Source organism: Gossypium arboreum, chromosome 9 (assembly GCF_025698485.1).
Source record: "Gossypium arboreum isolate Shixiya-1 chromosome 9, ASM2569848v2, whole genome shotgun sequence".
Lineage (NCBI taxonomy): Eukaryota > Viridiplantae > Streptophyta > Magnoliopsida > Malvales > Malvaceae > Gossypium > Gossypium arboreum.
The window spans coordinates 12,689,680-12,761,768 of NC_069078.1; the positions used below are offsets into that span (position 1 = coordinate 12,689,680).

Below are 72,089 nucleotides of genomic sequence, written 5' to 3' on the forward strand. Positions count from 1 at the left end.
GGCGTATCGTGTAGAATGGGACTTTTCTCTCGTGGAATCATAGTTGGAGTCATTGGGGAATCAGGTAAGTGTTGAATACTCAAATTTTTACATTGTTTATTTCAAGGAAGTTTAGTTTAATATCGATGTAAGCGATTAATTCAAGGTTAAACTGGTCAATTTTACGTGCTGGTGGTCTCGGGAGTGTTTTTGCATTGAAAGGATACTAGGTGTGTACCCAAAATGTACAAAATAAGGTTTTGGCAAAAGCTGACAACCTATTCTTTTGACGTCACACCGGCATGTGGTCACCCGTGTGGTTCGCCGTGTGCGAGACACAGCCTTGTGGTCGACGAAGGCATGGTTGTGCGCAAGACACGACCGTGTGATGGCCGGAGTGTAGCCGTGTGAGCCACACGGGTTAAGCCAAGTTGGGCGTGTGGGCCCACATAGGCATGTGGGTTTATGGGCCAGGCCGTGTGGGCCACACAGGCAAGGCCAATCTGGACGTGTGGGCCCATATTTCTGTAATTTTCCCTAGGGTTGCTCCAATCGACTGTGGGCCTACTATAGGGTCTGTGAGGGCTAATTTCAACCCTTTTTTGTGTGTTATGATATTCTGATAGACTGATCTAAGTAGGATACTAAATGTATGCATGACTGTACTGCTATATGTATAACTGCTATTTGTACTAAAGCATGTTAAGCATGTTTAATCTGATAAATATGTATCTGATCTTTGCCTCTGTTATTAGGGTGGTTTGTATATATATGGAGGAAGTGTTCTGAAAGGCGACCTTCGCCTATATTCTGGCAGTTTGGCTGCGCTATATCCTATTCATGTCGTAAAGGCACAATATGGTGTATAAGGATGGGTGGGTGTTATAAACCCCACATGGTGTGTTGGGATGGACGGAGTTGCTGTGTCGAGGATGGGGGTAGGATTCTGTATATATGTTCTATATATCTGAATATGTAGCCTGAATCTGTAAAAGACATAGGTCCGAATCTGAATCTGATCTGTATCTGACTGCTTATGAGACCATTATTTGTATTACATGCTTAATTTTGCTGGGTTACACACTGAGTTTACGAAAACTCACATCTATTTATCTGTTTTGTATAGGTAATCCACAGACTTAGGCGGATCGGTACGGCAGAGACTCAGTGGTAACCACTCATCCGTAAAATGTTTAAACCTGGAAATTATGGTTTTATTTATGATTTAGGTTTTCACTTGGGAGTTTGTAATTTTTTGGACTCTCTGAACTGTTGGTTTTTATTTTGGTTTTTATGCATTTAACGAATCATTGCAATGCATGATTGAAATCACTATTTTTTTTCGAAAGCAATAGTTTTCTAAAGATACACAATCTACCTTTTAAAAATATAACGGTTTTAAAACTTCTACTGTAAAATATGGTTTGGCAAATAAACTAATTAACTAATGTTTTCAACAATGGTCATAAAAGAGTAGGAGTTAAATAAGATGATAAGATTTGACTTAACGACTTCGTTTTCAAAACCCATTTCTTGTGACATCTTCGGATTCGGCCATAACGTCTAAGCCAGGTTAAAGGTGTTACAGTTATGATCCAATACGGTTTAGCAATTCCATTACTTCACTAATAAACCATTAATTCACTATAATCGGGTTAATATTTGGTACATTAGTAGTGTATTTTTTTATTCTACAAGCAGATTTAAAAAATCGACATGTGTATATTTTTTTAATATCTTACTACACTTCTATAGAATATTTGCCAACCCCTAATCTTATTTAAGGAATCTAAAAACTTTGATAACAATGTGTCAAATACTTTCTCATAATCTATTTAATTGTAAAGCTACTATTTAGATTATTACTAATTTAATCAAGTTATTGTAATTCAAGTATGTTATCTAGCACAAAGTCCCCTTAGTAACCGTTAGCGGAAACTAGTTAGTATATGGATCATGGTCATTCGATACCAACATTGGCACCAAGTGCTTCATCTGGTGATACCAATTGCACATTGCGCCCCATGCAACGACACCAATGGCACTCATTAAATTGTAATTTTTACGATAATAAAAATACAATTTCATCATTTGAATAGTTTAAATATTTATAATTTTAAAAGATTAAATCAATTTTATCATTTTAAGAGAAACCAAAGTGTAATTTTAACTTTACTAATTTAAAATTTTAAAAATTTAAAAGGTTTAAATGAAAATTTTTCCATTTTAGGATGAACAAGGTACCCTGGCTAAATCTTTAGCGCACAACACCCCAACCGACAATACTAATGCACAAAATGTGTAAACAATATAATTGAACAAGCATCCATATACAAACCCTTATATCATAATAGTAAAATGCAATACTATTACAATCTTAATAACATGTCATCTATATTGACAAACTTACACTAGAATTTATTAGGATATTACACAATTAAGCAAGAAAAATACAAATAATTCCATAATCTCTTGATTTTAACATCTTTTTAAACAACACTTTCAATAAGATTACAATTAACAATAGCTTACCTTAAACTTCCCTTAGGTTGCATGAAAGCCAATCAAAGTAAATTTCAGCTCGAATTTTATGCATACAAAATTAAATCAACCATTACCCTTACGTAATACAAAGACCATATCCAAAATTCCATAATTGATCTTTAATTCACCGAACAAACCTTAATCAATTTGTTTCCATTTATTTAGTACTTAAGACTTGAATATTTGTTACTTTTACACTCTTTTATATTGATTATTATTTCAACGATATAATCATCGTATTTCATATTTCATTCATATAGATATTAAATATATAATTTGACATAAATTGAAAATTTTAACTATTTATTTTATGTAAAAATTTCAACTGCTCAATAAATATTAATATATAAAATATCATATTATAGAGATATTAAATCGGTTCAAAATTTTACATCCATGAAATACAATTATATTGATAAATTCAATGATTGTATTGTTAAAATATTAATTATATGAAAAGACACAAAAGGATGTAAAACAATTTTAGTTTTACATTGATGTAAATAGGGATGGATTTGAGGGGGTGTGGGAGGCGACCTTTCAGATTTTTGAATTTTATGTATAAATTATCATGTATTTTAGATTTGGTGTCTACATTGTATAACATTTGCCCCCTTGGCTAAATTGTATTTTAGATAATTTGTCCCCTTAAGCCACAAGGTTATACTTTATATTAACAAAGTATTTTTCAATTTTTAATTATATAAATTTAATAATAATCGAATATTAATGTATGACGGGCCTTGAAAGACTTAACGTAGAGGCCCAATATGAACTTTGAAGTCAAATTCCAGAATTAATTGATTTGGCCCATACCCATACACATGCATGAAGATTCAATTGTGTAACACCCCTAACACGTATCCGTCGTCGGAACAGGGTTTCGAAGCATTACCGAAACTTTCAGAACATTTTACAAATAATTTATGTAAATTACTATTCATTAATCGAGACCATTCAAAACATCCCTTAATTGGACCCTCGAGGTCCAATACGAGCATTAGAATCGAGTCAGGACTTAATCAGGAACTCTAAGAATTTTTCGTGACATTTTAAAATTTTTCCAAGTTACAGGGCTCACACGCCCGTGTGGTCCGAGGGACATGCCCGTGTGACCTTGGGACACACCCGTGTTACAGGTTGTGTTCGATCTCGTATAACACTCTGACTTGTTCACATGAGCGTGTGGCTAATTAATTCATTTTGAAATTAGGTGTAGGTTTCACACGGCCAAGACACATGCCCGTGTTTTAGGCCGTGTGCTTAATTCTAAGCATTTTGTTTCTCAAAATTTAGGTGCAAGGGACACACGGCCTAACTACATGCCCATGTACCCATCCGTGTGTCATACATGGTCTAGACACACGCCTGCGTGTCTGCCCTTGTGGACAAAATAAAGTCATTTCTAGCTTCATTTCTCACCCAAAATCACACTCATGACCTGCACTTGAAACACACATCCAATACCAACCATTCCAAGCATTCAAATTAAACAAATTCTATCATTCGACATGGCATGCCATTACATGCATACCTATTCATAATCTTGCCTTAGTTTAGTCCATATGTTAGACATAATAGATCAGCTACTTAACACATATATAGCTACCATAGTATGACAATACAAATATATCAAAACAAACCATTACTAGCCATTCCAGTGGCTAGATTACAAGCATCATTTACATTTACAAGCCAATATGGCCAATATAACCTATACATGCCATTACAACCATAATTGATTACCATAATGTACCGACATGGGCCGATGGATAGTGTGAGTGATCTCTGCCAAGCTTCCAATCCAACGAGCTTCTGATTTACTATAAAATAGGGAAATAAAACTAAATAAGCATAAAATGCTTAGTAAGTTCATATAACATGATACTTAACTTACCATTCATTCTATTTTGAGGTAACTATGTAAGGCATATTCAATCAATTTGCCCTCAAGCCCTACACATATCTTCATTGCCCTTGTTAGTCATATAATACATAATAACATCACAAACATATATGGGCTCAACAACAATCAAGTTTCCATGCACATATGCTTTCCACAACATGTATTCCTTTAACATGTATAAATCATCTCTTTATATTACAGGTATAATTTCATAATAGTTCACCTCAAGTTAATATCATTTCATATCAGAACTTTACTCATATTACTCGGAATATCAAGGTCACGATTAGTACACTTAAGGTGTGCAAGTCTAGAATCAAGGATGTACATACTCATCAAATAAATTCCATGTACAATATCATCATTTCATATTTCCATATATCAATTATCACGTATCGTCATTTTCATGTATTTCAGGATGATATGTGTAATAACTCATTTCTTATTCATATCTTCTCATATCAAGAACTTTTACCCGTTGAATTTATCTAAAATATCGCTGGATACACGGTAGTACATTCGAGGTGTACGAATCAGAATCCGTCAATTCATGTCCAATGGTAACCATAGGGTACTATAACAGAGAGTACACTATCGAGCCACATGTATACAACAGGATTACCAGTCCAGGCTAAATCCTTTTTATGACATATGCTCTAAATAGCTTGATCTGGATTACCCGTCCAAGCTAAATCTAATCCATAACATATGCTCGAAAGGATTCATATCAAGATTACCCGTCTGGGCTAAATCTCGTCAGCAATAAATGCAGGACCTCATTCATTTTGGGAAATCACATATCCATCGAATTTTCCATTTTTTCAAATGAAATTTAACATCTTTCAAGCATTATCAAGCATGTGGTCAATCTCATATATTTATATATTTATGCAATTCAAATGTTCACATTCAACTCAAGCATAAAATTAACATTTTTTATCATTTATCATTTGTCGGGCATTATAATTGATTGGGCACTTTCATTTATCGAGCTTTAACGAGTATGTGATCATTTCACATATTTATGGAATTTATACAACTTAAAAGCACAACATTTAATTCAAGTGTAAAAACATATATAATTTAGTTGCACGAACTTACCTCGACAATGTTCGTGTACATAAAATCTACTAATCCGACATTTCCCTCTTTTCCTCGTTCTAGCTCTGAATTTGGTCTATCCGAATCTATACGAGTAAATTTAACATCAATTTATCATATTTCACATTTAAGTAGATTTAATTTTCATCCTAGGTGAAATTACCATTTTGCCCCTAACTTTTCCATAAATTCCCATTTCGTCCCTAGGCTCGGAAAATAAAATTTGTGCAATTTACTCCCTATTCGAAGCCTAACCAAAATCCCATTACAAAATTTATAGCACATGTATTCATAAAAATTCAGCATTTTTCATCAAATTTCACAACTTTACATTTTAGTCCCTAAATCATGTTTTCATCAAAAATCACTTTGTAAAAGTTATTTATCTAACAACAACCTTTCATTTTCTACCATAAATTTCTAATTTTCAGCATATTCATCCATGACTCAAATTTCACACCTTGATAACTATTCAAATTAATCCCCCAAATAGATAGATTAGACTATCTCGGTTTCAAAAATATAAAAATTACTAAAAATGGGCCAAGGAAACTTACCCAATTTGGCCATGAAAGTTTCTTCTCTCTCTCCTAGGGTTTTCCATGTATTTTTTGGAAGAATATGATAAAATAAGATGATATTTCTTTTTATCATCTTTTAACTAATTAAAATTATTTTAGTTTCCAATTTAGTCCTTACCCTTTTTCTAAATTTCCATGGATGAGTCACCAAAATATCTACATACTTTTTATCTACATACTTTCTTTAATAGCCTAATTACCATACAAGGACCTTAAGTTTTGAATTCCATAGCTATTTAATCCTTCTAGCTACTAGAATTTAAATTTTGTATTTTATGCGATTTAGTCCTTCTCGTAATTAAACACTTAATTGAGAAAATTTTCGTATCAAAATTTTCATACGATATATCTATCATATTATGGACCATGTATTAAAATAAAAATAAATTTTATTTTTGGCTCGAATTTGTGGTCTCGAAACCACTGTTTCAATTTCACCGAAATTTAGGTTGTTACAAATTGGAGCATTTTCAACTTGATGCTTATCAAAGTACGAATTTGTAGAAAGCTTCTATAGTTGCCGAGTTGTATCAAGTGCTAGCTAAGACAAATAAGTCAAGTACTTATCCTCTTTTTGATAAAATTATACATCTTGTGCTAACTCTTCTCATGTCTACTACAACAACCGAACGAGCATTTTCAGCTATGAAAATTGGGAAGCCAAGACTTCGCAATAGAATGGAGGATGATCTTCTTTTAACTTACTTGGTGGCCTACATCGAAAAAGATAGAGCTCAAGAATTTTCAACAGATTCTATCATTGATGAGTTCGATCTTATGAAAAAGCAGATGATGCAATTTATGATGCCTAGTATTGATAAATCGGACTAAAGCTAGGTTTTTAATTTAATTTTGAAATTATAACGATATTTATGAAATTTTTAGTATAATATTAGTTATTCTTTTTGCATTTTGGAAAGAAATATTTAGTTTTATATAGTGTGATTTTTTAATTTTTTTACGATTAAATTGTTCATGTTTTTAAAAAGCATTAAATTGATTTATTTGATAAGAAAACAAAACATATCCTAGAAAATTTGACCTTTTTTACATTAAAAAAAAGATTGTTTGGATTTAGAAATTTTATCCCTTAGTAAAATCTTGAATCTGTCCATGAATGTAAATGGATCCAATGCATTAATGAATTAATGGATTTCTTTCTAAGATATAAATTGAAATATCTTTTTATCTGTAATACTTTAAATAATTACAAAACTTTTAACTATACTCTTTCGTAACTTATCAAGTAGCATATAACATGTTTCTCAAATTATTTTATATTATCTTTCCATGTTCATTTAACAAAAATAAATCATACTATTAAGAAAAGGGATTGTATGAAATTGTGATTCTACATCATCCCTATCCCTTTCCAATATGAGAATGACAAATCAAATTTTTTCTCCTGATTTTCAGCTTTTTTCCTCATGAAAAAATTCAAAATTAACTAAAAATGCTAAAAATCAAGAGAAAAAAATATAATTTGTCATTCTCCTATTAGAAAATGATAAGAATAACGTGAAATCACAGTTTAATATAATCATTTCTCATATTACTAATTCGGTTACGACTTGCCTAGTCAAATTCATTTGCAAATCTTTCTAAATGATCAACAAACTATCGCAGGCCATTCTTTTGATTCTTTTCCATATTATTTACATTTATAATCATGCCCATTAAATATTTAAATTTTATTTCGCACAAGCATGCTAAAATTTAAGATAACACTAACCTTAACAAGCTTCCCAAAACACTAGGTTCAACACCAAGCTTCAATCCACTAGGTTCTCTTCACCTTTGATACTCCTTTCACTCTTGTTCTCTTCTCTAGCTTCAAGCATATACAACTATTTTTCATGATAAAAAGTTACTCTAGAACCAGAATTTATAAAAACCCAAACGTTATACTTGAACTCATGAATGCTATGAATGAACCCAATTTTCTTACCTCTTTCTCCTTAAGAAATATTACTTAGGTTCTTCAACAACTCACAATCGAATTTCCTATTGCTTGGGCAATATATATACGTGACCATTTGATAATTAAGTTTCATTTAAAATTCAAGAAAACCAACAAGGAGACTTACAGTTTCTTCTCTTGGCATTACGCTTCTCCTAACGACTTTACTTGATGAAAATAGAAGAAGCCTCTCATTTCTTCCTTACTAGAATTTATCTACTCCAACTTAATATAAACCAAGGGCGAAGATTTCGTATTTCCCTCCTTAGTGAGATCTAATGTCCCCAAATCCACCTTTTATAAATCAAATTTAAATTCAATGAAAATCTAGACATGTTAAATCTTGGAAAATCCCATTAGTCTAGTATTTTTTAATGCCTCCCCTTGATCCAACTATTAAAGTTTTATATAGTATTGGATCGTGATGATCAAAGGTTGAGATTTGTCTCAAACACTAATCCTTTTTGCCATGGTACAATTACCACTTAGGTACTTTGTAAAATCTATTCACAAGTCCTTCTCTAATCATTTACAGACAATTCTCTAATTCAATTTATACCTCCCACTTTAAACTCTTTCCAATTTAGTCCATAAATTGATTTAACAATTCATATTTAAGCTCAGCTATTGATGTTTCTCAGTATCTAATTTAATCCAAATATATAGTACAATTACTACAACACTCTTTCTCGAGAATTTAAGCACTTTTCTATAGATTAAACCTTTATATGACCAATTTGAAAAGTTTAATCTTTATGTGAACAATCCCTAAAAGGTTGAATTCAAAATTGAACATTAAGTACTTCAGTGAAGCCTTGGCTGGTCAAATATAATAATCTTAGAAATAAAATCCTGTATTTTCATGTTGCAACACTTTATACTAAGTTATTCAAGTAACGTTTTGCCATGAACTTGTGCATTGTATAGTTTTCATTGTGGAATCCTAATAAGTAACTTGTTTATGTTATTTTAGGGTACATCATCCACTATTAATTACGATTCTTGCCTGGTCGACATAGCATCCAAGTTTTTATTTATATTTGTCACATCTCAAAAATGGGGTTGGAAGAATTGAATTTGTAGTTAATTAAGTGATTGGATTTAAGTTTGAATATGCATGATTGTTCAATTTCGGTTACATTACGGATGATATGCATGTACTTAGTAAATTATTGTTATAAATACCTGAATGACTTGCTACACTTTGAGACAAGCTTAAAATAACCAAATGGTAAGGTATGAACCTATAATGCACTTAGAAATATATAAGATGAAAATTTGACATATTGAGTAATTTAAAATTGTGACTTTAGGTTTACATGCTAGTTTAGCAAACTGATTAGAGTGTTAAAATGTGATTATGTAAGTTTTAGTGTAATTGAGCATGATTTGTATGATCTATGTATGATATACGATATTTAGAATAGGAAAATTGGCATGAAAACACGAAATAGTATTTTTAGGTATCAATGTGTCATTATCTTTGCAATTGAGTCCTGATTTTTATGCAAAGCTATTGGAGTCCTTAAATGCTATAAACTGACTTGAAAAGTTGCATAATTAAGTCTTATACGGATAATTTCATAATTTTACTCTCGATTTAAAAAAAAAGTTTTACTAAATTTACGATTTAGTCCTTAAACTTTGCTTTAAAAATTAAATAAACTTTACTTATCAAGTTCTGGTATTTTCTTTCAATTATTGCCCTTGTTAAATTGTTTTGTATTGTACATATGATTTAATTGTTAAATTACGAATATTTCTTATGTCGTATGTAAGAAATGAATATTAGACTTGATGGTTTTCGTGTATCTAAGTCATTTTATTAGAGTTTACTAAGGGTGAAATGAGCTAAAATATTAATATTAAGACTTGAATATGAGTATTAATTGTTATATATGAACTAAGATGGAATGTGCTAAGAACTATCAGTTAAATAAATCAATAAAAATTGAATAAATGTGTAAGGTAATAAAGAATATGTAAGTTGAGCCCGAAATAAATATATACAATTAAAAAATAGGATTAAATAAGAAATAGGCTTTAGGCCTAATGGTTAAATGTTAGCTTCCCTCCTTATAGAGCCTAGGTTTTAACCTCACTCTCATTTGTTTTCCTTTTAATTTTCAACAACTTAAGATAAAAATTACATTAAAATAAATACTGTTGTGGGTAAAAACTAAATAAGAAATAGGCTTAAGTCTAATGGTTAGCATGTTAGAGCTCTTCTTAAAGGTCTTAAGTTCAAGTCCTTCCTTTTCTTTTAGCAAAATACTAAAATTTCACATTTTTTTATTTTCTTTTCCTAATTAGATTTTCATATTGACCCTTTTCAAATCCTAATAGAATTTCATCTCCATCTTTCTATTTATTCTATTTTTATTTTCTCTCTCTTTTCTTTACACAATATTTTCATTCTAATTATTGATAATTATTTTGCTTTCTCGAATCAAATAATCCTCCATACAATCGTTTTCTCTATTTGTTTCGTAACTGTTGTAAAATTGCATCCTTAATCCTTACCAAGAAATGGTAAGTACATCCCATTCCAAAGTTTAGATCTCGAGTTTTCATAGAATTTCTATCCGGCGTTAATCTTTCAATTCAACTACTCAATCTTTTTATAGTTCTTGACAAAAATCTTTTCATAATCTCATTAAATCTTGAAATCAATTATTAAACATGTGTAACTATCGTTTGAAGGACCTGATTTAGCTGCATCGGACTAGAATCGAGCATAAGGAATGTCGAATAAACTCCCAGTGAAAAGTGTGTGTTCTTTTACAAGTAAATCAGGGCAAAACTGTGCCTAGAATAGGGTCATACGTATGAACCACATGGCCCCTTACAAGACCATGTTTCTCTAAAACCTTAGGATAGTTCGAATCGCACACGACCCAATACCCTTACATGGCCTGCCACACGGTCGTGTCTTCCCTGTACCTTGATTTTGTAAATTCCACACACTCATAGTCTGTTACACGGTTGTGTATCCCTCTACACGGTCTAAGGCATTCCACACAGTCCGGTCACACGGTCGTGTGTCCCTTATTTTTTAGTTTTTATAGATTTGCCTTTTATGTTTTATTCAATATAGTCCCTAAATGATTCTCAAATTGTTTTAGTGTTTTAATTTATTAAATTAAGCCCTTGATAATATGAATTATGTTAGAATCCATGATTTAATTGACTGAATTTATATGATATTTATATATAAAAATCATACTTGGGATGATTTGGAAGAAGCCACCCCTTACACCTTAATGCCCTTCGCATTTTTTGTTTAGTGGTAGTGCATTCAAATTCACCAATGGCAACTACTTTATCGGTTGCCCACTCAATAAATGGGGTTTCCCCTTTGAACTCGAAGCCACCATAATTGGCCTATTATCGATGACGGAGAACTTGCCCCTTAATGGTTAAGGTGATGGTTGATCCCTTGTAGCCCTCCTTTCTCTTGTAGACCTCTGAGTTCTAGCCATCGTTGATTCTTGCTACGAAAATGGTAGAAGAATAAAAAAAATTTCAACAAACATGAGGAAAGCCCTTAACTCTGAAGATAGAAAAGAAGTTTGCACGATCGAAGAAAACATAGAATCTTAGAACTCAAGAGAAAAAAATGGTTTCATAGATGACTGAAACCTACAGTTATATATTTTTTTTCAAAGTGAACTTCACAAATGCACCATTTTAAACTTAAAAGGCCATGACCAATGACATCTGGCCCTATACACCATGTTAGATGCCTTTAATCTTTTCTACGATTTTCCAAATGTAACTAAGTTAAACATTACATTTATGGCTAAACTTCTAGAATAAGTATAACAACTCTTCATTTTCCCCAAAAAGAATATACATGTTTCACTATCCTTAAGCATTTAAACAGAAGAACGTCTTGTCGAAAGCCACTTTATAACCTCCCGTTCGACTTGGTGAACTATTGTTATATCCTCCGCCACCTAGACACGTATCAGCAAGAAAAATGGTGTTGACCTCCCTTTAGACTCCACCTGAGACAATGTCCTGGTGACCACTCATCCCAACCAAAAGAGTGACACCCTTCTGTTATCAAAGCCATCCGCTAGATAACACTCCTAACAAGCCTTCCCCTCTTCGATAATGAGATGAGAACTTACTTTTGAGGCACTTACTATTAGGTGTGAAAACATTCTCAATACAATAAGGGGCCCACTTGGGCGTAACATCCTCGTACTAATCGAATGCATAACAGAATGGGTCCCACCGTGCACGTTTTTCACACTTTACATGATGACAACTTTCATTAAAATAACCTGCCATGTCATGCTAATGGACAAGAAGACATTTCCTAAAATACCTTCCCAATATGAAGAAATGATTGGCTTTTCGACCCTAAAGTTACTTTGAGCAAATCCACCCACTCTCTCTTAGTCACTTTGTCCTCTTGTTCATTTCCATCTCTCTACCTCTTTAGGTGAATCGACCTCTACAGAACCACCCCTTTCGCTTCCTTGCTTCCTCCTTATCTCTTCATTATTTTCCTCCCTTATTGTACTATATATCAACAAGATCGAAATTAATCAAACCGATCCAAAATCATCAACCTAAGTCGATTGTCTATTAATATGTGGAAAAGATAGGTGAAGTCTATTTTCAGTTATTTTTGAGCGGACTGACCATCACTTTATCTTATCTTTCACTCAATTAATGTAAATAAACATTTCATTTGATTTGCACATCCTTGCCAAGGATGTGTGAAGGTTATCCAATATTTTTCATAGTGACCTATACATTTTGCTCAAGTACTTCAACAATCACTCATTCATTATTATGCAGCCTACATGACATCAAACATCTAAAGAAAAATATAGTTTGGAACCTTGATTTAAGAAAGTAACACCCCCCCCCCGGCAAAAAAAAAAAACAACCTTCTAGTGGTAAGAAACTTTCCTATCATCTTCAAATTCAACACTCAACATGTTGTTGCCATTGGCAAGACATTTTTGCAGTCTTTGTTCGAGCCTTCTCTTTTATACTTGCTGACTGATGAGTAAATGAAGAAAGCAACTTCTACGAACTGAAATGTAAGATCTTCTACTACAAGTCATTGGTAACAGGCGGGGTCCTCTAAGAGGGATAACCTTGGTTTCTTCTCGCTGTATCCGACAATGGCTGATGGTGGAAGTCGACCAACACAGATTTCATGCACTGTTGCAAATAGAGGAAACAACTCTAGCCATCCGCGATGGCTTAAAACTTCATAGACTTCTCTTGCCGTGGATACACCCTAAGTAAAATAAACCAATACAAGAGGTTAATTAGGAACCGAGAAAATAGGCATTCAAAAACCTCTTTGAAGCTGTTTGAGATTTACTCGAATTTGCCTATTATTTTCAAGACCATACTTTTCATGTTTTAAGATCTACCTGTAATTTCTGGCCCTGCAACATCTCAGCTTCTAGGTCATCAAAAGATCTGTATATAAGAAACAGTATGGTTAGAATTTGCATTTTATAATGGCAAAAACTCGTTCACCAAATCGTTAAAGCTAACCTTTTTCCTCCATTCCTAGCAAATGCCTCTGCAACTTTTCGGTTTCTTCCCCCCACTGTGACGAATGTAATAGTTTTAGAACCAAAGTAGATTAGTTTTCCCAAATAGAAGGTCTGGATATGTATGTGCTCTTACAGCATGTTGTGATGACATCAGCAACTCCGCAGCTTTCAAAGAAGGTACTATCCCTAACAGATGAAAATAACAGTTTGGAGAAAGCTCTCATCTCTCTTAGACCAATTCGCATTATCGCAGCCTAATAATTTACATAGTAACAGTGAGAAATAACGGCCAAGAATATGAAAGACTTATTTTTAAAAAAGAAAAATCATATGTAAGAACCTTTGTGTTATTTCCCATGTCAAGTCCATCCACGAAACCTGTAAGATTAAGAATTAGGATTGCTTTTAATTCATAAGTTTGTGTAGAAGGATGAAAACATGTTACTGTATTACATACCAGCTGCAATGGCTACAACGTTCTTCAAAGTTCCACATAGTTCAACCCCTTCCACATCCTGGACCTGTTTGTTCGTGAAAACAAAAGGCCAAAATATTTCTTAAAATGCATTACCATTCTTTCTTTATGCTCTGTACCAACTCAACGATTCATGATTCTGATATTAATTAGAGCTCGAATGAAAAAGTGTAGCAATATTACTCACGGGAGTGACCATGAAATAAGGGGTACTGAATAATTTAACCCATTGCTCCGCAATCTCTCGATTGTCTCGAAATCCAACCGTTGCTTCACTGAATTTCTCCACAGCGATCTATAGGCTCAACTAGTTACTTGTGAGAAACCAATGGCAAAATGACACTGTAATTTGTACGTGAACTTCTCAAGTAAATCAACTGATTACCTCATTTGCGATATTTGCCCCCATTAGAACAGAACAATTGATGCCGAGCTGCTCGGATATAAGATTGGAGATCATACAAGGGCCTTCCATTTTGACCTCCATCCCTTTAATAAGAGAAATAGCCTCAACATCTCCCCTTACTTTACCAACAAGCCTCTTGCATATACCCTCCATAAATTGATGAGGGGTCACAAAGACCAACATGTTTGCATCTTTTACTGCAGAATTTCGATTTCAACCGTAAACAAAGTGAACATCTATCCCTAGCTACCCTAACTACAAGCATTCAAGAATCTAAATGAAGCAAAAGGGGTACAAGAAATGTAAAGGAAAAAAGGGAAATTGATTACCTGCATTATCGAGGTCTGGATCCGCAATGACATTTTTGCCGAGCTTAATACCAGGAAGGTATTTAACATTTTCCTAGTGAAACAAAAGCAAGTCCACTTACAGGTTGAGAAAATCTACAAGAAAATAAACAAATGGACAGAAAATGAATGTTTTCAAGTGCTCACATTAGTTTTGTTAATGACATCTGTAAGCTTCTCACCCGTTTGCAATGTCTCCTCAAATACCCACATCCTCACTTCATCTGGATTTTTCATTAGAACAAATTGCAATTCAATTCCAAATCTAAAACCATAAAAACTTCCACTTAGTATTATCAAATCTCAATTCTTCTAAACACAGTTAAGTAAATCTTTTTCATCATTCCACCATATGAATCTCACAAGTTAACATCTTTGGTGAGCTTTTCCCCGCTTTCTAAATCATTGAAAGAAACAGATAATCATGCAAGAAACAAAAAGATGAGTGAAGGGTAGAGAAATACCATGAAAAGAGTTGAGCTTGAGAGTGTTAGAAGCAATGAGCTTAGCAGCAACACTACCCCAATTACCACTACCAACAACAGTGACCTTTGATTTAGAGCCAACAACTTGACCATCATTCCCAAAATTGTTTACAGTGTCAGTGTGATGGGGTGTTGCAGTTTGGGGTTCAGCTTCTTGGTGTGGGGGAGAGACAGGTTCAAAAGCAGGAGCCATTGAAATGAAAGTGGAGAAATGGGAGGAAGAAAAGATGAGTGGCAATGAAGAAATGAAAGTGAAGTTAGAAACGAGGGAGAAAGAGGAAGAAGAATATAAGGGGAAATGAAAGCGCATGAGGGCGGAGATGACAGACACGTTGTCGTCACAAACAATGAAACAAAGTTCTCTTTTATGCTTTCATTTGTTGAAGTTGGCGATCTACTCTATGCTGCTTTTGCTTTCTTCCTTCGGGTTTTCTTTCCAAGTCAAAACTAGTGCAAGTTTGGACCTTACTTTGCAGAGTAATTTTGTAATGACATGGTTGTTTTGGCAATTTATCAGTGAATAAAAATGAAAGTGAAACCAATGAAGGCTATGATCCAAAGAACAAAAACCGTCGTGGAACTTGGCTTGGGTCCATTTCAATATAGAAATATCTTAGACCCATTTTCTAATGGGTCAATATATTTTAGCCCAAAACTGGTTGGGTCAATAGATAGAGATAGATAGAGAGATACTTGATATTCATGGTAAAAACAAAGGTCTGCAAGAAGATGATATGAGATAGAAGTTTGGTAAATTGCAATTGGCATTTGCAAATGTTTAAGACAGTGACTGACTTTAATTAATCACAATGTAATAAACATACCAAAAAGCTTGAAGCTATGAGTGCATGCGGGAGATCCTGTCTCGCATTCCCACTCTACTCAATCACATTGCGGTCTAGCTCAGATATTCAGTTTCTCCATGATTTACGCCCAAAACATGGCTTTTAGTTGCTCCTTTTTATATGAAAATTTTCTTCCTATAAGCCATTGTTTGTTTCACACATCAAAACTAGATCGCATGATTATTACTATTATTAATTTTCCAAATTAAGGTTTTTCATTTTTGGTTATTACTATTATTAATTTTTTAAGGAATACTATTACTATTATTATTAAGTTTTTATTAGTAAAATTCTATATTTTAATATTTCCAACGACAAAGAATATATTAATTGATCATTAATTGGGTTTGTTTGCGTTGACATTTTGGCACTTCAAAAGCATTTACTTTTTTCGGTGACAATTATCCAAAAGCTCACAACATTTATAATTAATGCTTTGGTTTGACTTTTTATCCATGAAAACATTTAAGAGATATAAAATATATACTTTTTATAGGAGAATTACCATACCTTCAGTCCAAACTGAAAACATTATGTAGATAAAACAAGCAAAATTCTCCCTTATCAATAAAGACAATCACTTTCATGAAAAAGTACACTTTTGCCACTTATAGCAGATTACATAAAAGCAACCCTAAACTGCAGTTGCATGCTTTGTTGATCTATCAATACAGAAAATTACTACAAATTAACTGTATAGGATTAATGATTAATCCATGTTGTGTTCAATTTCAGGCAACATGCAGAGGTCGTCGTTTCATTACATTCTTAAAAGAAACAAAAAGACTAAATTATAATTAAACTGCTAATTATAAGTTTAAAACTAGCAGTGGGAACCCCTTCTACATTTGAGTGCACCAGCAGTCATTGTCATTGTACCCACAAGAGAAGATGGTCTAGCACTAAGGCTCGAAGCCCTAGCAAAGGTTGAAGATGCACCAGAAGCACCGGTTTGCCTGAAAAAGGCTCCATTCAACATCAAGTCTCCTTCGGATCTCCAGTTCCAGCGTTTCCATTCACTCTCTGGTGCATTCTCATGCTTGGTCACCTACAAAAATCATTACATATGGTAGTGTGAAAATGGTGATATATATGAGTTAACTCGCGCTAATGAGGACTTTGAAAATTAATTACCTCTTTCTTTGATCTATCATTGGGTGCTAGAAACCTGTTTCCTTGGCTGTTGATAGTAGGGTTTGCACTGCCACCAATGGCGTACATTTCCCAATGAGTGTAATCGTTGTTCACCACATGGAAATATCCAAGTCTACACCTTGGCATTCTTTGAATTAGACCTTCCCCGAAATGGTTAAAGGCAACAGTGACTTGCATGTTTTTATCTTGCATATAGGAATCACTGTGGCCCAAAAGCATGACTTTATCATGATGGGTCATGTAGTTGTTTGATATAGTCACGGCGGTGGATCCATGGATGACATCGATGAGTCCATCATGACAATTCGACAATGAACAATGGTCAACCCATATATTCTTGCTGCCAAAGATGGAGACACCATCACCGTCCGATGGAGTCCAATGCCCTGCATGATGGGGAGAGTCTCTTATAATTGTACTACCCCCGGGTTTACAATCATGTATGTGGATGCCATGGATGATGATGTTCGACACATAATGGATGGTGATGCATGGTCCACCCGATATGTGAACGCTCGCACCTCGACCGTCTATTGTTTTGAAAGAGTTCATCAACAATTCTTGTTTCAACGTAATCACCATATCTCTCTTGAAAATAATCCACAATGACTCGTCTTGAATCACAGCATGCCTTAAAGTACCCGGCCTAGGGTTCACCGGGTCGTCATCGCCGGCATCCGTAATAACATAGATTCGACCATTTTTGCCTCCCATGGCATGCTTCCCGAACCCAATCGCGCAATCGGCTAACCTTTGCCGGTTCTTCTCCCAGTTCGGATCACACCTCCAACAATCATCAATGGGGTTTCCTGTTCCACATGACAAGTAACCCAAGTTCCTCCTCGAAGCATTGATACTCCTGCAAATGAAAACATACCAATACATATATGTACACATTAATCTTATACAATATAAACATTGTAAGAGTATATAAATGAATTACTTGTGAACTTCATCAACAACAAATTCAGGATCTTGAACTGGCGAGGAAGAAGCTAGATTTGGAACAAGGAGGGAAATGAAGAGAATGTGAAAGATATATGAAAATGTTGACGATCCCATTTTTGGAATAGTGATAAAGTGGGAGCCAATGGAGGTAGTGGGGTGGCTAGGCATCGTACAATGTGGGGGACTTATATAAAGGGTAAAAGCCGAGAGGTAAGGCGTGATTAAGCTAAGCAGGTGGGTCCAAATAGTAATTTAAGCGTTTAAATTTGTTCAAGTCTTGGGGAGTCTCGTATGGGTAGTTTAAATCGTTAATCAGGCGTCAACAATTTCAGACACATATTAATCAAAGTCTATTTTATTGAATTTATTGAGTCTACTTTGAGTTTGCAATTCATCACACTAGGCATAAAAAGTGTTCCTTTTATGGCCTGCCCTTCTTGCCATTAGGCTATATAATGGAATCCAATAACTGAATCATGTTGAATTGGTAATTAACCAAAAAGATATAAGAAATATTACTGTATTTCATTATTTTCTTTAAATCTTAGATTTAGTTGAGAAATTTATAATTTTGGTTGGATTTGAGTTTTGAATATCGTAAAATTTTGTTATTAGTCCTTGTGGATTTAGTTTATGATCTTCAATTTAGTTAATTTTAGTATTTATATTTTTCAAATTTTAAAATTTCAATCTTAACCTAATGGTAATAGTTAAATTCTACTATTAGTCTTGGACTATGTTTAAAATTGTAGATCTAGTCCAATTCCTCCAATTGAATCATTTGTAGTTTTATACATTTCAAATGTTAAAATTTCTATCTTAACGTAAATAACTACCATTAAATTTATTGATTAACTTTTTGTGAGTAATGTGCGAAAATAGTAAACCTACATGGCATTACATATGTAACATAGTATGCTTGTTGCATCAAATTTTAGAAATAACATCATATAACTTAATAAAATTAATAGCTATCATTTAATTATAACTAAAATTTCAAAATTAAAAAGAGTACAAAGACTGAAAATGACTGAAGTAAAGATATAGGGTTAAATCCACATCTAATGCATGGTATATGGACTAATAGCATAATCTAACCTTTAAATAATGAGTATAGTTATTTGAATTTGAAGAATATTATAATGGACTTCGGTTTTTATTATATTTTAAAATAAATGAATTTAATTATTAATATTAAAGCCCATTAAAACTTAACATATTTTAATTCATTTTTTGAATGATTTGATTTATTTTATTAATTCGATTTTAATTAAAATTTTGTAGAGGAAATAACTAGTTAAAGAAATCATCAAACTTTCCAATTATATCCACAATTTGCTCAACAAAATTAATGGAACATGATTGGATCATGTTTTGCCCAACAATATTTCTTGCAAAACTTGAAATTTTTGGACGTGTTTTTTTGACTTACTAACGTGTCATAGAAAGCTAACTAATGAAGATATGTACAAACATTGTACCCTTTTTCTCATTGTTCCTTAATATCAGCTAAGGATCTTATCAACACGTACACTAGTAAGGATGAAAATTTTGACTTCAAGATTCAATATTGGATCTTATTCATTTAAATCGTGATGATCATTATATTAAATATTAATGGATGAAAAAGTAATAGAATGAATTTTGACTCAATATTTTAACATCTTTTAATAGCTTTCCCAAAACTAAGATAGTCATACAATATTTTTAAGATAATTAATAATATTTCCTAATTTAACAATTAAAATAAACAATTAAAACTTATTTCCTACCCTAAGAAAATGGCATTGAAATTGGGAAGTGGCAATTAGAGCTATAATGGTCTATATGTGTGTATTATATAGACATCAACTAATTAATCGTAGTATATGTCCATTTGGTCTTTCTAGCATTTTGGTCCAAAGATAAACAAAAATAGGAGGTTGAAATTTGGGCCTCTAGTCCTTTACTTTATTTTTTTTATTTTATTTTATTAATTAGAGGTATAATAATAACTACAAGTAACTAACATTCCTTTATTGTTTTGGCCTATAATTCTATATATGGTTCTTGCAGACCTAATATATTCAAAACGATATCATAGGTTTAACCACACTTAATACGCTATTTTATGGAAATTAATTTATTAGAATAATATTTAATGTATCATTAGCGTATAAATCTTATACATTATCAATGATTATTATCAAATTAAATAAAAATATGAACAATTTTTAAAAATATTAATAATTTTATTTAAACATAATTAAATGTAACTATTATAAATAAATATTAATAACTCACGAATTTAGGATCTTTATTTTAAGGGTTTGGAGGCTTGAATTTAGAGTCAAGAGTCTCGTGTTTAGGTTTCAAGGTTTAAGCACTTATTTATAATTATTTATTATTTAATTATGTTTAAATAAACTTATTAGTATTTATTTATATGCCCTCCACTATTCTTTATTTTATTTAATGATGAGGTGTCATGCTATTATTCATTGATAGAGCATGGGACCTATACTTCAACAATGCATCAATTATTCTTCTCTACATATCTAGTAATTTTATTTTGTATCAACAGAGCCTATGGTATAATGGCAAGAATTTATCATTAAAATGAATTTTATAATAACATCATATTTTAAAATTGATCCTTAGATACCCATACCTTTACCTTATAAAATGAAAATATAATATTGTATCGATCGTCAATTTAGGTAGCAAAGAAAATGACAGATGAATTTTGATGGCCAAAACTAGATACCTCAACCCCTCACTATCAAGTGGGTTTCACGGTTTTCGTGGGCATGGTGAGGAGGATCCACAATGTTGCTATTAATGAATTCTTTAGTGTTTATGATGAGGTCATTCACATGTATATATTTGAATATAGTGCCCTTAATGTAGTAATATTGTAACAACTCGATTTTGGGCCTAGTCGGAATAGTGGTTTCGGGACCACTAAACCGAGGTTGGAGAAATTATTTTTATATTATTTTATGTGTTGTAGCATGATTATATAAGAGTATGAAAATTTTAGTGAATTAATTTTAGTTATTGCATGCTTAATCGGGAAAAAGGACTAAATCGCATAAAGGGTAAAAGTTCTATTTTACTTGATAGACATACCAAATAGCTAGAGAGCCATAATTGGAGGTCTTTAAAGGGAAATTAGACCTTCTCCAAGAGGCATGGCCGGGCATAGGGACAAGGAAATCAATGGGTCAAATGGTTAGGTAATTTTATGACCTAATTTTGATTAGAATAAAACTAAAATAAAGAGAAAAGATATCATCTTTTTTTTTCTACCATCTTCTCCACCGAAAATTCAACCATTGTAGGGGTTTTCAGCTTAAAAAATTTTAGCAACTTAAAGCCTTCACAAGTAAGTGATTTTGATGACTTTCCTTGATGTTTTTTGCACTTTTAAAACCATTGTAACATAAGCTTTCAAATGAGGGGACTATTTTTGCAAAATGGTTGAAAGTCTAGGGTTTTTCCATGATAGTAGACATGTTTTTCCTGAAATTTTATGGGAGAAAATGAACCATGGTTGCGAAATAAACAACTTTTGTGAAGAGATTTCTCATGAAAACCCTAAAAATGACCATTTTGCATAAATTGTAAAAGAGGTGGTAAAAGTGTGAAATAATGAGACTTGTGGGTTTCTTCTAGTATAAAAAGTAATCGACTAGGCCTAAGATATGAAGAAATTCGATAAAAATTGAATTTCAGACCTAGGGGTAAAATGATCATTTTACAAAAGTCTAAGGGCAAAATGGTCGTTTTGTCCAATTTTAAATTGTTGAGTATCTATATTAATAAAATGATTAAATTCGTAAATTTTTATCATTCGAGATCAAGAATTACAAAATCAGGGCCTAGACCAGGGAAAAGCGAAGCAAGTGGACTAAGTCGAACTAGTCATCTACATATTGTAATTCGAGGTAAATTGTATGTAAATAATACAACTACATTGTTATCATACGTGCTTGAATTGAGATAGCATGAATTGCTTGTTTGTGGAAATAATCATGAATGATGAATATTGAGATAGTAGGACTCTCGTTTGAACCTTAGGAAATAAATCGGATATTCAGGCTAGGACATTTGGGATATTGTGTGCGAGTGTAAGACATATCTGGGACATGCATCGGCCACATTATGAGAGCCAGTGTAAGACCATGTTTGGGACATGGCATCGGCATTGAGACGAAAGCTAGTGTAAGACATGTCTGGGACATGCATCGGTCTCGAGATGTAAGCCAGTGTAAAGCATGTCTAGAACATGCATCGGCTACGAGATGTTCAGTGTAAGACAATGTTTGGGACATGGCATCGGCATGTATAGAGGTGTCAGTGTAAGACCATGTCTGGGACATGGCGTTGGCACGGATATGTAAGAGCTAGTGTAAGACCATGTCTGGGACATGGCGTCGGCTTCGATTTCGATAGTCAGTGTAAGACCATTCTAGGACATGGCGTCGGTATTATACCCTATGTTGGGGCTTAGTGACTATCTGATAGTATTCCAAATGGTTCAACTGTGAGAGTTATAGTTTAAGTTAAATGAGAAAAGTATAACCATGTTGTGAGTGATACAGGTACCTAAATGAAATGCACGAGATGTGAGCTTAGTATATGCAATGTGAATTGTGTTGGACAATGACGAGTAAGTTGTGCTTATGCCTATTTTAGTGTTATGAGCATGATGATGAATGGTAAAGTTGTCGTTATATTTATTTCATGCAACTTAAGCTTTATGCTTACCCTAGTTTTTTCCATTTTCTTATAGTGCCGCCTAATTAGCTCGTGGATCAACGGACGTCGGAGGCATCGATCACACTATCAATTGAAGCACTTGGTATAGTTAGATATATTTATTTTGATTATGGCATGTATAGGACACTGACTTTAGAATTTTGTGTCATTGTTAATTGGCCAAACATGTTGGCTTGCTTTAGCATTTTTATTCATTTTGTATAAGGCCCCGGAAATGGCTAAAGTTGAAAGTTATTATATGAATACAAGAAGTTATTTCATGAATGGGTAATTTGTTGGTTGTTTTAGTAAATATGAAATATGTAAAAGCCTTAGATGTAGTTGTTGGATTGAGTAATCATTTTATGATGATCTTTAGCATGATTGATGTTGTTATTTAGTGTTTCAGGGTGGCAAAGGGCTTGGTAAATATCCCTATGTTGTCCACACGGGTAGACACACGAGCGTGTGTCTAGGCCGTGTGTGACACACAGCTAGCCCCATGGACGTGTTGTCCAGCCGTGTGTTCCCTGCATGTAAAAAATTCAAGTCAGTATGCATGGTAGTAAACACATGGGCAGAGACATGGCCATGTGTCTCAGTCGTGTGAAGGGCACGGCCTAGCACACGGGTGTGTTGTAACACCCCTAGCCCGTATCCGTCGCTGAACTAGGGTTACGAGGCATTAGTTAACTAAAAACACAATTCCGAACAATTATATATAAAAACCAATTTCAAAAATCGGTCAAAATTTATTTTTAAACTAGTACATACTTCACAAAATACTAACGTACATTTATGCATGCTAATACCATGTAATAGATTAATTATGAAACTAACTTTTATTACTTAAATGTATAATTTTTCATGGAAACCTAATACATATGACTAAATACACATATTTTTATTTCTTTCTTCTCAACGAATATAGATCATAACCAAATTCTCAAATTTCAATATTTTTATCTTGTAATTATTCAACTCAAATAATAATACACTCATCCACTTCATTTCATGTATACTTACAAGTGTCGAATCATAGGTGACTCAAAAATAATTTTCATAACTACCATTTCATAACCGAATACCATTTCTTCAGTCATAGTCATTTAACTAACAATTATATAATCAAAACATGCATTTTCTCATACCATATAATGAACATATCAAGGCAAAGTTATATGATGTTCGGACATAATCTAATAACCTTTAAAGTCAAATCATATATAATATCTTGACTATATTCTATAATAAAAAAATTCAAATAATCATTCATTCATAGTACTTAACATGTTAACTAAAACAAATTCGCACCACAACCAAGTATAGCTAATTAAAACTTAGTATTTAATCCATATACGCAACATATTTATCCATTCTTAATTTCAAATACCGAATATAACCATAACAAACCAATCATGTTTATGACCAATTTCTTCACACCTGTAACGCCCCAAATTTTCGGGAATTCTGTAAAAGTTGTAAAATTTAAAATGCTGTGTTCTGTTTGTTATGTGTAGGATTAATCATATTGGTGGGCCTCTAGAAGGCCCAAGCTTAGGATAAAACCTGGTAGTTTTAATTAAATTTAATTCTATAAGAGAAAAGGGTTCTGATAAATTGGGCTTTTTAGGAATTATTTGTGAAAAATGGATCACAAGGAAGCAAGTGGTAAAGTGGCATGTGACGCCACTGGGAAGGATGTAGTGGCTTGTGGAAGCTTGGGAGGACCTGTGTTCAAGTCACAATGACAAAGAAATTAAGTGATTAATTTTATGTACAGAAAGGAAAGTAATGGAACCGAAATAAAAGCCTGTCAAGAAGAGTTTAAGAAGGCAAGGGGATTGAATAAGGATAAAGATAAGGGAGGAAATCTAGGAGCTGATCAAGGAGCAAGAGGTGGGCGGCCAAGGGACTCTAGCATGGGAAATTGACTAGGTATTGTAGTAGTGGGAATTTCGACATTTGGGGTGTGTTGTCAAATTCGATCATCTTTTCTTCTCCTCTTTTCTTTATTTCTTTTCTCCATCTACTTTCTCCTCTTCCTTCTCCATAGCCGAACCCTTCTATCTCTTTACTCTTCATCACATCCTTAATCTTTTATTTTTAGCCTTATAAGTTGAACATCATAAAAAGCCAAATCCAAAGCTTATTCTTTTGTGCTGATTTCTTATAACCAAAACCACATCTCTTCCCTTCATCATTTGTGGCCGATTCACCACCCTCTAAAACCTCAATTTTGACGACAAGACCATAGCAAAACCCTCTCGTTTTACCTTTCTAAACACAAGTTGCAAAAAGCCGAAAAACCCCACATTAAAAGGGACTTGGCGAATAATCAAGTCATGAAATATCGACTTTTGTTATCATCTGAGGGCTTAGATCTACATCGGGATCGAGTGGGAAACTCATTGGAATCAGTCACTAAGGAATCGGTGGTAAGTCTTCACCAAAACTTAGTCTTCTTACATATTTTAGGAAAAGCCAAAATCCCTAAAAGTTAGGGAGGTTGTCGATTTGGACATGTAACCCTGAGGGGTCGTAATAACTATTTTGTTTTGGTAATAGCGTGATTTAGAGGCAGTTGATCAAGGGCTTGGACAGGTGGAATGATCGGATCTTTGGAGTTAACCATCTTTCGGCAGTAAGGTAAGAGCAATAAGGGTTTTTGGCATGTTTGACCGAATGTGGTAAGGGACTAGATACTCAATTCTATTTTTGATATTTGGAGTAATAGTAAGTGATTCAATTGTAGGCAGTTCGGGTGTAGATCTCGACGAGGAAATCCCAAAACAGTGTGTAATCGACACCCTTTCATAGGCTAGATCGCAAAAGTCGAAAAGTCGAAATACCGAAAAACTGGTATTTTGGGCTCTTGCTAGTGTGCGAATGCTCGTGAGACGTATGGGTAATTATTACTGGTAATCGGAAGTGATAAAACTGCAATACGCGCGATTTCGTGCGTTTTGATATTTTGGGCTTAATGGGCCAAATTGGGTTAATGGGCCAACGGGCCTAATTCGGTAAGAACGCACGGTAAGTGTTTCTGGCTAAACGTAATGGCTACGATATGCATGAAAACCTTAGAAATAGTTAGATTTACTAGAATACCCCTATGTATGCAAAATTACCATTATACCCCTATGTGTGCAAAATGACCTTTATACCCCTAGGGTTAATTTTGTCTGAAAAGCATGATGAATTAAATCTGTATGATGTATGCCATGAATGAATATTTGTTGCATCGGGACATGGGTTATATTATGGAGGAAGCGTCTTGGTGGCTATGCCATAAATTATCTGTTCTGGTGGCCCTACCACGATATTCATTCCGTGGCACCGCCACAAAATATTCAGATCTGGTGACTCTGTCACATTTTCAGATCTGGCACCATGCTGCATATTTCGTGGCGTAAGCGGTTGGGTGGGTCGAGTAGTCTCCCCACATGGTGAAAGGATGGTATGGGGTGTATGTGGTTGGATATGGTTGGGTTTCGCATAAGCATGATATATCTGTTCTAGTCTGCTCGGGCCTACTGTGCTTTATTCGAAATTGCTCAAGTGAGGCCAACTTATTCTCTCTCGTGGTTTGAACCGATTTAGGCTATGGTTGGGTTGAATTACACATCGAGTTTTCCAAAACTCACCCTTATTTTCATCCTCGCAGAAATCCTCAACCATAGTGGGCTTGGAGCTGTGAGAGATTCGGGCTGGCCACATGTTTCTACGAACCTGGTTTCTTTCTGGTGAACTGGACGTCCTTTTAATTTCATTTATGGTTTTGGGTTTAAGTGTAATAAGGCCTTTTAATTATTTTTTTATGGTTTTGTTTTACTTTTATTATTTTATTTTACTATGATGAAAAAACTATGATGACTAAGGAAAATGGGTTAGCTTTAGGACGCGTTTTCAAAACATTAAGGGATTTCAAAATAACACGTTTACAAGTAAGACTTCCGCTAAACAAACGTTTTCAAACTTAATCATTTTCTTAAGATAGACATAACCAAACAGTTTTCTCAAAATTACACGAGTCGTTAGGGTGTGGCAATGGTGGTGTGCATGTCAGGATTGGATCCGAAGGAGCTTGGTACTTAGCGGTCGACGGACTCACCTCCTCTTCTTCCCGGTTTCCTACCGGTGCATGACTTCTATTCACCTTAACACGCTTTAAAAGTATCTCTTACAACCTTAACTAAGTTTTCCAAACTAAGTAAAACGGAACGTTTTGAACGCATCGATGTGGCGCACCGGATCCGGTCATAACGTCTAGGCCGGGTTTGGGGTGTTACAACACCATAACCTAATCATTAATCAACTTCAATGCACAAATTTATATCACTATCAAACCATTTCCAGCACATATATCACAGTGTTATAACAAAACAGTTTAATTTGTAACCAAAGATGATCGAAACTAAACTTAGAAGTAAAGCCATTTTCGCATAGCTCAAATTATACATACCCAAAGTTGAACAAAATACATATTAGCCTATACATGCCATAAGTTCAAAAATAGACTTTTAAAAGTACTGAAAGTTGACGATAGTGTGGATGACTTCAATAACGATCCCCGAGCTCGTAACTTACAACCAAAATCTATAAAACAGAGTAGCAAAAACACATAGAGTAAGCTAACTTAGCTTAGTAAGCCTTAAGCAAAATAAACAACTCACTGAATAATGAAAACATTCAAACTAACCAAATTTTATCAATAATGTTATACTTTAACATATTAAGATACCTTGGTCGAATGTTCAAAAAAAATCAATTATATAACCGCACATAAATGTTTCCTATATAGCCAATTATACAAGATCAATTATATCATCACATAGACACTTACATAGAGGACCGAATACACAAAATTTATTATATTATCACATGTGGCCGAATATATAAAAGTTAAATAAAATATCACATGTAACTTATAGTTCAAATTCAAAAGAACATCACATATGGCCGAATATGCATATTTAAGATAACTTCACATATATCTAAGTACACAATTTCAATATAAGTTCACATGTAATCGAATACTAAAATTCAATATAACCTCACATGTAGCCGTATATACAAGTTCAATATAAGCTTACATGTACTTACCTATGTGGCCGAACATATACAAGGTAATTTATCTCAATTTCACTTGCTCAATCCAAAATAATTTGAAATCTTATAATCACAGACTTGTAAACAAATCACCGGTATAAAACCTACTAGGCATAAGCCTAAATCCCACACCGGCACAAGGCCTGCTAGACCCAAGGTCTGATATTTATTGACTGGCAATAAGCCTTCTAGGCACGAAGCCTGATCAATGTCACCAGCACAAAGCTTGCTAGGCTCAAAACCTGAATATCCCAATTATAGAATCATTCCACAACATTTCATATATCGAATAGTCCAATATTCCATGTAACACATACACACTTCCAGGGATTTTAAATCAGTCGAATAAAACTCAACCACAGTAAATCATTGATATATCACATTTGGCTAACATAATAATAGACTATAAAATTTGAAACATCATAGTAAAACATTCTATGTTTAAAATAAACCATATTTAATTGCTTAAAGACTTACCTTGGATATCGACGGACGTTACAAAACGGCTATTCGATTGTTTTTGTTTTTCTGCGATCCAAGTCTGGTTTCCTTTTTTCTTGATCTATATAATTTCAAATTAACCTTATTTAAACACAATTTCATTCAATTTGATCCAACAACATATAAATGGGTAAATTACCATTTTACCCCTAATATTTCATACTTTTACAAATTAGTCCTAATTGCAAAAAACATAAAATACAAAAAATCTCACAACAATATAGTTGGGCCGAATTTTCCATATAACCATACTAGTCCATATATTTCATCTATTTCACATTTTAATCCCCCAATTTATTATTTTTGTAATTTTAGTCCTAATAACCCAAAACCATCAAAACCTCCAATACAAAACATGTTAATCTAAAACATATTTTTGCTATTTCATCATCAAACATCACAAACACAAATATTCATCAATGGCATAACACAAAATATTCACCAAAATAAAAAATTCAAACATGGGTCGGGTAGTATTTGAAGCAATGATCTCAAAAACGTAAAAATTATCAAAAATCGAGCTAATTACATACCTTAATTGAGCTTAATAAGTTGCCGAACCCTTAAAGCTTTCTTTTCTTTCTTATTTTTTTTTAAATTCGGCAATAACAAAGTACATGCATGGTTGTTTTTATTTCATGTTATAATATATACATATTATTACTTATAATATAACTTTAATTATTTTATTATTATTTCCACCCACTAACTAGTGACCGAATGTGTCCATGCCAATTTCAATGGTATAATTGCATTATAAGTACCCCACATTAAAAGAACAAAGCAATTAGGCACTTTAACAATTAGCATGCAAATTTTACATTTTATGCGATTAAGCCCTTTTTATTTAATTAAGCACACAAACAATCAAATTTTCATACGAAATTTTCACACATGCAAATTCACATATAATAAACATGAAAAATAATATTTAAATATTTTTTGACTCGAATTTGTGGTCTCGAAACCATCATTCCGATTAGGGTCTAAATCGGACTGTTACACGTGTGCCTTGGCCGTGCGACCCTTGAGGATTGCTGACGTCAGAAACAAAATGTCAAGCTTTGTAGACATGGGCTAGGACATGGGCGTGTCATGGTTATGTGAGAGACACGGGCCATAGACACGGCCGTGTGCCAGGCCATGTGAAAACCCCTGTAAGTTCGAATTTAGAATTTAATTCATACGGACATCGGGCACGGTCGTGTCCCTAGAAGCTTAAGCCGTGTGTGTCATATGGGCCATCAGCACGGCTGTGTTATAATGAACAAGCGGGCGCGTTACCCTTCCACACGGGCGTGTGCCCTGTTTTAAGGGTCATTTTTATTAAGTTAGTTTAAGGACCCGTGTTGGTTTCGAATGGTTTCCAATGAGAGTTTGAGGCCTCGTAAGCCCACATTAAGGAGTTTTAAATAAGATTAGAAAATTTTTAAATTTGACAAAGTCTTGGTAACTCAGAAATGATTGTATACATGTGATTAAGTAAGGTAATACCTCGTGCCCAGTCCCGTCCTTAGACTTGGGTAAGAGGTGATACATTTAGTGGTATCAGAGCATGGTTTAATCGATTCTAGGACTAACATAGTGTGAGTACGAGTCTAGCTATACATGCCATAACTCTATATTTATAGTGTGACGACTCCTGATGAGATAAATTATGTTTTATTCATATAGTAAATGGATCCTGACGTAGCTAAGGTGGATAATGTAGAGAGCAAAGCGGTGGCTCTTGTTAAAGGGACCACGCTAGTAGATAGTGAGCCCGTGACGATGAGTCAGGGCGGAGGAGCTAGAGCAGCTTACCTCTATATAATGGACGCTTGGTATACGGAGTTTGTTTGTGCGAATCCGAACACTCCACCTCCCCTACCTCTTCCGGTTCCTCAGTATGCTCTTGTAGCTCCGCAAGGAGTGGATTTGGTTAGGAGAGAGAAACCCCCAGTAGATAAGACACGAAAGTAAGGGGCCGAGGAATTTCAAGCTAAGATTGATGATAACCCAAAGTGAGTAAAATTTTGGTTAGAAAATACCGTTAGGGTATTTGATGAGTTATCGTGCACGCTTGAGGAGTGCGTGAAGTGTGCAGTGTCAGTCCTATGAGACTTAGCCTATCAATGGTGGAATACCCTTGTGTCGGTTGTACCAAGTGAAAGGATTACATGGGAGTTCTTCCAGGAGGAGTTCTGGAAGAAGTACATAAGTTAGATGTTTATAGACCAAAAAAGAAAAGAGTTTTTAGAGCTAAAGCAAGGTTGAAGGACGGTGACTGAGTACAAACGTGAGTTTGTAAGACTTAGCAAATATGCACGGGAGTGTGTATCTATAGAAGTCCTTATGTGCAGGAGGTTTGAAGATGGTTTGAACGAAAACATTCGTCTATTAGTTGGCATCTTGGAGATAAGGGAATTCGTGGTGCTAGTAGAGAGAGCATGTAAGGCCGAGGAGTTGGCCAAAAAGAAGAGAAAAGCTAACATTGAGTCTTGAGACTCAAGGAAAAGACAGATGGGGAAATCATAGCAAACCTCATCTAAAAAATCGAGAGAGTTTCCTACCTGATCGAACGCATCTGTGGGATTCTCGAATAAGAGTAACAATAAGTAGCATACGGCGTCTAAAGCCCAAACCACTTCTGTAAGTATTGGTAGTGCTCGGTCAAACAGGCTGGAGTGTTCACAATGTGGTAGACATCATTTCGATGAATGCTGAGCAAATGAAAGAGGTTGCTTCAAATATGGATCTATGGACCACTTTATCTGAGACTGCCTTGGATTAGATGAGAAAGAAAAAAGACAAGATGTGAGGGCGAGTAGTGCTCTTACGAGGGTTAGACCACAGAAGAACCCGTCCGATGGGGCTAGCAGTAGAGGTCCCCCTAGAGATTCAGGTATGAGGTCTGAGGGCCGTGCACCTGCAAGGACTTATACCATTCGTGCTCGCGAAGAGGCATCTTCACCTGATGTGATTACAGGTACCTTTTCTCTTTATGATATTTCTGTTATTGCTTTGATTGATCCAGGGTCTACTCGTTCTTATGTATGCATGAAATTAGTACCCAGTATGAATATTTCTATTGAGTCCACCAAATTTGTGGTAAAAGTGTCTAATCCACTAGGCAAACATGTATTGATTGACTAAGTATGTAGAAATTGTCCTTTGACAATAATGGTCATAGTTTTTCGGCTAACCTTATGTTGTTGCCGTTTGATGAATTCGATGTAATCCTTTGAATGGATTGGTTAACTTCTCATAGTGTTGTAGTGGACTATGGGAGGAAATCTATTAAGTTGAAATGTGAAGATGGGAATGTTCTTCGGGTTGAACTAGAGAAATCAGATAACTCACCTGTAGTAATATTGTCTTTAACTGCCGAGAAATATTTAAGAAAATGGTATGAGTCCTACCTAGCATTTGTGCTGAACACCAAAGAGTCGAAAGTGAAAATTGAGATAGTACCGGTGCTATGTGAGTATCTGGATGTTTTTTGGAAGAGTTGCCCTGATTACCTCCAACTAGAGAAGTTGAGTTTGGCATCGAGTTGGTCCTTAGTACGACACCTATCTCGATTTCTTCGTATAGAATGGCTTCAATGGAGTTAAAGGGTTGAAGGCTCAGTTACAAGAGTTAACGGATAAAGGTTTTGCAAGATCGAGTTATTCACCGTGGGGTGCTCTGGTACTTTTTGTGAAAAAGAAAGAAGGGTCAATAAGATTTTGTATAAAATACCGACAGGTCAACAAGGTAACCGTGAGGAACAAGTATCCCTTGCCAAGGATCGATGATTTGTTTAATTAGTTGAGAGGAGCCACCGTGTTTTCCAAGATCGACTTAAGGTCGGGCTACTATCAGCTAAGGGTTAAGAAACAAGATGTACCAAAAATCGCGTTTAAGACGAGGTATGGGCACTATGAGTTTCTTGTTATGCCATTTGATTTAATGACTGCTCCTGCGGTGTTTATGGATTGGATGAACCGTATTTTTCGGCCGTATTTGGATAAGTTTGTAGTGGTCTTTATCGATGACATACTGATTTATTCGCATGATGAGAGTGAGCACGCGGAGCATCTGAGAACTGTTTTACAAACCTTGAGAGATAAATAATTATATGCCAAGTTTGGTAATAGTGAATTTTGGCTTAAAGAATTTGGATTCCTAGGACACATCGTGTCGTGAGATGGAATCAAAGTTGACCCAAGCAAGATCTTGGCCATTGTTGAGTGGAAATCGCTGAGGAATGTGACAGAGGTTCGAAGCTTTTTCGGTTTATTTGGGTAGTACAAAATATTTGTAAATAGGTTTTCAATAATAGCTACTCTGATGACAAAGTTGTTACAAAAGGACGTCAAGTTTGAATGGATAAAGAAGTGCCAACAAAGTTTTGAAAAATTAAAGGCCTTGTTGATTGAGGCTTCAGTTCTAATGCAACCATAATTAGGGAAAGAATTCGTGGTATATAGTGACACCTTCTTAAATGGATTGGGGTGCATACTCATGCAAGAAGGCAAAGTGATAGCATATGCCTAGAGACAGCTAAAGCCACACGAGAAGAATTACCCGATAAACGATTTAGAGTTGGCTGCCATTGTATTCATGCTGAAAATTTGGAGACATCATTTGTATGGTGAGAGATACCGAGTGCTCATTGACCATAAGAGTCTAAACTATTTAATGACTAAAAGGAGTTCAATTTACAGCAACAAAGGTGGTTGGAGTTGATAAAGGATTACGAGTTGGTGATTGACTACCGTCCCGAAAAGGCAAATGTAGTCGCCGATGCTTTGAGTAGGAAATCATTGTTTGTCCTGGGGGCTATGAATACTAAGCTGACCGTGATTGATGATGGCTCGATTCTAGCTAAAATGAGAGCTAGACCTATGTTTCTTCAAGAGATATGTGAGGCTCAGAGAAATGATGAGAACTTGCAAGCTAAAGTGGCTCAGTGTGAGACGGGAAGTGAATCAGAATTTTGTATTAGTACCAACGGTTTTGTGATGTATTGAGACATGTTCTGTGTACCCAAGGATAAGGAGCTCATTCAGAAGATTCTACGATAGGCATATAATGGTTGTTTATCTATCCATCCGGGTAGTGTGAAAATGTACAATGACTTGAAGAAAATGTACTGGTGGTCGGGAATGAAAAAAAAATTTCTCAGTTTGTCTCTAAGTGTCTAGTTTGTCAGCAAGTGAAGGTTGAAAACCAAGTACCCTTGGGTTTGCTTCAACCTGTGACGGTTCCCGAGTGGAAATGGGATCGAGTAACCATGGATTTTGTGCCAGGATTGCCTTTGATACAAAGGAAAAAGGATTTAGTGTGGGTTGTTGTTTATAGACTTACTAAGTCGGCACATTTTACATCAGTGCATACCGACTATTCTCTTGAGAAATTGGTCGATCTTTATGTCTCTAAGTTTGTGAGACTTCATGGAGTGCCCTTGTTGATTATTTCGAATAGAGATCCGAGGTTTACCTCGCGATTTTGGAAGAAATTACAAGAGGCTTTGAGAACAAAATTGAACTTTAGCACAACTTTTCACCCACAAACTTACGGTCAGTCAGAAAGAGTAATTCAGATATTGGAAGACATGTTGCAATGTTGTGTTCTCAAGTTTCAAGGCAGTTGGGAAAAGTATTTACCGCTAGTTGAATTTACCTACAACAATAGTTATCAGTCAAGCCTGAAAATGGCGCCTTATGTGGCTTTATATGGGCGTAAGTGTCGAACACCTTTATATTGGACCGAGTTGAGAGAGAATCGATTCTCGAGGTCGATTTTGTCAAAGAAACCAAGGAAAAAGTTAAGGTGACTCGTGATTGCTTGAGAGCTGTATCAGATAGACAGAAATCCTACACGGACTTAAAACGGAAAGAGATCAAGTTCCAAGTTGGGGATAATGTTGTTTTGAAAGTATCCCCATAGAAAAAGTCCTTAGATTCGGTAGAAAAGGCAAACTGAGTTTGCGACTTATTGGACCCTATGAGGTGACTGAAAGAATTGAGCATATGATTGGCTTTACCTCATGGACTAGAGATAATTCATGATGTATTCCATGTATCGATGTTACGCCGCTACCGATTTGACCCCTTACACATGATTTTACCGGAAGAAATTGAAATAAGCCTGGATATGACCTATGGTGAAGAACTGATATGATTTCGGATCGAGAGGTTAAGAAGTTAAGGAATAAAAGTGTAGAACTCATGAAAGTTTTTTGGCATAGACACGGAGTCGAGGAAGCCATGTGGGAACCCGAAGAGACTATGAGAGATCAATACCCGAACTTATTCGCCAGTAAGATTTTCGAGGACTAAAATCCCTAAGGGGGAGAATTGTAATAGCCCGATTTTGGGCCTAGTCGGAACACTGGTTTCGGGACCACTAAAATAGGGTTGGAGAAATTATTTTTATATTATTTTATGTGTTGTGGCATGATTATATGAGAGTATAAAAATTTTGGTGAATTAATTTTAGTGATTACATGCTTAATCGGGAAAAAGGGCTAAATCGCATAAAAGGTAAAAGTTCTATTTTACTTGATAGACCTACCAAATGGCTAGAGAGCAATAATTGGAGGTCTTTAAAGGGAAATTAGACCCCCTTCAAGAGGCATGGCTGGACATAGGCATAAGAAAATCAATGGGTCAAATGGTTAGGTAATTTGATGACCTAATTTTGACTAGAATAAAAAAAAAAGATATCATCTTTTTCTCTACCATCTTCTCCATCAAAATTCAGCCATTGTATGGGGTTTTGAGCTTCAAAAATTTCAGCAACTTAGAGCCTTCACAAGTAAGTGATTTTGATGATTTTCCTTCATGATTTTTGCACTTTTAGAACCCTTGTAACATAAGCTTTCAAATAAGGGGACTATTTTGCAAAATGGTTGAAAGTCTAGGGTTTTTCCATGATAGCAGACATGTTTTTTTCTAAAATTTTATGGGAGAAAATGAACCATGGTTGTGAAATAAACAACTTTTGTGAAGAGATTTCTCATGAAAACCCTAAAAAGGACCATTTTGCATAAGTTGTAAAATAGGTGATAAAGGTGTGAAATAATGAGAATTGTGGGTTGCTTCTAGTAGAAAAAGTAATCAGCTAGGCTTAAGATGTGAAGAATTTTGATAAAAATCAAATTTCGAACGTAGGGATAAAATGGTTATTTTACAAAAGTCTAGGGGAAAAATTCATAAATTTTTGAGTATCTAGATTAATAAAATGATTAAATTCATAAATTTTTATCATTCTAGATCAAGAATTACAAAATTCGGGCCTAGACCGGGGAAAAGCGAAGCAAGTGGACTAAGTCGAACTAGTCATTTACATTTTGTAATCCAAGGTAAGTCGCATGTAAACAATACAACTACATTGTTATTATATGTGCTTGAATTAAGATAGCATGAATTGCTTGTTTGTGGAAATAATCATGTATGATGAATATTGAGATAGTAGGACTCCCGTTTGAACTTTAGGAAATAAATTGGATATTTAGGCTAGGACATTCGGGATATTGTGTGCTAGTGTAAGACATGTCTGGGACATGCATCGGCCTCGAGATGTAAGCCAGTGTAAGACAAGTCTAGGACATGCTTCGGCTACGAGATGTGTCAGTGCAAGATCATGTCTGGGACATGCCATCAGCACATATAGAAGTGTCAATGTAAGACCATGTCTGGGATTTAGCATCGGTACGAATATATAAGAGCTAGTGTAAGACCATTTCTGGGACATGGCATCGGCCTCGATATCAATACTCAGTGTAAGGCCATGTTTGGGACATGGCATCGACTTGATGGATGAGCCAGTGTAAAACCATGTATGGGACATGGCATCGGCATTATAACCTATGTTGAGGCTTAGTGACTATCCGATAATATTCCAAATGGTTCAACGGTGAGAGTTATGGTTTAAGTTAAACGAGAAAAGTATAACCATGTTGTTAGTGAGACAGGTACCTAAATGAAATGCACGAGATGTGAGCTTAGTATATGCTATGTGAATTGTGTTGGATAGTGACGAGTAAGTTGTGCTTATGCCTATTTTAGTGTTATGAGCATGATGATGAACGTTAAAGTTGTCGTTATATTTATTTTCATGCAAATTAAGCTTTATGCTTACCCTAGTTCTTTCCATTTTCTTATAGTGCCGCCTAATTAGGTCATGGATCAACGGACAACAGAGGCATCGATCACACTATCAATTGAAGCACTTGGTATAGTTAGATCTATTTATTTTGATTATGGCATAGATAGGACATTGACTTTAGAATTTTGTGTCATTGTTAGTTGGCCAAATGTGTTGGCTTTGATTCATTTTGTATAAGGCCCTGGAAATGGCTAAAGTTGAAAGTTCTTATATGAATACAAGAAGTTATTTCATGAATGGGTAATTTGTTGGTTGTTTTAGAAGATATGAAATGTGTCATGGCCTTAGATGTTGTTGTTGGATTGAGTAATCATTTTATGATGATCTTTAACATGATGGATGTTGTTATTTAGTGTTTCAGGGTGGCAAAGGGTTTGGTAAATAGCCCTATATTGTCCACACGGGTATATACACAGGCGTGTGTCTAGGCTGTGTGTGACACACGGCTAGCCCCATGGACGTGTTGTCCGGCCGTGTGTCCCCTACATGTAAAAATTTTGAGTCAATATGCATGGTTGTAAGAACACGGGCAGAGTCACAGTTGTGTGTCTCATTCATGTGAAGGGAACGGCCTAGCACACGAGCATGTGCCTTAGTCATGTGACCCTTAAGGATTGCTAACTTCAAAAACAGAATGTCAAGGTTTTTAGACACAAGCTAGGACACGGGTGTGTTATGGCCGTGTGAGAGACATGGGCCATAGATATGGGCGTGTATCTGTAACACCCCGAATTTGGGCGTAGAAGTATTGGGCCTTGAGTGCGGGTCCGTAAGGAGGTTGTATATAGGTATTTAATTGTGCAACTAAATAACACAATTAAATGTTTGCCTTAGTGGTTAATGGCTTTGAGAAGTGTTGGAGAAATCTTGGGTTCAAACTTGGGCTTTAGCAAAAATTTTGGTATTAAGTGAAAAAAACCTGGATGCTTGGATGAGGGCCTTTTAAATTATTGTGGTAAATAAATGACACAAGGAAGCATGTAGTCTAGTGGTTGTGGCGTCATTAAGGTTGTATGGGAGCCTGGGTTCAAGTCTTGGCTCTTGCAATTTATTTTGGTTTTTTAAGGGAACCTGGACTTTGGCCTTTAGACCTTATAATTAATGAGGGATAAAATATGACACAAAAAGCCTTGTGGCTTAGTGGCAAGAAGCGTGTGGAGCATTTGAGGGGAGGCATGGGTTCGAATCCCATGGCAAGTAAGGAGCATTTATTTTGCTAACAGGGGGCGGCAAGAGTTGGTGCTGAATTTAAACTCTGATGTTGGAGGGATCCCACATCGGGAAGCTAACATAAGAGTGGTTGCGAAGCTGGCTTTAAATAGAGGGAACCATGAGGAGAGTAAATGTACCTTTCTTGGCTGATCCCTTTCGCTGTATGGCGTGCTCGTTTGGGTTGGGCGTCGGCTAAGAGTGCTTGGAGCTTGGATTAACTCCAGTCGCCAATCAGGTGTGTAGTTCTCGCTACTCTAGTTGTAGGATGGCTACTTGGCGCGATGGTAGAAAGGGGTCATGTGGGCCCAATGGGCTCTGGGCCCAATTGGATAAGTTGTTTGATTGTGTAGTAAATATTAGACTAGGCTAGGTGAATCTCATATCGTGGCTAGATTTGGGCTAAAAGGGCCACACGAGTGTGGGCCCATTTAATGTAAAATAGGCTTTAGGCCCATTTGTATTGTTATCCTTGTTTAGAATACTTTAGTTTACCAAATTCTTGAAATACCCTCAAATTGTAAAATTATCAAAGTACCCTCAATTTATAGAATTATCGTTTTACCCTCGATTTATAGAATTACTGTTTTATCCTTGATTTACAGAATTATTGTTTTACCCTCGATTTACAAAATTACTAAAATACCCTCGGTTTACAAAATTACCAAAATACCTCGATCAAGAAATTACCAAAATACCCTAGTCGTAAAATTGCTAAAATACCCTTGGTTTGTAAAATTACGAAATACCTCAATTTGTAAAATTACCAAAATACCCTAGTTTGTAAAATTACCAAAATACCACTGGTTTGTGAAATTACTGAAATACCCTCAATTTGTAAAACTACCAAAATACCCCTGATTTACAAAGTTATAGAAATACCCTTGACTTTCTAAAAATTATAAAAATACCATTGGTTTACAAAATTACTGAAATACCCTTGGTTTGTAGATTTACCAAAACACCATTGTAGGATGAAATGACTAAAATACCCCTATTATGTAAAAAGACCGTAAAACCCCTGTAGGGTAAAGTGACCGTAAAGCCCTTGTAGGGTAAAGTGACCGTAATACCCCTGTATGGTAAAATGACGAATATGCCCTTATGTTCCGTATGGCTGATGTGCTTAGGATTTACATATATTGATATTAGATTAGTTAAGTTGAGTGACAGGTGGTGGTTATCGTAGGCGATTGATTTTGGAAACGTTTCAACTTCAACTCGTAACAGTTGTGTACTAACCCTCATAGTAGCTTAGAATAATATTCGCTGAAAAGCCGAAATGCTAAAATCCTGGCATTTCGGGAACTTGAGATTTTGCATATGGTTTTAGATGCGATAAAAATGATATGATCGGTGTTTGGATCGATGGAGCAGGTAAGAGCGCAATTTTGTGCATGATGGTAAGTTGGGCCTCAAGGGGCTGGAATTGGGCCTAATGGACTTTTGGACCCATTTGGGTAGAATTGATAGAAAATGGAATTTGGAAAAGTTGCACGTTAACACGGGTAGTATTGTTGTAAAATTTGGGTTAAGTAGGCTAAATCAGCATTCGTAGGGCCCATTAGGGGTTTTGGGCCTAAAAGCCCGAATTTGATAAAGTGGGTTAAAGATCATTGTTTAAACACTCGAAAATATTGATAATTGTAATGAACATGGAAAATCTTGATTTTTGGTAAAATTACAAAAATACCCTTATAATGTGAAAAATGACTGTTTTGCCCTTGTGGGCAAGTGACCGACTTGGACTGTGTGGTTGGCAGATTGATTGTTAATATATGTTGGTGATATGAATGACTTGACTATGATTGTTTATTCAAATATGGACATGACATTCTACATACATGACATGTTGCATTGGGTTGGGTTTTTATATGGATGGAGGAAGTGCAAAAGGGCTTATGTCCCAGTTTATTGAAAAGGGCTTATGCCCCAGTTTATTGAAAAGGGCTTATGCCCCAGTTTACCGAAAAGGGCTTATGCCCCAGTTTACCGAAAAGGGCTTTGCCCCAATTATTAAAAGGGGCTAGGCCTCCAGATATATGATAAAGCGACTATCTTGCCGGTGGTGTGTTGGTTGGGTGGGTTGAATCATTCCCCACATGGTGTGTTGGTTGGTGCGGTGGAGAGTAGCGGATGGTGGGTCGAATAGTCTCCCCAAATGGGCTTGCATACATCCATTGACATTACATGTGATATTGAAATGGGCCTAAGGGCCAAACCGTTTACAGTAAAGGCTTCGGCCCAATGATATGATTTATGAAAAGGCTTCGGCCTAGTGATATGATTTATGAAAAGGCTTCACCGAAGAAGATTAAATGAAAGGCTTGACCAAAGATATGTCAAGGCTAAATAGGGCTTTGGCCCAGATTGTACTGATACTGTGCTTTCACTGTTTGTTTGTTATTGGGATTACACACTGAGTTTTCGTAAACTCACCCCGTTTCTAACTGTGCAGGTAATCTCTAAGCTTAGATGGTTTGGAGCTGCGAGGGACTCGGAGATGGCCACACTACTGTTTTTGTTTCTTTTAATTGCAATAAGTAGCCGATTTATTTCTTTACAAGTTTTGTCTTATTAATATTATTGTTTGGTTTTGGGTTGTAATAAGGCCATTTTAATTATTTTTCGGGATTATTTTATTTTTAATAACTTTAACTGCTTTGTTAATAAATGGGCTAGACTTAGGACGTGTTTTCAAAATGATAATTGTTTTCAAAATAACACCACGCCACGATTATCCGATTTATCAAAGATTTCAACTTAAATAAATTACAACTCGATTTAACCAAGTGTGGCAATGGTTGTGGGCATGTCTAGGATTGGATCCATTAGAAGAGCTTGGTACTTAGCGACCTTCATGGCTCACCTCCTCTGTTATGGATTCCTACCTGGTGCCCAGCTCCCATTCACTTTGTTAGCTTAACAAAAGTCAGTTTTTAAAGCATTAAAACGAAACATGGGTTTTTAACTTCAATGTGGCACATCAGATTCGGCCATAATGTTTGGGCCAGGTTTGGGGTGTTACAATATCAGCCATGTAAAAACCCCTCTAGGTTTGAATTTAGATTTTTATTCACACGGACGTGGGGCACAGGCGTGTCCATAGAGGCTTAAGACGTGTGTGTGACTTGGGCCATCAGCACGACCGTGTTATAATGAACAAACGAGAGTGTTACCCTTCTATACGACCGTCTTCCCTATTTTAAGTTCAGTTTTATTAAGTCGATTTAAGGATCGGAGTTTGTTTCGAATGGTTTCCAATGAGAGTTTGAGGCCTTGTAGGCCCACATTAAGGAGTTTTAAACAAGGTTAGAAAAAGTTTTAAATTTGACCAAGTAACTCGGAAATGATTGTATACATGTGATTAAGTAAGGTAATGCCTCGTGACCAGTCCCGATCTCGGACTCGGGTAAGGGGTGTTACATTTAGTGGTATCAGAGCATAGTTTAGCCAGTTCTAGGACTATCCTAGCGTGAGTACGAGTTTAGCTATACATGCCATAACTGTATATTGATAGTGAGACAACTCCTGACGAGATAAATTGTGCTTTATTCATATAGTAAATGGATCTTGACGTAGCTACGGTGGATGATGTGGAGAGCAATGCCCCAGCTCTCGCTGAAGGGACCACGCCAGTAGATAGTGAGCCCGTGATTATGAGTTTGGGCAGAGGAGTTAGAGAAGCTTACCTCCATATGATGGATGTTTGGTATACGGAGTTTGTTCGTACGAATCCAAACACTCCACCTCCCCCACCTTCTCCGGTTCCTTAGTATGCTCCTGTAGCTCCACAAAGAGTGGATTTGGTTAGGAGAGAGAAACCCCCAATAGATAAGACACGAAAACAAGTGGCCGAGAAATTTCGAGCTAAGATTGATGATAACCCAAAAAGAGTAGAATTTTGGTTAGAAAATACCATTAGGGTATTTAATGAGTTATCATGCACGCTTGAGGAGTGCATGAAGTGCGTAGTGTCACTCCTATAGGACGTAGCCTATCAATTGTGGAATACCCTTGTGTTGGTTGTATCAAGGGAAAGGATTACATGGGAGTTCTTCTAGGAGGAGTTCCAGAAGAAGTACATTAGTCAGAGGTTTATGGACCAAAAAAGAAAAGAGCTTTTTGAGATGAAGCAAGGTCGTAGGACGGTGATTGAGTATGAACGTGAGTTTGTGATGTTCAACAAATATGCACGGGAGTGTGTATCTATAGAAGTCATTATGTACAGGAGGTTTAAAGATAGTTTGAACGAAGACATTCATCTATTAGTTAGCATCTTGGAGATAAGGGAATTTGTGGTGCTAGTGGTGAGAGCATGTAAGGTCGAGGAGTTGGCCAAAGAGAAGAGAAAAGCTGACATTGAGTCCTGATACTCAAGGAAAAGACAGATGGGAAAATCACAGCAGACCTCATTTAAAAGATCGAGAGGGTTTCCTACCTGATCGAACGCATCAGTGGGATTCTAGAATAAGAGCAAGAATAAGAAGCATACGATGTCTAAATCTCAAACCACTTCTATTGCGAGTGTTGGTAATGCTTGGTCAAACAAGCTGGAGTGTTCGCAATGTGGTAGATGTCATTTCAACGAATGCCGAGCGAATGAACGAGGTTGCTTCAAATGTGGATCTTTGGACCACTTCATTTGAGACTTTCTTGAATTATATGAGAAAGAGAAAAAGCAATATGTGAGGGCGAGTAGCACACCTATGATGGGTAGACTATAGAAGAACCCGGGCGGTAGGGCTAGCAGTAGAGATGCCCCTCGAGATTCAGGTGTGAGGTCCGAGGGGCCGTGCGCCTGTAAGGACTTACGCCATTCGTGCTCGCGAAGAGGCATTTTCACCATATATGATTACTGGTATCTTTTCTCTTTATGATATTTTTGTTGTTGGTTTGATTGATCCAGGGTCTACTCATTCCTATGTATGCATGAAATTAGTACCCAGTATGAATATGTCTGTTGAGTCCACCGAATTTGTGGTAAAAGTGTCTAACCCACTAGGCAAACATGTGTTGATTGACCAAGTATGTAGAAATTGTCCCTTGACAATTAAGGGTCATAGTTTTCCGGTTAACCTCATGGTGTTGTCGTTCGATGAATTCGATGTAATTCTTGGAATGGATTGGTTAACTTCTCATAGTGTTGTAGTGGAATGTGTCTATTGAGTTGAAATGTGAAGATGGGAATGTTCTTTGGGTTGAACCAGAGGAATCAGATGACTCACCTGTAGTAATATCGTCTTTAACTGTCAAGAAATATTTAAGAAAAGAGTATGAGTCCTACCTAGCATTTTTGTTGAACACCAAAGAGTTAGAAGTGAAAATTGAGATAGTGGCGGTGGTATGTGAGTATCAGGATATGTTTCCGAAAGAGTTCCCTGGATTACCTCTAATCAGACAAGTTGAGTTTAGCATCAAGTTGGTCCCTGGTACGACACCTATCTTGATTGCTCCATATAAAATGGCTTCAACGGATTTAAAGGAGTTGAAGGCTCAGTTACAAGAGTTAATGGATAAAGGTTTTACAAGATTAAGTTATTCACCGTGGGGTGCTCCGGTAGTTTTTGTGAGAAAGAAAGACAGGTTAATGATATTGTGTATAGAATATCGACAGCTCAACAAGGTATCCATGAAGAACAAGTATCCCTTGCCAAGGATCGATGATTTGTTAGATTAGTTGAGGGGAGCCACCGTGTTTTCCAAGATTGACTTAAGGCCGTCCTACTATCAGCTAAGGGTTAAGGAGTAAGATGTACTAAAAACCGTGTTTAGAACGAGGTATGGGCACTATGAGTTTCTTGATATGCCCTTCGGTTTAACGAATGCTCCTGCGGTGTTTATGAATTTGATGAACTACTTTTTCCGACCGTATTTGCATAAGTTTGTAGTGGTCTTTATCGATGACATACTGATTTATTCATGTGATGAGAGTGAGCACTCGGAGCATCTGAGAACTATTTTACAAACCTTAAGAGATAAAAAATTATATGCCAAGTTCGATAAGAGTGAATTTTGGCTTAAAGAAGTTGGATTCCTAGGACAGATCGTGTCATGAGATGGAATCAGAGTTGACCCAAGCAAGATCTCGGCCATTGTCGAGTGGAAACCGCTGAAGAATGTGACAGAGGTTCGAAGCTTTTTGGGTTTAGCTTAGTAGTACAAAAGATTTGTAAATAGGTTCTCAATAATAGCTACTCCGATGACAAAGTTGTTACAAAAGGACGTCAAGTTTGAAAAGACAGAGAAGTGCCAACAAAGTTTCGAAAAATTAAAGGACTTGTTGACTAAGGCTCCAGTTTTTGTACAACCAAAATCAGGGAAAGAATTCGTGGTACATAGTGACGCCTCCTTAAATGGATTGGGGTGCGAACTCATGCAAGAAGGCAAAGTGATAGCATATGCCTAGAGACAGCTAAAGCCACACGGGAAGAATTACCCGACGCATGATTTAGAGTTGACCGCCATTATGTTCGCGTTGAAAATTTGGAGACACCATTTGTATGGTGAGAGATGCCGAGTGTTTACTGACCATAAGAGTCTAAACTATTTGATGACTCAGAAGGAGCTAAATTTATGGCAACAAAGGTGGTTGGAGTTGATAAAGGATTACGAGTTGGTGATTGACTACCACCCAGGAAAGGCGAATGTAGTCACCGATGCTTTGAGTAGGAAATCATTGTTCACCTTGAGGGCTATGAATACTCAGCTGGCTGTGATTGATGATGGCTCGATTCTAGTCGGGATGAGAGCTAAACCTATGTTCCTTCAAGAGATATGTTGGCTCAGAAAAGTGATGAGGACTTGCAAGCTAAAGTGGCTCAGTGTGAGACGGGAAGTGAATCAGAATTTCGTATTAGTATCGACGATTGTATGATGTACTGAGACAGGATCTGTGTACCCAAGGATAAGGAGCTCACTCATAAGATTTTACAAGAGGCACATAATAGTTTCTTGTCTATCCATCCAGGTAGTGTGAAAATGTACAATGATTTGAAAAAAATGTACTGGTGGTTGGGAATGAAAAGGGACATTTCTGAGTTTGTCTCTAAGTGTCTAGTTTGTCAATAAGTGAAGGCTAAACACCAAGTACCCTGGGGTTTGCTTCAACCTGTGATGGTTCCCGAATGGAAATGGGATTGAGTAACCATGGATTTTGTGTCAGGATTGCCTTTAACACCAAGGAAAAAGGATTTAGTGTGGGTGTTGTTGATAGACTTACTAAGTCGGGACATTTTATATCAGTGCGTACCGACTATTCTCTTGAGAAATTGGCCAATCTTTATGTCTCTGAGATTGTGAGACTTCATGGAGTGCCTTTGTCAATTATTTTAGATAGAGATCTGAGTCGTGGTTTTGTAAGAAATTACAAGTGGCTGTGGGAACAAAATTAAACTTTAGCACAATTTTTCACTCGCAAATCGATGGTCAGTGGGAAAGAGTAATTCAAATATTGGAAGTCATGTTGCGATCTTGTGTTCTCGAGTTTCAAGGCAGTTGGGAAAAGTATTTATCACTAGTCGAATTCACCTACAACAACAGTTATCAGTCAAGTCTGAAAATGGCACCTTATGAGGCTTTATATGGGCATAAGTGCCGAACGCCTTTATATTGGACCAAGTTGAGAGAGTTTCATATTCACGGGGTCGATTTGTTCAAAGAAACTGAGGAAAAGGTTAAAGTGATTCGTGATTGCTTGAGAGCCGCATCGGATAGACAGAAATCCTATGCAGACTTGAAACGGGTTGAGATTGAGTTCCAAGTTGGGGATAAAGTGTTTTTGAAAGTATCCCCATGGAAGAAAGTTCTTAGATTTAGTAGAAAAGGCAAACTGAGTCCGTGGTCTATTGGACCTTATGAGGTGATTGAGAGATTTTGGCCGATAGCATACCGATTGAGCTTGCCTTGTGTGTGACACCCCTAATTTGACCCTAGTCGAAAAGTGGTTTCGGGACCACAAAAATCAAGTCATAAAAATAATTAGCCGTCATATTTTATGTTTATTATATGTGAATATGAATGTGTGAAAGTTTTAAGCTTTGATTTAGTAAATTGCATGTGAATTTAGTAAATAGGACTTATGTGTGACACTTTTGAAATGTGATAGGTCAAAACATAAGGATCTAGTAGTGGCCGGCCATGACAAATAGGGTGGACAAAGTGTGATGGGCAAAACATGTCATAACATGTTATGTTGGTGTTTCATGGGAGGAATGATAAAATAAGGAGCATGGTAATAAAATAATGGAAGGGAAAATGATGAAAACAAAAAAAAAAAGCTTCATCCTCTTTGTTCTTCTTGACCGAAAAAAAAAATGAAAGAAAGAAGAAATATGTTTTGAGGATTTCGGCAAGATAGCAAGCTAAAAATTTGAGGTATGTGCATTTGGTCATAGAGAAAATTGAATCAAAAGTTGGTTGATCCTTGTCCTTCATTGCCGTAGCCTAAAGGGAGGGAGAAGAAAGTTGGGTTGCCTTGATTTTTGGCTTAGAAGATGGCTAGAATGAGGTATGTATTGAATGATTCTTGAAAATCTATGCATGTTTGAGATGATTAGTTCAAACTCTACTTATCCCATAGATTAAACTTAGAATTTTGAGGTTTGGAAGAGGTAAGTACCTTGAAATTCTTGGAAAATTATGTATAAAGAAGGTGGTTAGTTCAAGTTCTAATCATTCAATGGCTTGTTTATTTTGTTAAGTTCAGTTTCAAGGTTTGATCAAATTATGGTTATATTTGACATGGTTGGTTTATTTTGTTATGCTTGTTATATGATAGGTATGATTTGTGTTTGGGTGATGTGTATGTGATATTGATTATATGATTGAAAATGAGATATGTTAATGATGAAATATAATCGGCCATGGAAGTAGCTCATTTTGGAAGTATGATTTGTGGTATATTTTTTTTGTGGTTGATTATAAAATTTGGCTTAAGTGAGGTAATTGGTAAAAGATGTGTTTATGATATAATACATATGCTTTCATAAGCTAAGTTATGTATATGTGATGTCTTGCATATTGGTTGTTAAAGTAAGGTTTGAGATGTTAACGTATGAATATGTTTTGTATACTATTTGATGTTCATTTAGGTACGGTTATAAATGATGCAATTAGTTTTGATTTAAATTGTGAAATTGGTTGAATTATTAAGGAATAAATTTTATGACCGAATATATGGTTAAAAGGTTGGCCATGCATATGTATTTTGGAAATGGTAAAGGGTTGTATATTTATATTTGGCTATCAACTGGTAAAATATGTTTTCACATGCCTATGATATGTTTTGTTTGTGGTTCGGCAACTAATGGTTAAGTTGTTAAGTTACATGCTTGAGTTTAAAATGTGCCTTATATGTGGTTTATGAATTTGGTAAATGATAGATTGATATTTTGGATATTTCATTAGTCAAGTGATATTGTAACTATGGTATGATTTGATTCGGCACTTATGTGTAAAATTGGTAGTTATTATGTTGGTAAAATGTGCAAAATTTGGTAAGACCAAATTTTATACTTAAGCTTAAGTGAAGTTGTTAATGCTGTATATATATATATATATATATATTAACGATTAATAAATCATGTGGTTTGGCTTGACTTAGTAAATAGTGAAGAAATGCATATTTATACATAGTGTTTATGAAAGGTAGTTTTATAAATGTGATATGAGTATTTTGTTTGTAAATGAGTAGTAAATATGTTAAGAATGGTTCTAAAATGTATATGGATGCCGTGTGATTGTGTTTGATTGGGAAGTAAATTGTTTGATTTAGCTCAAGAGCTTAGAGGATCAAAGTCGGATAAGGGAAAAGAGAAAGTAAACAAATAGCCGTGGATATCTAGTCGTCGACCACTTCCGAGGTAAGTTTTAAGTGATTAAACGTTGAGTAAATTCAATCATAATAGGACATAATGAGTTGATTTAATAAGATATGATGGGGCCATGATATGTTTTAAAACTCAAATGGTAAGTTCATAAGTGTTTGGACTTGGAAATTTAAGAGCAAATTGTAATAATTTGCTTAGGCAGCAGCAGTAACGTGATTTTAGAAAATCACCATAAATTGTTGGTGTGGAATTATAGGATGAATAAAATATGTAATCAAAGCTTAATTAGTCTAGTTTCTTATAAAAGAGACCGTGTGATCAAAGAAATTTTCTATAAAGAGATATTTAAAGTTGTGTGAGACGGTGTCAGAATGACTCCGAAATCCCCTGTTCTGTTTTTAGAAAATCATTATAATTTGTACAAAAATGGTTATAAGATAAAATTTATATGCTTAGACTCCTTAATGAGTCTAGTTTCAAATGAAATCAAATACAACACATTTTGAATTCTGTAAAATGATAAATTTGATTCGTAGTAAAGAGTGGTCAGATTAGTCAAACAGTGAAACAGGGGAAACTTTAAGAAAAATCTGGTTTTGAATGGCCAAACTAAAAATTCTGAAAATTTTATGGATGGAAGATATATGACTCTATATACAGATAAAATTAACGGCAATTGATTTAGAGTTTTGTAACTCCAGTTATAAATAATTTAGTGACTATTGCTCAGGAAAAACAGCTTGTGCTGAATTTGAGATTATGTTGTAAACCTTGACAAAACTTGTTTTAGTTGCTCATAAGCTATTGATTAAACCCATACGTGAATTCTAAATTGTGATATTGTAAAATGATATATGAGTGATAGATGGATCTTTGATATTAAAATTTGTGAAATTGTAAGTTCATAAGTATTTGAATATGAAATGATAGTATGGCATGAAATTGAATTATTCATTGGAAAATCATAGATGTAGATTCAGCCAAGACAAAGTGTATACGTGAAAGTATATGTGGTATGTGAAGTATATTTGGATAATTGTGATGTGAAAACATGAAAATTTATATTTTGATTTAGGATTTTAATGTGATGAATGTGAACATGCGTATGTGTGATAAGGCCGAATGGCCAATGTGATGAATGTGAACATGCGTATGTGCGATAAGGCCGAATGGCCAATGTGATGAATGTGAACATGCATATATGAGATAAGGCCGAATGGCCAATGTAATGAATGTGAACATGTATATATATGTGGTAAGGCCGAATGGCTAATGCGAAATGTGTATGAGATAGATATGAGATAAAGCCGAATGGCTAATGTGAAACGTGTATGAGATGGATATGTGGTAAAGCCAAATGGCTAATGTGAGATATGTATGAGATGTGTATATATATATATATTGTGGCCAAATGACAAACGGCGGAAGGTGTGTTTTATTAGATATTTGATGAGGTAAATAAATTACAAATATGATAGTCGATGTGAATCTTTGTAACATGTGAATAAATATGCATGAAACTCGTGATGTAAATCCGGATTTAAGGCAGATGACTATATGTGGTGACTATGTCCGGGTTAAGACTCGCTAACTTCGTGTGGAGATTTCATCTGAGCTAAAGGTCTCGCCGATAATCCGAGGAGAGTTTAAAGCTATAAGACTTCGTAATAAGAATTACTTATATATTTACTCAATGCGAAAGGTTAAACAGGTATGTACTCCAAGTTTATATGTGAGCTTGATTTGAACTAAATCATAAGGTAGTTATGTGATGCATACGAGAGCAATCTATGAGACTATTCCTATGATTATGTGACATCGGATCAGTGTGAGAGGTTATGTGAAATCATACAATATATCTATGTCACATGAGCTCACTTTTATGTGAAAGTTTATTTGCCTATTGTATATGATGAGATGTGCATATTCGGTAAAGGGATGGTATGCCCGAAGGAAGAGTGAAATAAAAATACGAACAACTATGTTATAATTTGATTGTTATCTGTTGACACTGCTTAAAACTTACTAAGCATTGTCATGCTTACTCCGTTTACTTTGTTTTCTTTGTTTTATAGATCTCATTCTTGAAGCTACTGAGGCTCGAGGATCGTCGACAACTAGTCACACTATCACTATCCTTTGCTTATTCTTGTTATGTTTAGAATTATTTTATGGCATGTATAGAATAGACTAGTGGCGGAAGAATATTTTTGGCTAATGTATATAAGCCATGCGAAAATGGCATCTTTTGAATGTTTACTTAGAGAAGATTAAATTTTATCCCTGGCTGTGCTTAGTACTTATTTAAATGAATGATCTTTATTTCAAGAAAAAGTTTAAAATTTTCTTTGTTACGACATGAGTTACAAGTCCGTAATGCCCTTACCTATTCCGACGATTCACGGGATAGGGGTGTTACATTGTGAATTAGAGAAAATTCATGATGTATTTCCTGTATCGATGTTGCGCTGCTACCGATCTGACCCCTCACACGTTATTTCACCGGAAGAAATTGAAATAAGCCCTGATATGACCTATAGTGAAGAACTGATTAAGATTTTTAATCGAGAGGTCAAGAAGTTAAGGAATAATTAAGGAATAAAAGTGTAGCACTCGTAAAGGTTTTATGGTATAGACACAGAGTTGAGGGAGCCACGTGGGAACCCAAAGAGACTATGAGAGATCAATACCCAAACTTATTCGCCGGTAAGATTTTCGGGGATGAAAATCCCTAAGGGGGAGAATTGTAACAGCCCGATTTTAAGCCTAGTCGAACCAGTCGTTTTGGGACCACTAAAATCGGGTTGGGGAAATTATTTTTTTAATTTTTATGTGTTGTGGCATGATTATATGAGAGTATGAAAATTTTGGTGAATTAATTTTAGTGATTGCATGCTTAATCGGGAAAAAAGACTAAATCGCATAAAGGGTAAAAGTTCTATTTACTTGATAGACATACCAAATAGCTAGGGAACAATAATTCGAGGTCTTTAAAGGGCAATTAGACCCCCCATCAAGAGGAATGACCGGCCATAGGGACAAGGAAATCAATGGGTCAAATGGTTAGGTAATTTGATGACCTAATTTTAACTAGAATAAAAATAAAATAAAGAGAAAAGATATCATCTTTTTTTTCTACCATCTTCTGCACCGAAAATTCAGCCATTGTAGGGGGTTTTGAGCTTTGAAAATTTCAGCAATTTAGAGCCTTCACAAGTATGTGATTTTGATGATTTTCCTTAATGATTTTTGCACTTTTAGAACCCTTATAACATAAGCTTTCAAATGAGGGGACTATTTTGCAAAATGGTTGAAATTCTAGGGTTTTTCCATGATAGTAGACATTTTTTTTCTAAAATTTTATGGGAGAAAATGAACCATGGTTGGGAAATAAACAACTTTTGTGAAGAGATTTCTCATGAAAACCCTAAAAATGACCATTTTGCATAAGTTATAAAATAGGTGATAAAGGTGTGAAATAATGAGAATTGTGGGTTGCTTCTAGTAGAAAAGTAATCGACTAGGCTTAAGATATGAAGAATTTTGATAAAAATCAAATTTCGGACGTAGGGATAAAATGGTTATTTTACAAAAGTCTAGGGGCAAAATGGTCATTTTGACCAATTTTAAATTTTTGAGTATCTAGATTAATAAAATGATTAAATTCATAAATTTTTATCATTCTAGATCAAGAATTACAAAATTCGGGCCTAGACCGGGGAAAAGCGAAGCAAGTGGACTAAGTCGAACTAGTCATTTACATTTTGTAATGCAAGGTAAGTCGTATGTAAACAATACAACTACATTGTTATTATATGTGCTTGAATTGAGATAGTATGAATTGCTTGTTTGTGGAAATAATCATGTATGATGATTATTGAGATAGTAGGACTCCCGTTTGAACTTTAGGAAATAAATAAGATATTTAGGCCAGGACATTCGGGATATTGTGTGCTAGTGTAAGACATGTCTGGGACATGGCATCGGCATTGAAACGGGAGCTAGTGTAAGACATATCTAGGACATGCATAGGCCTCGAAATGTAAGCCAGTGTAAGACATGTCTAGGACATGCTTCGGCTACGAGATGTGTCAGTGTAAGATCATGTCTGGGACATGGCATCAGCACATATAGAAGTGTCAATGTAAGACCATGTCTGGGATTTAGCATCGGCACAGATATGTAAGAGCTAGTGTAAGACCATGTCTGGGACATGGTGTCGGCCTCGATGTCAATACTCAGTGTAAGGCCATGTCTGGGACATGGCATCGACTTGATGGATGAGCCAGTGTAAAACCATGTCTGGGACATGGCATCCGCATTATAACCTATGTTGGGGCTTAGTGACTATCCGATAGTATTCCAAATGGTTCAACGGTGAGAGTTATGGTTTAAGTTAAACGAGAAAAGTATAACCATGTTGTGAGTGATACAGGTACCTAAATGAAATGCACGAGATGTGAGCTTAGTATATGCTATGTGAATTGTGTTGGATAGTGACGAGTAAGTTGTGCTTATGCCTATTTTAGTGTTATGAGCATGATGATGAATGTTAAAGTTGTCGTTATATTTATTTTCATGCAAATTAAGCTTTATGCTTACCCTAGTTCTTTCCATTTTCTTATAGTGCCGCCTAATTAGGTCATGGATCAACGGACGTCAGAGGCATCGATCACACTATCAATTGAAGCACTTGGTATAGTTAGATCTATTTATTTTGATTATGGCATATATAGGACACTGACTTTAAAATTTTGTGTCATTGTGAATTGGCCAAACATGTTGGCTTTCTTTAGCGTTTTGATTCATTTTGTATAAGGCCCTGGAAATGGCTAAAGTTGAAAGTTGTTATATGAATACAAGAAGTTATTTCATGAATGGGTAATTTGTTGGTTGTTTTAGTAAATATGAAATGTGTAAAGGCCTTAGATGTGGTTGTTGGATTGAGTAATCATTTTATGATGATCTTTAGCATGATGGATGTTATTTAGTGTTTTAAGGTGGCAAAGGGCTTGGTAAATAGCCCCATGTTGTCCACATGGGTAGACACACGGGTGTGTGTCTAGGTCGTGTGTGACACACAGCTAGCCCCATGGACGTGTTGTCCGGCCGTGTGTCCCCTGCACCTAAAAATTTCGAGTCAATATGCATGGTAGTAAACAGACGGGCAGAGACACAGCCATGTGTCTTAGTCGTGTGAAGGACACGGCTTAGCACAACGGTGTGTGCCTTGGCCGTGTGACCCTTAAGGATTGTTGACGTCAGAAATAGAATGTCATGGTTTTTAGACACGGGCTAGGACAAGGGCATGTCATGGCCATGTGAGAGACATCAACCATAGGCACGAGCATGCGTCAGGACGTGTGAAAACCCTTATAGGTTAAAATTTAGAATTTAATTCACACGGACATGGGGCACGTGCTTGTCCCTAGAGGCTTTGGCCGTGTGTGTCACACGGGCCATCAGCATGGCCGTGTTATAATGAACATATGGGCGCGTTACCCTTCCACAGGGGAGTGTGTGCCCTATTTTAAGTGTCACTTTTATTAAGTCGGTCTAATGACCCGAGTTGGTTCCAAATGGTTTCCAATGAGAGTTTGAGGCCTTGTAGGCCCACATCAAGGAGTTTTAAACAAGGTTAGAAGAAATTTTAAATTTGACCAAGTCTTGGTAACTCAGAAATGATTGTATGCATGTGATTAAGTAAGGTAATGCCTCGTGCCCAATCTCGGCCTCGAACTCGGGTAAGTGGTGTTATAAATATTTTCTATATACTTGTAGTTTTTTTATTAAATTGGTTTAATAAAATTTCATCTTATCATTAATATCTTTTATGTAATGTTGTGAAACAATTTTAGGAAGAAAAGCAAACAAAAAAAAAATATTTTCTCATTGATTATCTAATGATTAACTAATACTAATTTGCATTATGTGATTAGATTACAATATGAGAACACAACTTGTATTAGGAGATAATCTAAATGTTCTATGGTCTAACCAAAATTGAGCAAGTCAATTAAATGACTATTATGCCACCTAACAACTTCGAATATGGAGATACTTTGTCTTGGATGTCGAAGTGGATGATTCCCAAAGGATAGAGACATGGGTGCGACTGTTTGGATTGACAATACATCAGATAGACCTAAAAAGAATAAATCCTAGAACTATTTATGGATTTATTCACTTGCGATGTTCTTCATGTGACTTACCTCAATTTTGAGTAAGTGATGGGCTATGTGTGCATGACTTGTATAATTTGATGTGTTAAAAGTCTAAGTTCAATTGGTAATAGAGTCAAAAGCAGGTGCATTGGGTGTACAACTTCAACATGACATAGTCTCACTTACAATAATGGAAATCATAACCTATAAAAGGTAAATGATATCCTCTCATCGGTATTGCATGATAGATGAAAACGTAACATGGTCACAAGTCATTTATTTCAAGACAAATAATTTAAAAACTATGTGTTAGTAATGGACTTTTTCATGAAGAAAGATGTAATGGTTATCATGAGATAAAGTAGGATCATATTGGGAGAGTGAATTTTATCCAAAAGAGATTAAGGATACCTTATGAGAATAATACACTAATGATAAGGTCATTGGATGAATGATTGATAAGTAGCTTTCGTAACGATCTATAATGAGGAGAGCTTATCACCTCTAAAAAATAGGGTTAGAAGAAACTGGGTTAGTGGACCAAGAGTGTAACATGTAACACTCCTTATTCGTATTCGACGCCAGAACAGTGTACGAGGCATTACTGGACTTAAACTCAAACAAATATTCAAAACTGGAACATGGATTTCCACTCAAGTCTAAAACTTTTCATAAACATTCATATAGTCCCTAAAACGAGCCTATGAGTCCCAAAACATAATTTGGAAGCAGTTTAGGACTAAACTGAGAACTTTGGAAAATTTCACAACACTTAGAAAATTTTTCATCAAAACAGGGTCACATGCCCATGTGGGTAGGCCACGTGATCACACACGTCTGTGTCCCTAACCCTGTGTAACTCTCTGTTTATGATGTCATCAACAAATTGAAGTCACATGGCCAAGTCACACGCTTGTGTGCTTAGGCCATGTGGGCGATTTAATTTTCATAATTTTCATAAAATAGGTGCAGACTTCACACGCCTTGGGCACATGCCCATGTCCCTAGGCCGTGTCCTTTACACAACTGAGACAGAAGGCCGTGTCTCTGCCTGTGTGGCCAATTCGAAGCTAAAATTCGAGATATAGGGAACACACGGCCAGATCACACCCCCATAGGGCAAGCCGTGTGTCACACAAGGCCTAGACACACGCCCGTTGTCTATCCGTGTGGACAAAACAAAGGCTATTTACCAAGCCATTTTGCCACCCTCACTTGTACCAACCTACACAACAACAAGCAACACAAATCCAAGTATATACACACAACCAATTTAGCCACAACCAAGTCATTCACACATCAATTACATGTTATTTCCTATCACATACAACATATCATACTTATCGTCTCAAACCATGCAAAATCCACATTCATGGAAACATCATCATATGATTATATATTTAGCCAATATTAGCCAAATTCAATGGCCATTTACATAATGAATTATCGACCATTACAATGCCAACACATTTGGCTAAACCAATATGACACATAAAAAAATAACCAAGTCCCTATACATGCCATGCACAAATTATTGAAACCAAGTATACCCAAAACAATCGTTTGATAGTGTGAATCGAGCTTCGACGTTCCTCAATCCCCGAGCTAGCTTGACGATAGTATAAGGAATGGAAAGAAAAGGGGAGTAAGCTATAAAGCTTAGTAAGTTTACATGAAAATAATAAGCAACATAAATCATTTATTAATCATATAACTACTCCACGTAAGTTAACATAAATATCATCATGTATCTAAGACATAACTTACTCATTAGCATTCTTACCAAAAATTCATCTCATACCAAAGTTCATACTCATGGGTTTTACATACATACCTGTACCAACTCATAACAGAGTTACATACTTTGTCATCTTTGGCATACTCTTCAGTTTACCCCTTGAACACTTGGAATACTATCGGATACACAGAAGGTCTTGCACATAAGTGCCACATATGTAGCCAATGCTACATCATATCTCATAACACATGGGCTCACACACGAGCTAATCATGGGCCTGCTCACACAAGTTGCCAGTCAAGACGTAACTACACGGGCTGCTAACACAAGTTGTCAGGTATTCACAACATATGCCAGACTACCCAGCCACCAGTAGGACGTACGTGACCAGCTTCCGGATTCACATAGATCACATAACACATGGTATCCTATTAACATGTCACTTGTATCCTAAACTATTCTTAAGGTTCAACCGGGATTTTCTCATCATCAAAACTTCATTGAATATTTCCATAGAAAAAATTGTACAATTTATGCAATATTAAGCATTAAATACATATTATAACATTGCATTATTTACACACAAACTTACCTCGGTACAAAATGGTAGAAAATGGACCTAATCGTCAATAACCTTGTTCTTCCCCCGGTCAAGGTCCGAACTTTCTTTTTCTTGATCTATAATAGAAAATTTAACTTATTTAATTATCACATTACTCAATGCTTTCCAAAAATAAACTTATGAAAAAAATTACATTTTTGCCCCTAAACTTTGACATACTTACATTTTAGTCCTTAGGCTCATAAAATGAAATGTATCCATTTTATTTGTTATCCAAGTCTAGTCAAACCTAAATCATGCTCATACCAGCCCACTTTTTTCATCAAATCACATTTCTACTACTCATTTTTACAACTTTTACAAATAAGTCCTTTTTATGCATTTTCACTAAAAATCACTTAGTAAAAGTTGTTTATCACACCTTAAACATACAATATCTTCCATCAAATATCAAAATACATGCATATAACACATGGGTAAATTTTTAAACATGAACCTTACTTCAAAATAATGGTAGAAATAGGTAAATCGAGTTACGAGGACTTCAAAAATGTAAAGAGCATTTACAACGGGGCTAGAATGTACTTACAATCAAGATTGAAAGTTGAAGAAATCTTAGCTATGGTCTCCTTGTAAAATTCGGCCAAGGTGAAGAAGATGGACACAAATTTTGACTTGATTTTCCCTTTTTATTCTTTTATTTACCAAATGACCAAAATGCCTTTAATGCATAACTTTGAAATTTTACCTATTCATGTTTATTTTTGTCCACTAACTTATCCAATGGTCTAATTACCAACTAAGGATATCTAATTTAAAATATCATAGCAATTGGACACCTTAAACAAGTATAACTCAACTTTTGCACTTTTTACAATTTAGTCCTTTTGACTAAATTGAGTGACCAAACATTAAAATTTTCGAACGAGATTTTCATAGAATAGTTTCATCAAACTGTAGACCATAAAAATATAATAAAAATTGATTTTTATATGTCAGATTCGTGGTCCCAAAACCACTATTCTGATTGGCCCCAAAATGGGGCTGTTACATAGCACCCAAAACCCGGCCTAGAAGTCTCGACCCGAATTTGGTGAGCTACATTAGCCACCAAAGTGACTCTCCATTGACTTCCAACCTAACTTCCAACACACCACTTAAGTCTTTAACATTAGTTGTGCTAACTCAAAACACAACAGCGGAAACAAAATGTAATCATGTAAGCTTCACAACCAAACATAAGAAGGTTTGCAAGCTTAAAGACATACTTAAGTTCGCAGCACAAAGAGTTATATTCAGCAACACAGTTTGCAAATCAAGAAAAACACATGTAATGCGATGTAGAACATAGGCTCGCATATTTAAGACGCTTCTCAAGAAAACACATAGCCTAAGTGTTTGCATAATATCATCAGTTCGTAGAAAAAACATGCATTTACAAATAAGCAATCTTCACAAACAAAAGAGCACGAATCAGAGGATATAATACTTTAGTAGGATTTACGTAAAAACATGTGTTCGAAAGCATACACGGGTTAGCATATTTTCCAGGTGGTTCACATGTAATAAAACAACCACTATAGGGGTACGCATGTAAATATGGCACGCAAAATAAATCACAATATATTTGTGCCTAGATAACATTAATTTTTATTCATGAAATGATTAGATAATTTAAAACATGGTTCACAAATCAATATACTAGAATTTAAACATAACAAAACATCTTAATTATCATTGTCATAATCATAGAATCAAAAATATTGTAATAATTCCTAGAACCTATTGTAACACCCTAAATTTTAGGGTTAGAAGTTTTTGGGTTTTGTGGTTAGGGTCAGAGAGAAGGGTGTGCTATTGTGTTTAGTCACACGTTTAAGTTTCAGAATGGGCCTGCTGGTCTGGTGGTTGAGTGATTGTTAGTAAATCTCAAGGTTCTGGGTTCGAGTCTTTGTGTGCGTATTTCGGAGAAGCATTCTATTTTCACTTATTTAATGGTAATATTTATAACTATTTATTTTTATTTTTATTTTTCCTTTAATTCCCTATTTGGTTTCTGGATGTTTTTATTCCTTTCTTCCTCTATTGGTCTTCTTTTTTCTTTCTTTTTCGAAGTTCTTCTTTATTTTCTTCTTTTTTTTTTCAAAACGGTTTACTTGTGGATTTTGGAGAGTCGCTTCCTCGTCGTCAAGTCGGTGTCTGAACGTCTTAGATCGAAAAACAGGTGTCGGATCCAAACCTCGTTCAATATACTTGCGCTTTGTTGTTTTACTATGGTATTCGACAATCTTTTCGTGTGTTTCGATAAATGGGAAATTGAGGTTCGTTTTGTCTGCAATCTCTAGAAATTTAGTGTGTTATGTTTGAAGGTCAATTTATTGACCGAAAAAGCTCGATTTTTAGGCTGGTTACAGGTGTTTTCGTGGTTACACGGGCATGTTCCAGTTCACACGGTTGTGTATAATTAGGAATTAGGGTTTTTGGGTAAAATTTGGTGCCACATGGCCTAGCCATGAGGCCGTATTGTCGATTTGGGGATTTTTGTCAATCTTTACACAGCCGTGTCCCCTAGGCACACGGGCGTGTGTGTTTTGGGATGTGACAGCCCAAAATAGACCCTAGCTGGAATGTGGTTTCGGGACCACTAAACCGAGTCATAAAAATAATTAATTGTTATATTCTATGCATACTATGTGTGTGCATGCATATGTGGAAATTTCATTCTCTAATTTTACCCATTTGTATGAGAAAGTATTAAATAGGGATCAAAGTGAAACATGGTGAAATATGATAGGCTAATTTTAAATGGCTTGTTAGTACATGTTAACAAAAAGGTGGAGTTGCATGTCAAATAATCCCTTTCCTAAGGAGGAGTGGCCGGCCATGACAAGGTTATGGGCAAGGGAACATGTTTCCAACATGTTTTGCTAGTGGTGTATGTAGGAAGTCATAAAATAAAGACTAGCATTAAAGAAAAAAAAATGATGAGCATGGATGCCCCCCCTTGTTGCCGTGAGTAAAGGAAAAAGAAAGGAAAAAAAAATTGTTCATCCATTCTAAACACTTTGGCCGAATGTCCTAAAGAAAGAAAAGAAAAATTTGTTCATCCTTTCTCATCTTCTTGGCGAAAATACTAAGGGAAAAGGGGAGGATTTTTGCTTCATGCTTGGGTTGGAAGAGACCTAGAAGGAGATTTGGCTAAGTTTGCATCAAGATTAAGGTATGTATGAGGTTGTGTTGGGAGTTTCATGCATGGTTTGGTTGCTAACTTGATGTGCATGTTAGCCATGGCTCAAATCTTGGTTATGCCATGGAAATGGTATTTGGCCAAAGTTGTTATGGTGATAAAGCCATTGCATGCTAAGTGTGAAGCTTGATGATGATGCATGCAATGATGGATTGTCTACTCTTGAGTAAGATTTTGAGTTTCTTTTTGTTTTATCATGATTGAAGTTGAAAAGGAGCAAGATTGTCATATTCGGCCATGAGGCATTCATGAGCATGGTTCATGCTTTTTGCATGTTAGTTAAAATTTGTATTTTTGGATGGCTATGGACACCTTGAAATTCGGCCATGCTCATATTGTATATATATGTTTGCACATGATGTTTTGGCTATGAAGTAAGTGATGAATATATTGGTTTAAAGAAGAAGATGTTGAAGAATGCTTGTGAAATTGCAAGCACGATTCGGCCTAGCACACATATAAGTGCTTGATGCTATATTATAAGTTTTGAGCCACAATGTGCAAAGCATTAACTAGTAAAATGCATGCTGTTTTTGTGAGGTATTAAGTGCATAATTGGCCTCAACATGTACATGAATATTCGGCCTTGGGTAGCCTATTGAAGGCCTTAGCTTTTCCTTGATGCTCAAATAAATTGTATTGAATTGCTTGATGTAGTATAAAATGTGCATGACCATTGTGTATTCAAGCTAAAGAGTGGCCATATGACCATTTAAACTCCTTGTCATATTTACCGTAAGCAAGCACAATGAGGTTTTAATAAATTGAATTTGTTTGAATTTAGCTCAAGAGCTAAGAGGGCCACAATTGGACAAGGGGAAGGAAAAAGTGATCGAATAGCCGAAAAAGCCGTTCGACAACATCCGAGGTAAGTTCTCAAGAAGTGACCTTACTTGAATTATGTGAGATGAAGTATGGATGTGTATGATTATTGATGTATGTGTACATGAGAAATTGAATGATATCCGGGCTAAGCCCCGAAGACAATTATGCTGGAAATTATATCCGGGTTAAGACCGAAGGCAATTGTGCTAGTGGCTATATCAGGGCTAAGACCAAGGCATTCGTATGAGTTATTCTATCCGGGCTAAGACCGAAGGCATTTGTGCGTGATTATATCCGGTTATATTCGAAGAATCTTGGGCTGGAGGTGAGTGTTGGTTGCTGTAATGAATTCAATTAGTGCACTCGAAAAGCCCAAAGGATAAGGTACGTTATATGTGCATTGGAAAGTCGACATGTTTGAGCAACATTCGCTCAATCGACTAATGAATTTCAGTTATTGAATTGATTGATACTTTGTGAAAGTATATAATGATGAAGTGTGAAGTAAGAATGTGTATTAATGAAATGATGCATTTGGCTATGTGAATGTATTGCTGTAATTAGAGTTGATTATATTCCTTGAGACTTACTAAGCATAAAAATGCTTACTCCGTTGCTTTGGCTCTCAGTTTTCTAGATTTCGCTCGATAGCAATCGGATTCGGGATCGTTGAAGTCGAAGTCATCCACACTATCCACGCCTCTATTTTGGTATAAATTTTGGTTGAACTTTGAAATGGCATGTATAGGACTACCCCTTGTTGGTTGAAGATGTTGTGATGTATATATGTACGGCCATGCGAAAATGGCTCGTAAAAGTGAAGTATCGACTTAGACTAATTGTGGTTTGTATGTATATATTTGGTGTCATGATGTGGCTATGGCTTGGAAATGGGAATGTTGGTCATATGATCAGCTATTGGCATGGTTAAAATGATCATATATGAACCTATGTATGGCAAGACTAGTTGGTTCATGGAGACTACCAAATAGGTAAGACCTACCTTAAAAGCAGATCTTTGCCAATTGCAGTGGCGTGAATGTGAAAAATCACCAAAATTCGTAGGAATGGAATTAAATAGTGAATAAGCTATGTAAATGAACCTTGATGAGTCCATTTTCATATGGAAGAAACGAAATGGTCATAGGAGTTACATGTTAAGATTAAAGCTATTGTGAGACAGGACCAGAACGGTTTCTGGGTTCCCTGTCGCAACTTTAAAAATTTACTATAAATTATCAAAAAAGAATTAGGAGACATACCTTATATGTACAGATTCCATTTTGAGTCTAGTTTCATTAGAAACAAACGGAACCAGCATTAAAGCCCTGTACAGAGAGATATTCAAGTTATACCGCGCGAAGATCGAGCAGATCGATCCTGTAAAATGGGTGACTTTAACTAATAAACTGTACCAATTGGCCCGACCAAAATTCTAGAAATAAATCCATGGATGGATATATGAGTCTAAATTCAGGAAAATTTACGAAACCAGTTTCGAGTTTTGAAACTCGAGATATGATTTTAAGACGACAGTGACGCAGTTTTCCAGCTGATTGGAAATGTCAAATGGATGGGCAAAACAAGTGAACTTGGCTTGTTAACCCCTCGTGTCCGACACCGGCGATGGTCTCGGGTTCGGGGTGTTACATGGGATTAGGGTTTGAGTGATTTGGTGCCACACGATCGTGTGGGTAATTTTATAATTTAGGGATTCCACACGGGTGTGTGTCTTGGACACACGGTTGTGTCTGGTAGGCACACAGGTGTGTGAATATAACATCCCAATTTTGGGCTTAGTCGGAACAGTGGTTTCGGGACCACAATTTCGATGAGGAAATTTTATTTATATTATATTTTTATGGTCCACAATTTCACGGAATGATTTCGTGAAAATTTCGCTAAAAAATTTTGATGTTTGGGCACTCAATTTAGTAAAAAAGACTAAATTGTAAAAAGTGCAAAAGTTGAGTTTTACATGTTAGAGGTGTCTAATTGTCATGAAATTTTAAATGGGAGTTCCTTAAATGATAATTAAACCATTGTATAACTTGTTGGACAAAAATGGCCTTGGTTGGGTAAAATTTGAAAGAATAGTAAAAAGGGCATTTTGGTCATTTAGGGGTAAAATGAATTAAAAGACAAATTTTGAACCCCAAATGTGTCCCTTTCTTCTTGCTACAGAAGAATGTGCCAAGAGCAGCCATGGTTAGGGTTTGGACATGCTTCCAAGCTTAATAGTAAGTGATTCCGAGCTCCGTTTTTAATGTTCTATGTATTTTTGAAATCCCGGTAACATGATCTGCTTATTTCTACCATTATTTTGAGCTAGGATTTATGTTTAAAAATTTACCCATGAATGATATGCATGTATTTCGATGTTCAATGGTAGAATATGAAGCTTGAAATTGTGTTAAACAACTTTTGCTAAGCAGTTTTACGTGAAAACGAGTAAAACGACATAATCGGTAAAACCACCTAATTTTCATAAGTACATGTTAGGGTGAGAATTTAATGTTGCTATAGAAGGGAAAAATGATCAACATGTCATAAAACATAGGAAAATAGGAAAAATTTTAATTTCTGAACCTTGGGGAAAAAGTGCAAATAAGCAAAAGTTTAAGGGTCAAAATGCAAATTTGTAAAAATGTGATTTTTAGACCCATATGAATAGTGTGACTCTCCGAAGCAAGAAAATTAGTTAAGTTGCCCAAAGATTTTCAAAGTTCTTGGTTTAGTCCCGAACCACCCCAAAGTATGTTATAGATTTCGAAGACTAATAAACCGTAATTTATACATATTCTTATCCCATGCTTAGCCCATTTATGAATGGTTTCTCCTTAGATTTGGTGAATTCAATGCTTCTAATCCTTTAATTTCATGTTTTATACTTAGGTGAGCATAGGAGAGTAAAAAGAGCAAGAAAAGGGCTGGAAACAGAGAAAATGGACGCATGTGGGAAATCAACACGACTTGGACTTTCTCACACGGGCGTGTCACACGACCGTGTCCCTTTGGCAGGATTGAAGCATGACTTACACGGGTATACTACACACCCATGCCTATTCAACAGCCTTGACCACGGGCTAGAGTAATAGCACACAGGCGTGTCACACAGGTGTGTCACACGGGCGTGTCCCTTCCGAGCCCAAGTTTAGTCCAATTTGGAAAAGGCCAATTTTGAGGGCTCTTAGGCATTCCAAAGCCTATTTAAACACCTGAAGAAGGCACTTAGAAGAGGGACGCAGAGTAGGAAGCAAGGAATTACACAAGGAAAGCCGATTGATCCATCTCAGAAGCCGAATTCATCATTAAGACTGAAGATCTCCCTTCAAGTTCCTTCAGGAGTTTTGGGTTTTCTTATGTTTTGTTATCTTTATGCTTTTGAGATATTTTCTTTCATAAATATGAACTGAACCCCTAAATACCTAAGGGGAATGAAACCTAAGATAGATCTTGTTATTATTATCTGAATTGTACGATAAATATTTTACTTGTTCTTAATTATGTGTTCTTAATTCTTGTTTTAATATTCCAGGATATTGATTCAAGTTAACGCTCTTATTCAGAGGAGGAATAGACCCTGCCTAAGAGTAAAATTGTCATAATTAAGAAGAGTTGATTGCACGCCTAGAGATAGGGTGACAGGATTTTTTCGAATTAGGGTGAAACCTAATAAGGGAATCCATAGATCGAGTTAATGCAATCCTAGGGTGTTAATTACAAAGAGATTTCAATTATTCAACCTAGGGTTAGACGTTATTAGTCTCGAGAGAGATAATAATATAACTTAGGGATTTTTACGGATCAAGTCAAATGAATAAATCGTCTGATTCAGAGTCAAATAACAAGTGAAGTCTAGGTGGATTTTTCCTTAGGTATTGTCTCAATCAATCGAATTTTTCCCAAAAGTATTTTCCCAAGTTTTCTTTCTGTGCCTTCTTTGTTAGTAATTAGTTTATATAACCAAACCTCTTAATTTTTAGGCTAGATAATAAAAAGGAAGTAAATACTAGTGCTCGTATTTCCTTTGGGTTTGACAATTCGGTCTTGCTGAACTATACTACTCTTCGATAGGTACAGTTGCCTTAATCGTGATAATAAGTTAGTCTCAAGAACGATTCATTTATAAATCTTTAAAACCTGTTACGAATATCACGCATCAAGTTTTTGGCGCCATTGTCGAGGAACTAGGATATTAGGAAAACTTGATTTTTATTACTTTAGCCATTTACTTTTTTTGTAATTTAAGTTTTTCTTTTCTTTTCTAATTCTTCATTTATTTTTTTTTCTTCTGACAGGTTTTTCTAGTTTATGACCAGAAGAAACCCGTCAGGACCAGTACTTTTTGACAGTGAGATCGACCGCACAGTTTGCAGGAACAGACGAGAAATAAGCCGAAGCCTAAGATACACAGAGGATGAGCAAGAGGACGATACTTCAACCACAACCGAGGAGATGGTTGAAAACCAAGAAAATCTGCTACTCCTACGATTGTCGCTGATCTAGTAAATTAGAAACCTGCTCCACGTACTATGTATGATTATGCTAAACCTAATTTAATAGAAACTGAGTCAAGTATAGTTAGACCTACTATTGCTGCAAATATTTTTGAACTGAAACCTAACACAATTCAAATGATACAACAGTTTGTTCAGTTTGATGGTTTGCAGGACGAGGATCCCAACGCTCACCTGGAAAATTTCCTAGAATTTTGCGATACATTTAAAATTAATGGCGTTTCTAATGACGCCATTTGCCTTCGGTTGTTTCCCTTTTTGTTAAGGAATAAGGCTAAACAATATTTGAACTCGTTACCACAAGGGTCAATCACTACTTGGAAAAAAATGACCGAAAAGTTTTTATTAAAATATTTTTCGCCGGGTAAAACAGCCAAATTACATAATGATATCTCTTCTTTTGTGCAGATGGATTTAAAAACACTCTACGATGCATGGGAGAGATACAAGGACCTTTTGCGAATATGCTCTCACCATGGGTTACCACTCTGGCTACAGGTTCAAACGTTTCATAACGGCTGAATCCTTCGACTGGCAGATGATTGACGCAGTCACTGGTGGAACTATCAATAATAAGACACCTGAGGCGGCTTACAAATTTATTGAGGAGATCTTACTGAATAACTATCAGTGGCAAGTTATGAGGACAAAGCCAACGAAGGCAGTCGGTGTTTTCAACTCGATGTAGTTACTATGCTATCTAACCAAATAGAACTCTTAAATAAAAAGATTGACTGTTTATGTGGTTCTATTCAGGTCCATCCAGTCATGAGGTGCGATTCGAATAGAAGAGGAGCATGCACAGAATATCAAACCTTCAACCTGAGTATCGAGGAGGAACAAGTCCAATATATGGGTAACAATAACTCTAGACCCCAAAATAACCCATATAGCAACACTTATAACTCAGGTTAGAGGAACCATCCCAATTTCTCGTGGGGCGCTCAAGGAAATCAAAGGCCACAACATCCTTCGGGTTTTCAACAACAACATTACCAGCAAGAAAAGAAGATAAACCTTGAGGAGATGTTAACAAAATTCACCTCTATGTCAGAAACTCGTTTCCAAAATACAGCCCTTAAGAATCAACAAGTGTCAATCCAAGGGTCGGAAACTCAGATAGGCCAACTCGCCAAACTAATTTCTGAACGACCACAAGGTAGTTTGCCGAGTAACACTGAATCTAACCTAAGGGAGCAAATCAATGCAATTACCATTCAAGGTTCGGAAGGGTTAGTTACACCTGAACCAGAACCGAAGCAAGAAATTGTGGTAAGTAAAGGTAAGGGTGAGGTGGACCACAATGACCAGAAACCAGTAAGTAAAGAATACAAACCTCGTGTTCCATACCCAAACATGAAAAGGAAAGACTACACAGAAGAACAATTTGGTAAATTTTTTAAATATTAAAAAGTTACATTTTAATTTACCATTTATTGAAGCTCTTTCGCAGATGCCAAACGCAGTCAAATTCGTAAAGGAGTTTTTAACAAATAAACGAAAGTTGGATAAGGTGTCGCATGTGGAATTGAATGCAGTTTGCTCAGCCATATTACAGAATAAACTACCCAACAAATTGAAAGATCCAGGGAGTTATACTATTCCTTGTTTAATTGGTAGTTTAGATGTTCATAATGCATTGGTTGACTTAGGGGCAAGCATTAATGTTATGCCTTATAAAATGTTTAAATAGCTAGGTCTTGGGAAACCCAAAAAAACTAGGATGAGCATTCAATTGGCTTATAAAACCATTAGATTTCCTAGGGGTGTCATTAAAGATGTTCTTGTTAAGATCGATAAATTTATATACCCAGTAGACTTTGTTGTTCTAGACATGGAAGAGGATAGTAACACACCTTTAATTTTAGGACGACCCTTTTTAGCGACTGCTAGAACCATTATTGATGTTGGCACAGGTGAACTCACACTTCGTGTGGAAGACGAAACAATCACCCTTCAAGCTCGTAATTCGAGTAACACATCGAAAATTGAAGGTGGTCGTATAAATCATTCTATTAGTATTGATCATGTGGTGAAACCTTCTGTGTAGGAAACAGTTACGAAGAACAAATATAAGCTGTGTTCAAACAACAACAAAAGACCTATCTATGAACAACGAAGGCTACAAATCGAGGAGCTAGATGAATGGTAGACACAGAAATTGAGATCACCTGATAAACTGAAACCGAGCCAGGACGAGCTTAATACCTCACCAAATCAACTTAAGGTTGGAGACAAAGTACTACTAGATGCAGCAGATCCTCGAATTACCACTTCTGAACCTAATGAAGAAATTCCTCTTACGGTACTCAGAATTTTCCCATATGGTACAGTCAAGGTAAATCATCCCAAATTTGGCACATTTAAGGTAAACGATACTTGTCTTAAACCTTATGTTGATAAAGTTTATAGCAGGGTTAAGGAGTGTAAACTCCTAGTACCACCTTGACCATATAGAAGAGAGGTAAGTCGAGCTTAGACTTTAAATAACTGCTTCTCGGGAGGCAACTCGAGCACTAATAGTGCTAATTTCTTTAAATCTTAGTTTTTAACATCTAACATACTGACCGAATCATGGAACGCAGGCTTTCTAAAGACCACACGGCCAAGAACACGGGCGTGCATTAGGCCGTGTGAAAACAAGGCAAGATTTTTCCCCAACACCACGGTCGTGCGATATGGCCGTGGGCGAAACTGCCAGAACAACACGGGCGTGAGACACGCTCGTGTCTTGAAACCGTGGTTGAAAATGAGAATGTAGCACGGTCGTGCGACACGTCCGTGCCATCAGCCCTTGGTCGACACTGTCAAAACGAACACGGGCTTAAAGTTATGTCCACGTACATGGGAGAAGCGAACAAAGTAAGACATGGTCGTGCAACACGGCCGTGTGCATCCACATGCCCAAAAAACACGGGCGTGGGCCGAATGTCAGACGCGCCCAAATTTAAAATTCATGATACACACAAGTAAACATTAGGCCACACGGGCGTGCCCCATGGCTGTGTGCCCCAAAATCTATATAAACCCCTCACTATTCATCATCTCCCTCCCCAAAAAACCCTAACCCTAGCCGCTGCAACTTCACACGCCCTACTCTCCACGCCCGTGCGCCACCTACAACACTGATTCTGACACCTTAAGTTCCTTCTTTTTGCATACAATGTTGTCCTCACGTGGTAAGCAGACCGCTGTTCCTGCGTCAAAGAAGAGGAAAGGAGCAGCGTCATCCCCGGGTCCTACCACAGAGATTAAGCACCCGTTCCTCTAGGTTCCCTTAGGACCCTAGGAGGAATTATATCAGATATTATGGGCCTGACCCCTAGGTGTGGCCGCTGCATTGACTGGGCTGTACTCGAACAGATTCAATTGGCTAACGTGGTCTGAGCCCTCCTAACGACTGACTCCTGGGGGCTCTTCTTTGAGATCGTCGAGCCGATGTATCTAGAATTTACATTGGAACTCTGCTCGATATTCCATCTTTAGACCGTCATGACAAACTTCGACAATCCTAGAACGGTCCAGTTCTACCTCGGTGGTCTAGTACGCCAGTTGAGCATACCCAAGTTTGGGATTTCACTAGGGATATACACGGAGGGGTTCATGGATGACAATGAATTCGACACCCTCCACAGCCATATCCACTACTCCCCCTCGAAATGCTGGAGGGACCTTGTCCCTGCCTCAGCCACCTACAATCCTGGCCGCTCCAAGGCATCGGCTCTCCCTCCATCCTTGAGGTATCTAAACGCCATCTTGGCTCACACTCTGATAGGGAGACGAGAGAGCACAGGCATCGTCACCACCCACGACGCCTATTTCTTATGGAGTATAGCGAATGGGCATGTCATCGACCTTGCCTACTTTATTGCCTTCACCATTCACCACCAGACGGAGTTGCACAGGAGAGGGGTCATCTCTATCGGGCCCTATGTGACTCGATTGGCTCGGCACTTTGGGCTCCTCAACACAGCAGCACAATCATCCTCCCTCACTCTCATCAGCCAAATGTCCCCACAGGGCATCTCGAGCATGCTAAGTATGAGGATGATCGAGAAACGACGTGGCACATACCCTCCTCAGTATCGCCTTGCCTAGTCCACTGAGGAGGAGGACCCAGAGGACACTACTAATGATGTCCCTCCATGTCATGAGGACCCACCGCCTCAGCCACCACCCCCCTCTCGTCCAGTTCATGCGGCGGCTTCATACGTTGACATCTCTGAATGCCTTACTCGATTCGAGAAACAGTGTTTTCAGTGCTTCGATAACATTGATGCTACTCTACAGTAGATTTGTCAGCACTTCCACATCTCATCGCCACCCCCACCTCGCGAACCATCTAGCAATGAAGATGTTGAAAAACTTTTATTTATTATTTTATGTTTTTACTTTTATTCTATTTTAAGACTACTTTTTATTTTTCTTTAAGCTTATTTTTATTAGGTTTTATTATTCTTATTTTACAATTTTTAATTTCGGCTATTTCATTACGAGTAATTATTCTTCTTTATAACCCCTAAAAAGTTCCTGATTCTATCACAGTTATAAAGAGCTCCAAAGCTCATCATCGCATAGGAACTACAAACTCCACCGGGAAAGGTTTTCCACGACTGCCATGTCCTACTCGACCACGACCATAGCTACCACCAGATATAATATTCTTTTAACGCAGGATTTATAGATTAATGAACCTCGACCACCACTGGAGTATCCTCCTCCACTCTCATCTTTGCTTTGGCCAATTACTCTCCATAACTCTAATTCAAGGAGTTCATTCATTATTCAGGAAGTTTCACTTCTCTCCCTATCCTATGATTATATATCTATCTTTTTCAATATATATATCTTTGTACATTAAGGCAATGTGCATCTTAAGTGTGGGGGGCCTTTTATATCATCATTAGAAATCCCTCAATTTTGTCTTTTTCTCACTTAAATCACTCATATCACTATTAGAATGAATTTTAATTAACTTATAATTTTTATTGATATGTCTTGAAATAAAACATAGGCAATTACGCATTGATTATTTAAACTTTAAGACATTAGGGAATCAAGCATGATAAGTTGGTTTTTGAATTAAAAAATTTTAGGTTGTTTCCCTAAGTTTAAGTATTATCTTGAGTTGAAATTCAAAAATTTGAACATCAAAAAGCCATAATTTTTGTGAGATCTTGAGCCTTTAGAGCATTTATTATTTCTTTCATGCTCACTTTTATTGTTGCTTTGAGTGTGTCAGTATTGAATTGTTATTCTAAAACTTGCTTGATTATGCATGTCAAGACCACACCATTTGATTTGATATTTCAAGATGATAAAGACACTTAGGTTTAACCCACTCACTCCACAAAAGCCTACCTTTAATAATTAACCCTTAGTGAACCCCTTTAAGCCTAACAAGCCATTAATTAATTCACCCTCAATATTAACCCATAACCCATTATTGTTGAAATCCCCTAATTTGATCCCTATTTTTGTCGAGATCTAATTTGAACTAATTGCTTAGCTATGTTTTGCTCTTCTAAATATTTGACTTGTTCGTAAAAAAAAAACAAATGTACTTCAATACATATTAGTTGTAATTTGTCATTTTTGAGCTTGAATGTTAATTCCATATTCTGAGAAGAAGATTACTTGTGTTCAATTGATGACTAGTTATTTTTCTAGCTAAGTGATTTTTCAATTCAATCTCGATTCTAACCTTTTCTTTCAGCTTGTGACCACACCCCCTAACCAAAGCCACATTACAACCCTCTAAAAGACCTTTTTGATTGATGTATCAACTCAATTTATAGTGGTGGAGATTTGATTTTCAAGCAAGCCTATGGTAATAACTTTTCATATTGACTAAATGAGTTCTTTTATTGATATCCTTAAACACCTTGAGTGATTTGAGTGAATCTTTAGTGAGAATTGATAAACCGTAAATTATACATATTTTTACCCCATGTTAATGCATTTTCTGGATGATTTTCCATTAGAATCGATGAATTCGATGCTCCTAATGCTTTAATTTCATGTTTTACACTTAGGAGAGCATAGGAGAGCGAAAGGAACGAGAAACGGGCCAAAAATAGAGAAAGTGGGCCAAAGTACAAAATCAACATGGCCTAAACCTCCTCACACGAGCAGACCACACGGCTGTGTCCATTTGGCAGACTTGAACACGGCCTGAAGTAATCGAACACGGGCGTGTCCCTGCCAAGCCCAAGTTGAGTCCAAATGGGAAAAGACTAATTTTGAGGGCTTCTAGGAATTCCAAAGCCTATAAATACACCCTAGAGAAGGAAGAAAGGAGGAGGCAGAGAAGGGGGAGTAAGAAATTACTCCAAAGAAGCCGATTGATCCATCTCAGAAGCCAGATTCATCATTAAGACTAAAGATCTCTCCTCAATTTCCCTTCAAGAGTTTTGGGTTTTCTTTATGTTTTGTGTTCTTTATTCTTCTGAGATGTTTTCTTATTTAGTTATGAAATAAAACCCCTAATTACCTAAGAGGAATGAAACCTAAGACGAATCTTGTTATTATTTTCTGAATCGTATGATAAATATTTAACTTGTTCTTAATTATGTGTTCTTAATTCTTGTTTTGATATCCCAGGATACTGATTCAAGACATGCTCTTATTCAGAGGAGGACTAGACCCTGTCTAAGAGTACATTTATCATAATTAAGCGGAGTTGATTGCGCGCCTAGAAATAGGGTGACTAGATTTTGCCGGATTAGGGTGAAACCTAATAAGGGGATCCATAGATTGAGTTAATGCAACCCCAGAGTGTTAATTAGAGAAAAGTCTCGGTTATTCAATCTAGGGATTAGACATTATTAGTCTTGAATAGGGATAATAACATAACTTAGGGATCTCTACGGAATAAGTTGAATGAATAAATCGTCCGATTCGGAGCCAGAATAACAAGTAAAGTCTAGGTGGATTTTTCCTTAGGTATTGTCTTAAGTCAATCGATTTTTCCCAAAAGCAATTCCCCAATTCTTTTCTCTGGGCGTTCTTAGTTTAGATAATAAGTTAGTTAAAACCAAAAACCTCTTTATTCCTAGGCTAGATAATAAAAAGACAGTCAGTACTAGTGCTTTTAGTTCCTTGGGGTTCGACAATCCGGTCTTGCTAAAACTATACTACTGTTCGATAGGTACACTTGCCTACATCGCGATAATAGTTAGTTCAAGAACAATTAATTATAAATATTTAAAACCTATCACGAAACCACGCAAT

At 36.1% G+C, this 72,089-nt stretch overlaps 2 protein-coding genes, 1 long non-coding RNA gene and 1 other non-coding gene across 4 annotated transcripts; 1 reads left to right on the top strand and 3 right to left on the bottom strand.

Moving 5' to 3' along the window:
- Positions 1-12,754: 12,754 nt before the first annotated feature.
- LOC108454130 (glycerol-3-phosphate dehydrogenase [NAD(+)]-like) lies at positions 12,755-16,320 on the bottom strand. The gene is made up of 12 exons (XM_017752463.2): positions 16,143-16,320; positions 15,298-16,037; positions 14,981-15,057; positions 14,816-14,888; positions 14,466-14,683; positions 14,268-14,375; positions 14,063-14,126; positions 13,946-13,983; positions 13,739-13,859; positions 13,604-13,658; positions 13,477-13,525; positions 12,755-13,337 (listed from the first exon to the last, which is right to left on the bottom strand). Exons 2-12 carry the CDS (start codon positions 15,626-15,628, stop codon positions 13,155-13,157), a joined length of 1,317 nt encoding a protein of 438 aa, XP_017607952.1. The 5' UTR covers positions 15,629-16,037; positions 16,143-16,320; the 3' UTR covers positions 12,755-13,154.
- A 374-nt stretch (positions 16,321-16,694) lies between these two features.
- Positions 16,695-18,430, bottom strand: LOC108454131 (pectate lyase-like). The gene is made up of 3 exons (XM_017752464.2): positions 18,262-18,430; positions 17,298-18,177; positions 16,695-17,211 (listed from the first exon to the last, which is right to left on the bottom strand). The coding sequence occupies exons 1-3, from the start codon at positions 18,378-18,380 to the stop codon at positions 16,987-16,989; spliced, it is 1,224 nt and encodes a 407-aa protein (XP_017607953.1). The 5' UTR covers positions 18,381-18,430; the 3' UTR covers positions 16,695-16,986.
- Positions 18,431-38,101: 19,671 nt separating this feature from the next.
- Positions 38,102-40,580, top strand: LOC128280705 (uncharacterized). The gene is made up of 2 exons (XR_008270824.1): positions 38,102-38,208; positions 40,429-40,580. It is a non-coding gene; the product is annotated as an uncharacterized LOC128280705 (long non-coding RNA).
- A 24,652-nt stretch (positions 40,581-65,232) lies between these two features.
- Positions 65,233-65,338, bottom strand: LOC128281234 (small nucleolar RNA R71). Its single transcript, XR_008271447.1, has one exon. It is a non-coding gene; the product is annotated as a small nucleolar RNA R71 (small nucleolar RNA).
- Between the last annotated feature and the right edge of the window lie 6,751 nt (positions 65,339-72,089).

Bases quoted from the DNA above. Each gene is read 5' to 3' on its own strand.
- LOC108454130 (XM_017752463.2), bottom strand. From the start codon at position 15,628: ATGCGCTTTCATTTCCCCTTATATTCTTCTTCCTCTTTCTCCCTCGTT. The intron at 14,684-14,815 runs GTAATCAATTTC...GAAATTCTGCAG, and splicing joins TCCAGACCTCGATAATGCAG to TAAAAGATGCAAACATGTTG. The intron at 13,526-13,603 runs GTTAGCTTTAAC...TCTTATATACAG, and splicing joins GCTAGGAATGGAGGAAAAAG to ATCTTTTGATGACCTAGAAG.
- LOC108454131 (XM_017752464.2), bottom strand. From the start codon at position 18,380: ATGGGATCGTCAACATTTTCATATATCTTTCACATTCTCTTCATTTCC. The intron at 18,178-18,261 runs GTAATTCATTTA...TTTCATTTGCAG, and splicing joins GTTGTTGATGAAGTTCACAA to GAGTATCAATGCTTCGAGGA. The intron at 17,212-17,297 runs GTAATTAATTTT...TGATTTTTGTAG, and splicing joins ATGATAGATCAAAGAAAGAG to GTGACCAAGCATGAGAATGC.